The sequence below is a fragment of the Girardinichthys multiradiatus genome, chromosome 6 (genome assembly GCF_021462225.1).
Source record: "Girardinichthys multiradiatus isolate DD_20200921_A chromosome 6, DD_fGirMul_XY1, whole genome shotgun sequence".
Classification (NCBI taxonomy): Eukaryota; Metazoa; Chordata; class Actinopteri; order Cyprinodontiformes; family Goodeidae; genus Girardinichthys; species Girardinichthys multiradiatus.
Genome location: NC_061799.1, coordinates 30,369,597 through 30,441,685, shown reverse-complemented (window position 1 = coordinate 30,441,685; position 72,089 = coordinate 30,369,597). Strand labels below are relative to the sequence as shown.

Here is a 72,089-nt window from a genome sequence, read left to right as displayed (position 1 = left end):
CACAGGCTGATTGCCTCCATGCCACGCCGCATTGAAGCAGTCATTTCTGCAAAAGGATTCCCGACCAAGTATTGAGTGCATAACTGTACATGATTATTTGAAGGTTGACGTTTTTTGTATTAAAAACACTTTTCTTTTATTGGTCGGATGAAATATGCTAATTTTGTGAGATAGGAATTTTGGGTTTTCATGAGCTGTATGCCAAAATCATCCGTATTAAGACAATAAAAGACCTGAAATATTTCAGTTAGTGTGCAATGAATCTAAAATATATGAATGTTAAAGTTTCATCATTACATTATGGAAAATAATGAACTTTATCACAATATGCTAATATTTTGAGAAGGACCTGTACTGAACCAGAAAATCAGGTGCAATGTGTGACTGTGACACATCAACTTAATGTGGCAGCCTATTGTCACTGCATGCCTCCCATAAAACAGAAGATCAATGTCGAAGTTGTTTGTGTTCTAATAGCTGTAAAGAAATCTGGTGTCAAAATTGAGTTTTATTGGGTGACCATTATGATGGAAAACAGATATAAAGCCCAATCTCACAGCCACATCTCAGCCTTCGTCATTAGGCAGAGCATTTCTCGTGTACAGCGGGACCAGGACAATCTTGCAGCCATTTAGCAGCAATAATATAAAGGTAGGAATATAATTTAATTCAATATTGATCTGGCATTTTCTACTCTTTTGAATCACTGAATATTTATTGTGGGTTGAAACAACTTTCTGTTGGTTCAGGGATGGAATTACTGTTAACTATTAGCGATTATAAAAGGATTTGATTACAGAAGTTGAAATTTTTGAAACCCAAAATCATACCTGATCTCCTATTAGCAGTGCTGTTAATCCTTTACAAAAGCTAGTGTTTTTTTTTTTTTTTCATTGGGCCTGCCACAACATTCATCCAATTACCCAGCTATTCTTTTCTGCTTATCTGAAATTGGACTGTGGGGGCAACAGGTCCAGGAGAGAACCCCAGACATCTCTCTCACCACCGACATTCTCCCGCTCATTCTGGAGGATCCCAAGTTGTTCCCAGGCCAGGCGAGATATATAGTCCCTCTAGCGAGTCTGGGTCGTCCCTTGGGGTCTCCTCCCAGGGTGCATTCTGATCAGTTGCCCAAAGCACCTCAGCTGACTCCTATTGATGCGGAGAGCTCCTGCATGACAGAGCTCCTTACCTTACCTTGCCTTTAAGGCTGAGTCCAGCCACTTTCCTAGGTAGCAAAATTTGGTCATGGCTTGAAGAAGCCAACAGAACCACATCATCTGTGGAGTCACCCAGATACCCCATACTCCTGTGGCACCCCTCACAAAATACCCCGGGTTGTAGGCCTTCTCCAGATCCACAAAACACATGTAGACCAGAGAAGCATATTTCCGGTTAGCGAAGATCTGACTACAAGTCAACAATGTCTCCTCTCCAATATCCCAGAGTAAGCTTTCACAGCTAGGCTGAGAAGTGTAATCCCTTGATAATTGGAACATACTCCCCGGTCCCCTTTCTTAAAAACTGGGACCACCACCCCAATCTGAAGAGGCTTGTCAACTATGGCAACACCCCAGTGTCCAGAGCCTTCAGAGCCTTCAACTCAGCCTAAATCTCATCCATAACTGGCTCTGCCTCCTCTGCGGAGGACATAGTGACTGGATTGAGGAGATCCTCAAAGTGCTCTTTCCACCGTCTGAGGATGTCCTCAGTCTGGTCCTGCCGTTCCAATCCCAAAGCATACTCGTGGGTTGGTCCATGTTTCCCATTTCTGTGTCGCCAAAGGGTTCTCTAGAACTTTTAACCAAAAGTCTCTCTCTATAGCCTCTCCAAATTCCTCCCATGCCAATGTTTTTGCTTCCGAAACCACAGAAGCTGCAGTTCTCCTGGTTACTCGGTACCTGACAGCTGCTTCAGAAGTCCTCTAGGACAAGCCCTTATGACCTTCTTCTTCTTCAGCCTGACAACTTCCATCTGCCAGCGGGTCCTCTGGATGCCCCCACAATAGGCACCAATGACCTTAAGGCCACAGGTCCTGGAAACCACATCCGCAATGGAGGTCACAACGTAGGGTAAGAAATTTCCTGTGTGGGCTTTTTGTTGACAGAGCAAAAGGACCAGACATACAGGGTTGTTAATGGTCTACTACAGTTTAGATTTGTCTTTGTTTCTCATCTGTTGGCAGCTGTTTTTAACACACACCTTTTGAAGTTAAGCTTCCTCTGGTAATAGGTGCAGCTGAGAACAGCAAAACAAATTCTGGAGCTTTCCAGTGACAGGTCCATATGAATGGGATCATTGAAACAGCCAAAAAGACAGGCTAAACTGCAAACCAGTTACTCTGAAAATACTAATAAATGAAAACAATTAGCTAAAAAAAACAACCAACCCCCTTTACTGGAACTTGAGCTGTCTTACAATTGCAGACACAATCGATCATACCTCAACACCACCATGAACGAGGTCGGTAATGGGCAAAATTGGCTCATCACATATTCTACCTTAAAGATCCCTAATATTGACTGCCTTCTGCAATGGTGATTATTGACTACCAAGTAACATTTTTATACATCTAACAGAAAGGACCAAAAGACAAAGCAAACTTACTAAAAAGGAAGATACATGAGAGAAACATGTGTAACTTAAACCTGACAGCAATGACTTAGTTACAGCCATTTGTAATTATGCTGTATGTCTGATTAGCTATGGAGGCGAGAATAACAGATGAAGATTAAAAGACAAAGCAAAACTTGAAAAGGCAAATTAGTGTAAAAGTGGCTCATTTAGTGTTTTTACACAATGTGACCACAGGTAATCCTGCATATACATTCATACCCCACGTGCTTAAGAGAGTCTAATATAACACATTTTTATACTGTAGATAATTACAAAAAAATTATAATCACAACATTATTAATAATGTATCAGTAAAGTAATACACATACGACATGTATACAGATAATGTATCTGTACATTTTTCTACCTTTCGCTGAGTTAGTTTGGGTTTGACTATGCACTTGATCAACCAAATTAAAGAGCTGTGATTAAGGCAAGTTTTTAAAAGAAGTACATGATGGCCGCTTTAGGGGACACACCCAAAAGGTGATGTTTGAGCTGAGTGACTGAAAGACAATTGGCAAATTTGTACTGAAAATTTTATCAAATACAACTGTGTACTTTGGAGTGTTGACAACTAATTTTACAACCATTTAATAGTTAAGGAAGAACTTAGGGATTCTAAACCTTTAATCATCATTAATCACTAACCGGTACGCTATAGATAAATAATAAAAAAGTTACCTTATGACACACATAAAAAAATTATACAAACGGATCAAATGTTAACAGAAGAATGGAGACTTTCTTAACTGGTGTGGTGAAGACTAAAAATCATGTTGGAAGTAAAAACAGCTTTAAACACTTTCTGTGCAGGTCCCAAAGATCCAGCTGAATGTCACAAATAATTTTCCAAGCTATCATAATATGTTTGACCTGCCACCCATCTGATTACCTGCTAGAATTAATACCTTCTCAGCAGGGCTAGTTGTTAGCATGAGACAGATGCAGCTTCACAGCGGATAAGAATTGCAACTTTTCACTTGTTGGGCCATCATCCACTGGACAGGAAACAAATGAACCACTGCACCCCTAGAATACACTGCAGCTCTGACGTCACCAGAAGGGATAAATACCAACTGCAGCCATTGCTTGGCGGCACTTCCAGCCATAGTATCTTGCCAATACTGCGCTCGGAGGCGATCTCTGGAGAAATAGAAGCTTGCTAGCAGGTTTACTTGTCTCCCTACTGGCCATTCCCAGAAGAACTTGACAAAGCTAGAAATCTGTCTGAAATAAGAGGATCAGAAGATTTATGTCCCGATCAAAAACCGTCAGCCGCTATCGAGGCGCAGGTGAAACCCACAGAGGTTTTGTTTCCAAGGAGACGAGTTTTCTACTTTTTTGTTCCAGTTGACTGCCACGGTCCATACTATTTTTCCTATTTTTTGGACCACGGAGAAGAATTTGACCGTGTTGAGTTTCATGGACGCGTGAATGCATAAGTAGAGTGATCTAGGATTACCACATTTAATCTGTCTCATTGATGTGCATCCAATATCATTTGAAGTTTAAACTGAACTGTTTTGATTGTTGTTTGAATATTGTTTGAAGTCTGAATGTCATTGTGTTCACCGTGTTTTTGATCAACTGAGTGCCGACTCAGTTGGAGTTAAAGAGGACTTTAAAGTAGACTGAGGCTGTGAACTGAGCCTCGTGTTTATCTCTCACCATTTATGGCCTTTGTGTTCTTCCACTGGGTTTGCCCTTTGTTTAGAGATTAGCCGGCTATCAGCTGTTTGTGGTTAAGGGGTCGCCTGCTAGGTGCTTTACCACGTCTGAGCTGGCCTGCCTCTACAGTATAATAGCTGACAGCCGCTATCGAGACGCATCCACGGACCAAAAAGGAGGCTTCACTGTTATTAATTCTGCTCCATTTTTCCAAGTCAATTCAAATTGTTGTCTCATTCCCACTCAGTCCATCAACTGCTGGTTTAATCTTGATCTACACTCAGGACTCATCTTTATTTTTGTTGTTGTTTTACCACTTTTATAGAATAGTGTGTGCTTGATTAGGTGAAAGTTGTTAGACCATGATAGTGGATTGCAACAGTGGACTATCGGTTTAATAAATTTTCGCATAGATAAAGAGACAGTGTTTGTGTTCATTTTGTGTAAGAGTGTTTATCTGTCAAAATAAGGTTGGTATCCCCACCATTCGGTAAAATGGTTGATAACACAGTGACATTTAGTGTGGTTTTGGTTAATAATTATCAGTTATTAATGATAATTAACTAATTGTAATTATTAAGCGATGTGAGCCCACTTATTACACCACCAGAATGTATCTCTGATCTATTTTTGTAAGGAATATTTTTTGGTTAGAATGTATTACTTCTGATTTATGATTTGTAATTATAATTTTTATAAATATTTCTAATCAATAATGAGAAATCCCAACGTACTTAATCACTGCAACTATTCTGCTGTGTTGTAACTTTGTCTATTTTGCAATGTACTTCATGAAACTCCAGTACACCACACATTTCACTGTTCAGCAAAACAGCTTTGGGTGTGAAGAGATGTAAGAGCCTCCAATCTCATCATCATCAAGGCTGTAGGTTATTCATTGAAATTTGAACAGACACAACAGTTGTCTATAGGGAGAAGGTTAACGTATGGAAGCTGTATATAATGTCTGTTTCAGGACTGAAAATATACATTTCGGTAAGTAAAATAAAATGATGAAAAAGCTAGACTTACGTTTTTTTTTACAGTTTTAACTAATGAAGCTACAGTTTGTTGAAGCTTTAACTGCTCTCTCCCACATTGCACGTCCTCACATGTGGCCCACATTTACAATGTTTACTCCTAAAAATCAGAACATTTTATACAGTACAGACTAGAACAGTAAATATTTAAATATACCCTAAAGTTACAGAGAAACTGTAGAGGAATTTTAGACATTTTAGATCTTTATGCTATTATGTACTGCTGTGAAAAGCATAAATGTAATGTATGTGTAGCTCAAGTATCCACAGTGGAGGATATACCATCAATATCAACAAACGTACAAGAATAACTGCTTTTCAATTGATATCTGCTGTAGCAACCACTGTGAATGAAAGGGTTAAATAAAGAGAAAACCCGAGTTTTAATTTTGTTTATTTATAGCAGAGCAGTAAACTCATCTAGTTCAGTTTTAATCAACACGGATCAAGTAAATAATCCCACTTAAAGTATGACATTAAATGCCCAACATGGTGGGTGATAAAAACAAAATCCATATTTTAAGAACAAAAGACAATATCTGTTCATAAAAGTGTCAGTGAACTGTAAAAAGCTTTGTAATAATTAAATGATTGCAGGGGTGTAGAGTGATTACTGGATGTCTACCATGTTATACATTGCAGCAGTGATCTTAACACTAGCAGTTAGTTGTATTATATTTTATTTTGCATGTGAGTAAAACTTTGAATTTTCCTAAACAGGAACATTTTGTGGTATCTTCAGCTTGTGTTTTTCCCCCCATTTAAATCCCCAAGAAAAAGGCTAGCTTTTCAAAACAGCACACAACCAATGAATACTGTATAAATAAAGCACTTCAGACATTTTGTGTCCATGACAACAGAGACATTTTTGCTCCTTGATTTTTTTTGATGCCGCTGGAGCCGCTTTCTTTCAGCACACAATGAAACGGACAGAATTTTGCTCTGTTTGACTCCTGTTTCTGTTGGTTTGTTTTTTGTTTCTTCTACTTTCTTTGTATTTTGAAAGCATATTAATATCAATTTTCTATCATGATGTTTTACTCTTTTTTTATGTCTACCTACAGGCTTTTTATACAAATCTATAACTTAATATTTGTTGTTGAAATCAAAATTACAAGGTAATCCCTCATTGTTTTGCTATCAGAAAGAACATGTATTTATCACTAAATCTGAAGCAAAAGAGCTTTGAGTTTAAGCGCCTTTGCCAAATCACATCACTTTAAACACGTCACATGTAAGAGCATGGTTGAATCAATGCATACATAAATATAACAGTCACCCACGATACACTCATAAAAAATAAGGACATCCCATGAAATACTTATTTCTAATAAATGTTCAAATGATGCCCAGTTTTCCACCCATCCATTTTCTATACCCGCTGCATCCGTACAGAGTTGCGGGGGAGCTGGTGTTCATCTCCAGCGGTGTAAAGGCGAGAGGCGGTGTATAACCTGGACAGGTCGTCAGTCCATCACAGGGCAACACAGAAATACACAGGACAAACAACTATGCACACACTCATACCTAAGAGCAATTTAGACAGACCAATTAACCTAACAGTCATGTTTTTGGACTGTGGGAGGAAGCCAGAGTACCTGGGAGAGAACCCACACATTCACAGGAAGAGCATGCAAATTCGATGCAGAAAGACCCCCAGCCAGACCTTTTTGCTGCAAGGCAACAGTGTTACCAACTGTGCCACTGTGCAGCCTGATGCCCAGTCTAAAGTTGGAAAACACCAGGTAAACACCTAGTTTTACTCAATGAGCCAATGATAGTAACAAAAAATTGTTTTTTAGCCATGGAAAAAGCCCTATCCCCTAATTACTAGTGTTTCACCCCTTGGTTGAAGGAATTTCACTGAGATGCTCTGGATATCTACCAGTCTCTGATAGTTTTTTCTTTCTAGATGAAACGACTAAAGGAGCTACATCCATTAACATTTACTTTTCCTTCCCATAGAAAGGACTCCTGGATCAGTGCTTCTTTGTTCTTTTTGTGTCTCTGCTCTGTTCTCTCAAATCCCCAGTCGGTCGTGGCAGATGGCCGCTCACACTGAGCCTGGTTCTGCTGGAGGTTTCTTCCTGTGAAAAGGGAGTTTTTCCTCTCCACTGTCGCTACATGCATGCTCAGTATGAGGGATTGCTGCAAAGTCAACGCCAGTGACTGTCCACTGTCTCTACATGCTCATCCAGGAGGAGTGAATGCTGCAAGTCACTGACTGGATGCAATCTGCTGGGTTTCCTTAGATAGAAAAACTTTTTATCCAATTTGAATAAATAACTGAATCTGACTGCACTGTTCAATGATTAGTTATTAATTGGAATGTATGAACCTGACTGTTGTGAAGTGCCTTGAGACGACATGTGTTGTGAATTGGCGCTATATGAATAAAATTGAATTGAATTGAATTGAATTGAATTGAACTGAATTGAATTTAATTGAATTGATATCGATCTGAGGAAAGTTTGCCCCACTCCTCACCTTCAGCTTTGTAGTGTTTGAAGAGTTTCTTGTATGTACAGCCCATCCGATAGCACCTCAGTGAGATAAAGATCTGGGTTTTGACTAAGCCCAGGACTTTCCATTTCGTATTTCTCAGCCAGTCCTTCTTTACTGTTATGGTTTGTGTAACTGTAGGGTCCAGTTCTGCTTCTTTTCTGGTGTCCAAAAAATTCATTTTAAGACTTGTGTTCAAAGATCCTTAGTCCAGATGTCTTGATCTTGGTATATTTTTTGTGGCACACTTTATTCTGAACTTTATGTTTTTCCTAGACAATAACAATGGTTTCCTTCTTGCAAACCTCCTCGTACTCATGCTTGTCAGCTTCTGCTTCATCCGGGACCAGGTCGCGGGGGCAGCAGACTCAGTAGAGACACCCAGATGTCCCTCTCCCCAGACACCTCCTCCAGCTCCTCCGGGGGGGCCCAACGTGTTCCCAGGCCAGCTAAGAGACATAGTCCCTCCAGTACGTCCTGGGCCGTCCCCTGGGCCTCCTCCCGGTGGGACGTGCCTGGAACACCTCCCGAGGAAGGTGAGGGTAGGAACATAGACCGACCGGTAAATCGAGAGCTTCGTTTTCGGCTCAGCTCTCTTCACCACAACAGACCGGCACAGCGCCCCCATTACTGCGTCAGTCGCACTGATCCATCTGTTGATCTTCCGCTCCATTCTTCCCTCACTCGTGAACAAGAGCCCAAGATACTTGAACTCCTCCACTTGAGGCAGGAACTCCTCTCCAACCTGAAGAGGACAAGCTGCCCTTTTCCAGTTGAGAACCATGGCCTCGGACATGGAGGAGCTGATCTTCTTCCCAGATGCTTCACACTTGGCTGCGAAACGCCCCAGCGCATGCGGTAGATCTGGGCTAGAGGGGGCCAGCAGGACCACGTGATCTGCAAAAAGAAGAGACGAAATCCATTGGTCCTCAAACCAGACCCCCTTTGGGCCTTGTCTGCACCTAGAAATCCGGTGACAAAGGGCAGCCCTGCCGGAGTCCAACATGGACCGGGAACAGGTCCGACTTAGTGCCGGCAATGCGGACCAAACTCCTGCTCCGCTTTTACAGAAACCGGGTGGCCCCTAATAAAGGGCCCCCGACTCCGTACTCCTGGAGCATCCCCCACAGGGCACCATGAGGGGCACAGTCGAATGCCTTTTCCAGGGCCACAAAACACATGTGGACCGGTTGTGAAAACTCCCATGAACTCTCGAGTACCCTGCAGAGGGTGTAGAGCTGCTTCTCCTGAAGCCGAGGTTCGACTATCGGCCGGAATTTTCTCTCCAATACCCTGGCATATGCATTACCAGGGAGGCTGAGGAGTGTGATCCCTCTATAGTTGGAACACACCCTCCGGTCACCTTCATATAAAGGGGGACCACCACGCCAGTCTGCCAGTCCAGAGGCATTGTCCTTGACCGCCACGCAATGTTGAAGAAGCGTGTCAACCATGAAAGCCCTACAACATCCAGAGACTTGAGGTACTCAGGGCAGGTCTCATCCACCCCTGAAGCCATGCCACCGTGGAGCTTTTTAACCACCTCGGTGACTTCAGCCTGGGTGATGAAAGAGTCCAAACCTCCTATGAATGTAAAATTTGTTCAGTCTCTTTTTGATTGTAGAAGGATGCCCTTTCATATCAACATTAGCCAGATGACATTTTAGAGATTTTGGAGACGTCTTTTACCATATTGCTGTCTGCTCTCAGGGTGACCTTGGAATGTATCTTTGCAGGTGTTTTGATCTTCTTCCACTTATAGACTGTTGTCCGTACATTGAATGGATGATTTCAGATTCTTTTGAGGCTTTCTTAAATCCTAGGCCAGACTGCTGCAATCTTCTTTCTGAAGTCTACATCACTGTCAGCATGGTGTTTACTCTCACTTCAACACTCAGGAGCATACCAGAATTAATATCTGAGGTCTAAACAGCACACAGGTTGCGGTATGGTGGCCACATTTTTTATGACTGTTCATAGATTGTATACTGCAAACCGAAATGGACAAGACCTCAGACAGTGAATCATGGTGGTTAGAATGTCTGTAGCTGACACAAATGGGGAGAAATGAACAGTGATTACAGCATTTACTAACTCAAAAGACATTGATTAATAATGACCTCCTGCTTAGAACTTCAAGGAAGCTGGAAATGTAAGAAATCCACAGTGGTCCAAAGATTGACTTTGCTGGAGCCTTCATCTATGCTGCTAACTTTGGAAAACTGCACTCTTAAGCTCAGGCTTATTGTCATTCTCATTGTTGTTTTGCATTGTCAGTGACCTAGCACAGCATTTGTAGGTATTTTTTACTGTTCAGAGAGGCAACTGTGATGATTTTATTCACTATATTGTACAGCATTCATTTTTTTTTTTTTTTGAAAGAATGAAAAGAAACAGAATAGTGCTAAGAAAAGAAATTATCAAAGAAAACAATTTCAATCTAGAACTCCAATACTATTTTTTGGAATATTAAAATGTTATGACCTATAAAGCAAATGTGTTCATCTGCTCTAGTTAGGACATGGCTACAAGAAATAGCTACTATAACTATTACAGTAAAAAAAAAATTAAAAGGGAAAAAACAACTAAAAAATAGACAACCAAGGTCTGACTTGGACCCAGGTTTATCTTACTTCTCTAGAAGTCAGAAGGCTGGTAAGCAGGATAATCACAATCTCCAAAGCTTTTTCTTAGATTGACATCTTAGGATCACCAAGCCTCTATGTTATATATTTATTTTAAGACTTTTGTACACAAAGCTACTGAAGAGATGTCATTAAAAAACAAGTTGTAACGTAATGCATCAACCAGGACCTTTAAGAATTATTTCAGCTAGTCTATAAAGCAAACCACCAAATTACTCTATATGTAACTGAGTCTAAAAAACATTAAAGTAGTCAAAACATTGCACTACTGTTCATAAAGCACAGCAACACATTTGTTTATGCATGACACCAGTAAACCTCATACAAATAACACTTTTTAAAGTAATTATTCTGAGACTAAACGAGGCTCAAAAATCACCAGCTTTCAGCATCTGTAATGTTGCCGCAGGAGACACACTGGGTCCTACAGAATAGACCAAATGGTCAGTGCAGTGTAGTTATAACACCAGCTGTTTCCCCAAAGCTTGAGGGTCATGCAGCTGGTGGCCACATGCCATATAATTACTTATTGAATGCTTAATGACAGTAATCATAATGCCTAACCATTATTAACTGAGCAACTGTATGAGCTCAGTGATAAAGATCACTTTTATGCCTAAGATTGAAAGAGGTTAGGGTTGACCAGTTGTTAATAAATTGTAAAATCTCATTACAAGATCATAGAGTCCCTCATTGTGATCTGTTTTTTGCAGGATTTTTTACATACTCTCTTTGGAGATGCCCACTGATTTGTCAGACTGCTGCCATTTTCTGTGATAGTGATGCATTTCAACTTGATTTGATATCTTTAGTCAGAAACCACTATATACAAAGCAACATTTGAGTATATAAGATGTGCTTGTGTAATTCAGAAAAAAGTAGAATTTTGTGCACTTTGTAATAAAAACAATTTCTGTTTTAAAACACATCTAGCTTTAGTTTTTAAAACAGGCAGTGAGTAACAACAAAAACAGACCATTTTAAAAAGGAGTAACATAAGATAGGAGTCAGACTAAAATTAATTTTCTCCATACATGTTTGTAGCAGCTTTGGAAATCTAGAAGAAAATACATGTAGAAACTGACAACTTTATGCCAGAAAGCTGTTGGCTAAATATTGGCTGAATATTTGACCACTCATCTAGGCAAAATTGGTAGCATTTATTTTAGCTCATTGGTTGACAAGGACCCAACATTTAAGATAAGTACATACATTTTTAATAGAGTTAAGGTTGGGATCATTCTAGAGGTTTAATGTTAGCTTGCTTTTTTTATTTTATTTTATTACAAACCCCATTTTGATGTGTGTTTGGACCACTTGCCTATTGGAACATCCAACTATGTCAAGGTTTAAACCAAAAATTCCAAAATTAAGAGGTCATTCATGCCTGTGATGTTTGCTTGTAAGCCTCTGACTAGAACTGTATAAAAAATTTAATTTTTGGACATATTTGTGTCGTCTTTCATTTGTGTGTAGATATTTGATCCAACCGTTCACAGGGGGATTGTAGATGGAAAAGTCTGAACATGGTTGTAAACCCTAAAACAGAAGGCACATGCGATCCAAAAGTACAAACATAAGTGCACTGAAATCTCTCCTGCTGTGACCTCTGAAGTATGATGTGTCATTTTCTTTCCCCACACAAGTGAAAGGACTCACTGACGACATGTGTCATCTATTACAGAACATTTCACCGAGCTGCTTTTCTGCTTCTCTGACAACCTGCAATTACATCCCCCTGCTGAGAGAAGTTGCTCCACAATGCAACCCCAACGTTAAAAGTAATCAAAAGCTTGAACAGAAATAAAATGGAGATCCAGGCCTTTTACTGTAATACTGATAGTAGCAGATTCAGAGGTGGCTCTGGGTTTCTAATCCTGAGAGTTTTTGTGGCTTAAATATTTACCTCTATGTCACAATGAAACATAGAGGTAAATATTTTTCTCATTGCAATCTCTCACTTGGGTTAGTTTTCTGGGATAATTTATTCAGCAATTAAAGATGAGGTGGTTGAAAAGGCTGCCTTTCTTACTAATTGTTATTCAGGTGTTATGAAATGATGTACCATAAAATCACAGATACTTTTTATACATTGCAGTATATAATGGACTACTGTTGGTGTTTAATGGGATGATGCATAAAACTTTTTAAGGTAGTATACATTCTTATTGAAATAATGTGCTCCAAATATGAATAAAGTGCGATCGCTGTTAATCCTTTAATGCTACATAGACTATTTTTGCATAAATCTTGTCATTTAATGTGACTTCAGGCTTCTGACTAGGAATATTTTGATGATTTAGGATTTTTCATAAGGCGTGTTATCTCTTAGCATTATTTTGGAAGATTATTTTAACATTATTTTGGATGATATTTTTGTTTGATCAACATGTGTCTTTCAAAAACCAAAGTTGTATTTCTCTGATTGTGCTCACAACTTGTCAGTTGATTGATTAATCTGCTACAAGTGAGACGCTCAGCAGGAAACCGATGTGTGGGAGGAGATAGAAGATGGCCTGGGAGTTATGATGAGGTCTTAACTCCTGGTTTCCGACAGTGTCCTCTTTGGGATGAGGTGGGTAGGTGGGCTATTTGGCACTCAGACACTTAATGTTTCCTTCCTACACACTGTCAAAGATGAGTCTCCATGGTAATCCAACAGTCTAATCGGTGCGTGATGGCATACGGAGTGGGAGAGACATCCTGCGGAGAGATTCATTGAGTGGAGGCGCAACGGAGCATATACACTTCGAGGAGACAGCGTGTTATATCAATAAAGCAACTGTGGAGACAGACTGTTTGTGGGCACGCTCCTAAATGCCCAGAAGTCCTACTTGTAACTGTTAACAAATCAGTTTAGTTTGCTAAATGTATGTAAACTACAAATATGAATACAGTGGTTAGGAAAGTCTGTAGTGGGGATAATTAGTGAAGACGTTTCTAAATAATAATTCTGCAACTTGAGTGGCCTCCACATTTGCTGGTTGTTCGGGTAAAGATGTGTATGAACCCGTAAAGTAAAGTTGGATAATCTCACAATAAAGGAAAATTACAAATTTAACCTTGAATTTGATTATATTTATTGATTAGTGGAGAAAATCACTGGTTCCATAGGTTTTGGTACACTGAAAAGGCTGAGGGAAATAGCTTTTATATGTTATGTACATAAAATATAAGGAAATGATTAGTTTCTAGTGAGCAGTCATTTAGGACCCCATACAGGCAGTTATTCCCAAATTATCGCATCAGGAGCACATAATGAGAACATCATTACTGAGCATTTTGAAGGAAGCGCTTCTCTATTTAAACCTCCCAACATTAGTTTGGTGTGCTGCTGACTGTTGAAGTGAATATTCAAATCATCATTTCATTTATTAAGGGAACAAAAGTTATCCAACCCAACCTGGATCTGTGAAAAGTAATTGCCCCCTAAACCTAATAACTAGTTGTGTCACCCTTAGTGGCAACAACTACCATCAAGAAGGAGGTATTTCAAGTGTGCTTCAGATAATTACTATATTATAATATACAGCATATAATTACTATATGCTCTATGTTGTTTTGCTGCACACTTGAGTATAAGATCCCAAACTGGTCACAAACTGATTACCAGATATTTTTCTTTTCTGCTTAAGAGAAAAATGTATGCTCCTATCAGTCACAGCAGCTTGTCCAGGCACCAAGCATCCCCAGACCATAATACTAGCTCCACCATGTTCGTCTGGGAACAATAACTTTTTCACATAGGGCCAGGTGGGTTTGGATAGCTTTGTTCCCTTTATAAATTAAATAATCATTTGAAAACTGACTTTTTTGCATTTCCTCGGGTTATTTTAGTTCGATATTAAAATGTGTTTTATAATCTTAAATATTTGAGTGTGACAAAAATGACAAATACTTTTTTCTAGCACCATTTGTTCTTAAAAAGGCAACATAAAACATCCTCTCTCAAGGCCAATTTAAATCTTTATTTGTTTGATTTTATTGAACATGTAAAATATCCTTTGATGACCTTTGTCTTGGTCTTTACACTGAAGTGTGTATGAGTTTTTGCATCTTGAGATGGCCTAGAGATCTGTCCAAGGTGTACACAACCTTTTGTTTATAGACTCAAACACTTCAGCCCCAGCAACTATTCAAAGGAGTACGTGGGTCTGAAAATAAATGGATTAATTTGCAGAACTCTGAGATTATGACTTGGCATCTGAGTTGGAGGACATTTCTTAGCCCGTTCGGTTGCTGATTTGACATTTAACACATCCTAAGGTTTCCAGTGTGGTGAACACCAAGGTCACATCGTCCTTTGGCTAATGCTTGAAGCATTAAAATAATTATTTTATGTGCTAATCAATCTAACAACAGAGGCAGAGCATATGGTACGTCTTGAAAAAATCCAAATCAAATAATAATTCCTAAAATGTTTTCTGCCTTTTCTCTTTTTTGTTCTGCTAACATGGAGCTGAAATTATCATTCTGTCTTTTTGTTGCTGCTTGGTTTGACAATAATCAAGAATCTGAAAGCAAAAACACTGGAAGCCAGTGAAACACGCTGTCGGATCTGCCTTCCATGGAAACAAGCTCAGACCATTGTCCTACATACTGTTATGCTGCAGAAATAGTCTGACCATGGCTGACTCTACTCAGATTTTCTTGTTTTCAAGTTGTCAATGGGAACATTTCCTCTGATGTCCTTGAGGATGGTCTATTAACTGTGTTAATATTTCCCAGACCCAACAACAGCCATGCGTCACTGTAGCTCTAAACCCCACCTCCATTTCATACATTTTCACAGGGCTGGTGGCTTTTCCTATTTCCTGTTTAAATTTCTTGGTTTAATACTTTTTAAAACTTGTTGATTGATAACTGAGCCACCAAAAGCCCTCACCTGTGTTTTCAATCACATGTGTCATGCTGATCTTTGAACACCAGCTTGCATATTTAGTTGCTGCTTCTGGAAACTGATTAAAATCAGTTGGGGGCAGTTTTACAGCCTGAAGGCAGTTGAATTTATGGAAAATTTTCTATTTTTAATAAGTACCTCTGCTTGTTTTGTATTTCTTAATGGATTGAATTTCTGTTTTTTTAACATTAAACATGTTTAGTGATAAACATTTTGCATTTTGTTAAGAATGTAAACAGTCTTGACAATTGTTGCTGTAGTTTCTATTGTCTTTTGTGTCACTTTCTGTTAATTTCCTATTTCATTTCACCTTTCAGTGATCATTTAATGCTTATAGTACATTGCAAAAGTTTAATAGTATTCCTTGAACTTTTTTAAATGTTTTTTTATGTTATATCTTCAAATTTCAATGTATTTTATTGGGATTTGATGCAATATACACAAAACATAACACAAAGTAGCACCTAATCGTGAAGTGGAAGGGAAAGGAAACATGTTTTATTAATTTATTTTACACATGAAAAGCTGAAAGTGTGGAATTGATTTGTAATTAATACCTTAGTCAGTACTTTGTGGTACCACCATCATCTGCTGTTAGTACTTTATATCTCCATAAGTTTTGAACATATAGATACAGACATCTCTACCCCATACCTTGTTGTAAAACAACACAAGTTCAGTCTGGCTGATTAGATATAATCTGTGAACATTGGTACTTTAGGCCTGATCCAGATTCTGTATTGAATTTGGGTCTGGACTGGGCCATTCTAACACATGAATATGCTTTAATCTAAACCATTCAATGGAAGCTCTGCCTGTATGTTTAGTGTCTTTGGTCTGCTGGATGGAAAACTTCAACCCCAGTCTCACGTCTCTTACAACGATAAACTGATTTTTTTTTTTTTTTTTCCAGGGTTGCTAGGTATGTAGATACAAAACATAATGGATTGAGAAGTCGGCAAACTTGAGGTTAAGTGCCTTGTTTAGGGGCACATTAACATGTGGCAGGAGGAAGCTGGAATTGAACCCACAATTTTCAGACTGCAAGACTTCTACTCTTCCCACTGAGCCAAAGTAGCCTACTAAATGTACAAACTGTACTATATAGTTGTAAAAATAACAACACTATTAACATGATAATGTTGATAGTCTTGTTTCCCTGTATCTGAAAACAAAACATCCCACAGCATGATGCTGCCACCACCATGTTTTATGAACTGAATGATGTGTTCAGGGTGTTTCTTCTATACAGTTTGCATGTTGAAGAGACCAACGTTCATCTGACTGGAGCACTGTTTTCCATATATATGCTTCATTCCTCACATGAATAAAACGTTTCTTCAAGAAAGGTTTTTTTCTTGTCATTACAATAAAGATTACAGTAGATTTAAAGAGTGAATACCTCAGTTTTGAACACCTTTTAGTTTAGGCTGAAAGCCATGTCTTGTTAGGTTTATAGTTATGACATATTCTTACCATTTTTAGATGATAACTTAAACAGTGCCCCATGAGATGCTCAAAGCTCTGGATATTGTTTTATCTGCTTTCAGCATCTCCACAGCTACCTCCTTGAGCTATTAGTTCCTTGGTCTTCATGATGCTGTTTGTTTATGAAGCTTCTCTTTGTGGTTGTAATACAACTACAACATGAACGAGTTCATATTGCAAGTGCCTTTTTTCCTGTTGTCTTTGAAGCATCCCGGTCTTGTGTACCTTTCTTTTTGTTTTGCATATCCTTGAGGTTTGCATGCCTCTCTTGTTTCACGAAGCTGTGCCTGATTGTCAAGTAATCCATGCCATTAATACCCGTCCTGTTTGGATCAGAAAAAAGGCCAGTTGGGATTTGCATACAGCAAGCGCACAGTATTCAGACTGGACATGCAAGTAAATCGGGGCTGCCCTGAGGCCCTTTTTTTGTTTTGTCCGCTATCCGTGGTGCTGAAAGTTAAAAGGGCTGCCCGCGGCCATGGAGGACGCTGCAGATCACCCCTGTGAAAGCTCTGGAAGAACAGTTTAAAGTTCTGACCAACATGCAGATTAGAATCTGGCTTCTGACTCACAATAACTGTTGCTCACAGGGGGGAGCCTTCAGAAAGTGCAAGCGCAAATGTGAGAGTTTTATGAGCAGTTTCTGCTTTTAGAAATAAGTCCCACGCGTTAAACGTGAACGGGAAGACGCTGCTTTAGTTCTCCCGTGTCCTCCCCCCACTGGCTTCCTTCATTTGTAGACACAACAGTCTGAGTTTGTTACCTCCGTGTCTGACGAGGCGCGAACACCGAAGGAACGTTCACCCTCCTCCTTTCTCCTCTTCTTCCTCCTCCTCCTCCTCCTCTTCTTCCTCCTCGTCGTCGTGCTGCCGCAGCAGCAGCCAACGCGGTGAGTGCGTCCTGCAGCAGCAACAGCCGCAGTAGCAGCAGCAGGACGCGGTGATACCTGACTCCGGAGTATAAACCCGCATATACCGTTTACTTCATGTGTAGATATTTCGGCATGTGGCTCGGTAAGTTATTCTATCATCTTTGGCTCTTTTGCAGCAGCAACTGAACAAGTAAAGCCTTGAGATCCCACATGTTTCTTTTTGAAAATGTCAGAACACGCACGGAATTAATAAGAGTAAGAGTGCAGCAAATATACAGTGAGATGTTTACCAATAAAGGTTACGCACAGGTATTATGTATTTAACATTAACTGGAATATAAAAAATAAAAATAAAAAGGGGGCAGGGCGAAATTAGCCTATCCATTCTGCAGCACTGAGGGAAAAAAACATTTGGCTCATATTGATTATAATTAAGGGTGTTTTGTTCTGACACACATCACCTGACATTGTTAGCGCTGATTTACAGGGTGGTGTATTTGGAGATGCATGATCTCATTCATTCTCATAACTTCTGGAAAGAATAATAATAATAATAATCAAGAAATCAGATACAAAGGCTGCAGAATTTGTATTGATATACATGCAGTTCACGTTTACAGCATTGCATCTGGGTTGAGCTAAAAATGAAATGCTCATGCATTAAAGAGGAGGCTTAGGGTGAAATAGTTCTTTAAAATTGTATTTAAAATTAATACACAGACTGTGCACACACAGTTCTTCCTCTGCTCATCTGTATGAACTGAAGTATACAGACACACTAAGAGGGTCCTAGTTGTGTATCTTCTCATCTTAGCCTGGAAATGTTTTTGTTTTACTAGTCAGGTTTTGCCTAACAAATTCAAATTTCTGTCAAAATGTGTTTTAAGTTTCCTCTTCTTACTGGAATCAGGCTTTTTTTTTTTTTTTTTGCTATAAATCACACAGAGTGTTTAAAGTCTCACAGATTTCCATGTGACTCACACAAATCCAGCTCTGAGTAAAGCAGAGGCTTTTTTTTGCCCTCAGAATGATTTGATGTTCAGTCCAACAGATGTTTCCTGTTTCAGAGCTTTGTTAATCCCAAACACATATGATTTATTTTAACCTAAGCCAATTTTTATGTTGCGAGAGCCACAAGAAGGATAGTAAAACTTACTATTCACATTTCTGGTGCTGTGTTTGTCTTCTTTTTCACTGTTTGGTTCCACCCTCTAAATTTCTGGGTTTTACCCCCCGAGCGCTGTCTGTTCTATTACTTGATGAAGCATTCGAAAGATGCTTCAGAGCTAATTGGATTCAGTGGTAGAGGGAAAGGACACACAGTGAAACTCATCTGTGAGTATGGATGAATTGCCTCAAAGACAACATGTGTGCTCGCTGTGCTGTTTCACTGATTGCATGTGTTGTGGATGGTGCTGGTCAGAATGTGTTCTGTTTCTGTTAATTACAGTATTAGCAGGAAGCTGTTGTGTTGTGTAAGATGGTAAGACAAAGCAGGAGGGATGAACTAGTTTTAAAATCTAATTGTTTACACATATATATTTATTAGAAATTCATCAGCCAGTTTTCCTTAATTTTTTCTTAACATATGACAGCCAGGCTCCCAAAGATTTGTTTTCAAATGTTGAGCAATTCTTTAGCATGACTGAGGGCCCCACAGCTATGAAACATATGGAAATGGCACCCAAATGGCGTAGCAATTATCCAATAATAAAAATTATTATATTAATTAAAAAGATGCACAGAAAAATCAGCCAGATATCAGAATCGGCCAATTTGTTGTGTAATTAACATACAGTATTATTATATATTCATATATATCCTTATAACCTCATCACACTATTGTCAATCTCTAAACAAATACTCCAATACTACCTCATGCCTATTGATGCATGTACAATTTAATTTCTAGCTATGCCATGAGAGTCTCAACTTCAACACACCATATATGCCACACATACTCTGCTATGTAATTTATGCAAATATATATTCAGCTCACGATAAATAATAGAAATCCACCAATCATTCAGTCAGAGATCGGAGTCGGGTCTGGTGATTGGCAGGTCAATACTGAATTTTTTTTTCCCCCTCTTAATTAAATGCATCAAAACTAAAATGCCCACCAGGGTGTTCTCTAAACACATCAGCCATCAGCCTTCACTTTAAGGGTTTTTTCTTTTAATTTAACAAAAATCTGACACATTTTTGCAGCATATGCTTTGGTGCATAAATGGGGAAAAGCCTGTACTACCTCCAAAGAACTTGCAGCACAATATATCTCTTTGTATGTTTTAGTCATTAGAAAAAAACAACATGAATCTGTCTAAATCAGAATCTGCAGAAGAAAGTCAAAGAGACTTGTTGGCCAGGACAACCCTCATCGGTGCATCTTTAATTTTTAAAGTTTAGAAGGATATATACATGATACTTCCAAGGTTCTTTCCATTAGTAACCAGTATTCTTTCTTTTTGGACACATAATATATAAAAATAGAAACTGTAGCATCCTTTTTTGTATAAGAGCAAAATTCTGTGTAAAAATTAGCTAAAAATGAGAATTCACTAGAGGTGTGTGTGTTTTCATGTGTGGATTCCTGAGCATGATGAGATAGCTGTGACAGGGTCTGATGCAAGCTCAGTCATTGTTTTTGTCATGAAGAAAACAACATTTGGAGGAGAATACTTTGTACATGTGTTCTTAGAACAAGTTCATAATGAATTAAGCACCTCTTGATTAAACAGTCATTATTTCATCCATAAATTATCAGAAAGTAATGGAACAATTCTTCATGAGGACTCCAAGTCCAAGAGAAGATCATGGAATTTTATGCTTGCTCAGTCTGACAAATCCACCACAAACACAAAAAACAATAAATTAACTAAAACGCTGTTTCTGTTTCAATTTTAATTCCCCTGGTTTCTTTTCAATAACTCTGAATATTTGTGTGATTTAAAAAAAGTGTCTCCACTTCAGAAAAAATTGTCACAATAGATGTAATTCATTTGTGTCCTACCATGCGTGTGCATTATAAATGTTTAAGAGTAGCAATTATCTTTATACGTCAGAGAAGTTTCATTACTGTTTAAGGTAATCTGTATGAAACATTTAGGAAGAAATGATGATTAAATCTAATACAGCTGGAAAATGTTGTATAATCCAATGTAATACATGCCAAACGTTAGAGGGGGTTTAGGGTTATGTATAAATAAAGAAATCTTGATTTTAACTATTTAGCAACAAAATATAGTAAAAAGTTGTTTGTAAAGTGATGATACCATAGTTCACTGATATGAATAAATTATTCACTGAATAAAAACTATCGTGACATGTTTTCTGTTATGGATAGTATATATATATATATATATATATATATATATATATATATATATATATATATATATATATATATATATTAGCAGGTTAAGAGCACAGTTTTGCTCAAAATATTCAAATGCACACATTATGGGTGACATACCAGAGTTCAAAAGAGGACAAATTGTTGGTGCACGTCTTGCTGGCGCATCTGTGACCAAGACAGCAAGTCTTTGTGATGTATCAAGAGCCACGGTATCCAGGGTAACGTCAGCATACCACCAAGAAGGACGAACCACATCCAACAGGATTAACTGTGGAAGGAAGCTGTCTGAAAGGGATGTTCGGGTGCTAACCCGGATTGTCTCCAAAAAACATAAAACCACGGCTGCCCAAATCAGGGCAGAATTAAATGTGCACCTCAACTCTGCTGTTTCCACCAGAACTGTCCGTCTGGAGCTCCACAGGGTCAATATACACGGCAGGGCTGCTATAGCCAAACCTTTGGTCACTCATGCCAATGCCAAACGTCGGTTTCAATGGTGCAAGCAGTGCAAATCTTGGGCTGTGGACAATGTGAAACATGTATTGTTCTCTGATAAGTCCACCTTTACTGTTTTCCCCACATCCGAGAGAGTTACGGTGTGGAGAAGCCCCAAAGAAGCGTACCACCCAGACTATTGCATGCCCAGAGTGAAGCATGGGGGTGGATCAGTGATGGTTTGGGCTGCCATATTATGCCATTCCCTTGGCCCAATACTTGTGCTAGATGGGCGCGTCACTGCCAAGGACTACTGAACCATTCTTGAGAACCATGTGCATCCAATGGTTCAAACATTGTATCCTGAAGGCGGTGCCTTGTATCAAGATGACAATGCACCAATACACACAGCAAGACTGGTGAAAGATTGGTTTGATGAACATGAAAGTGAAGTTGAACAACTCCTATGGCCTGCACAGTCACCAGATCTAAATATTATTGAGCCACTTTGGGGTGTTTTGGAGGAGCGAGTCAGGAAACGTTTTCCTCCACCAGGATCACGTAGTGACCTGGCCACTATCCTGCAAGAAGAATGGCTTAAAATCCCTCTGACCACTGTGCAGGACTTGTATATGTCATTCCCAAGACGAATTGACGCTGTATTGGCCGCAAAAGGAGGTCCTACACCATACTAATAAATTATTGTGGTCTAAAACCAGGTGTTTCAGTTTCATTGTCCAACCCCTGTACATATACGTATTTACACGCATGCGCTTGTTACACAAGATACTGACTTATTATCTTATTCTCAACATCAGTTACAGTATATTTTACATTAAAAATAACCCGTTTCTATATTATAGTGTAAACATTTTATAATATACAGAAAAATCCAAAGGCTGCAAAAAATGTCAGCAAAACAAGTAAACCCAGAAAGATAAACACAGTTTCCTACAAAAGTGTTCCTGCCATTCCAACTGTTTTTGCATTTGTCACACTGCAAACTTCAATGTATATTTTAGATTTTTTTTGATAAACCAACACAAAGTAGCAAATAATTGTAAACCTTTAAAGGGAAAATCTGAAAACAGTGCCATTTATTTGAATCAAATCCTCTTTAATCTGATTTGCCTAAAATCAATTTCAACCAATGTCTTTAGAGGTTATCTAATTAGTAGATAGAGCCAGCCTGTGTGTATTTTAATCTCAGAGTAAGTTCAGCTTTGTTAGAAAATACTTGTGAGCAAACAACGTCATGAAGACCAAGAGCATTAATCAGAGAAACCGCTAAGAGCTGCAGAGATCTACAGCTCAGGTGGGAGAATCTGTTAACAAGACAACTGTTAACAAGGCAGGCACTTAATAAATATGGCCTTCATGAAACAGTGGCAAGATTGTTAAATTGTTGAAAGAAAGCTATAAGTATCCTCTGCAGTTTCCCACAAGCCATGTAGGGGCTGTGGTCAGATGGATGTAAAATGAAACTCTTTGGCCTACTTGCAAACTGCTATCTGTGGTGAAAAAGTAACATGGCGGTGGTAGCCTCAGATTGTGGTTATGCTTGACGGAGCTAAATGGCAGGGCAATTATAGAGGAAAAAGTTTGCCTTCCAGCAGGGGGCCATCCAAACGCACAGCCAGAACTACAATGGAAATGTTTAGATCAAACTACGTTCATCTGCTAGAATGGCTCAGTCAAAGTCCAGACCTAAATCAAATTAAGAAACTGTGGCAAGACGAAAGAAAGGGATATTCCCAAAGGTTCTCGTTCTAATCAAACTAAGCTTGAGCTATTGAGCAAAGAAGCTGTGAAAATGTTAGTTTCTGGACATATAAACCTGATAGAGACTTAATCTAAAATACTCAAAGCTGTACTCACAGTGAAAGGTGATTCGAGAAAATATTGACTTGAGGGGTGGGGTCATATTTTTCTTCCTTTTCTCAATTTTAGAAACATGCATAATTTTCCTTCCACTTAACAATTCTCCTCCTTAGGAAAAGCGTATGAAAAATTCCAACAAAGTAGCAAAATATGGAGAAGTTGTAGGGGTGCAAATACTTTTGCCAGACACAGTAATTTAATATTTTAGGTAGGACATTCCATCTAACAAAACGTCACTTCTGATTGACTTGCAATTAACATTTTAGCCTGTTTAATGTAAAGTGCCCCTCCTTCCTTTCAAATTAATATTTGTGTACACATATTGAAGGTGTGAAATGAATTCTTGAATTTAAAGAAGCAGCACTCACCCACTAATACTGTAGTTCACTTAAGTTTAGAAATCTGGACAATCAAAATGAGCTATTTTAACTCTTACATTTAGGAACAGATTTTTTTGTTTTGTTTTGGTTTTACTAGCGACACACTGAAACAGAGGATTTCATCCAGTGGGGCAAAAACATATTAATGCACGCATAGTTGTTTAATTTTTACCTTTAATGGGGGATGACAATTTCATTAACTAATGCTGTACATTATCGCTTATTCTTCCCTGTTGTGCATATTTCAGAGCCATTAATGCTGTTGTGACACCGAGGACCAGATTCCAGCGAATCCCTGTAAACACCAATTCACATTTATACAGATACCGTTGAGCCATTTGGACACAAGCTCTTCACCAAGCACAATGAAAGGCTACCTGCTCACTGCAATTTTATTCCTGCCCTTGGTAAGTCATTTGTTTGCATGTTCTTGATATGTGTGTAGGTTTGCAATCATAAAGGATGTAAGATGTAATGTTTGCATGTCTGCACCACCAGTCACCAGTGTCTCAGGTTTGGTTTGTTGCCAGAAGGTTGCCTGTGGACATGTATGTGCTATAACAATCCCCACCTACAGCATCGGTATACGTTACAGGTCCTGGATCAGCTTTGTGTTAAGCTATATGCCTCCTCTTAGAACAATAACAGATGGCTTGGCTGACCAGAGAGCTGTGAATCCAACTGCTGTGACTCACAGTCATTAACGCTTCCATTGCAATTAAAAAGGATGAAAGAGTTGTGCAAGATGTGTGGGAGGAATCATATTATGTGCCCTGATACAGCACAGCTGGACTTTAAAAGCCACATCAGTCAGATTTCTACTTATTTTACCTGATTTTTAAAAGATAACTAAAATGTAACACCTAATTAACAAAGCAGTTTGATCTTTTCTCAGCTAAGACTACATTTAATTAAATATGTAATCTTGCATTCAGAAACATTGTCCTTGCAACCGCCTCCCTTGCCCATATATAAGATGTGTATAAAAAATAAAATATATATATATATATATACAGTGTATCTTATGATGTGCTTGTTGTGTGTCTGGACTCGTCTTTACGGTGGATCCGGTGGTCTGCAATGTCAAATTGGAATTTTATTATCTGTTCTGCACACTGCTGTGGGAGTCACTGAGCTATCCGGTCCCAGAAAATAGCCTTGGGGAGGGAAACTGTGTTCTGCATCTGCAGAGTGGAGGGCTTATCTGGACAGACATCTGTTTCAGAGAGGAGAAATGATTGGAAGCAGAGAATAAGAAGCACACATAAAAAATGTATTTCATTGATCTCGTATCCCTGCAGTATTGCCATGGTGACTAGTTAAGGTGGAATTTCAGGAGAATTTGCATAATGTTCTTCAGCTACTCCATCTTTTTTCTGTCTTTTTATTTGTTTGATGCACCATCTAGTATTCTGTTTTTCTGTTTCTTTATTGTATAAGACGTAAGACAGAAATTTTGCAAATATACTCAACGTATTTTACCAATGAATTATACATTAAAACTGTATCTTAAATATTATCATTCTTTATGATGTTGCTTGAATTTCTGCAGTTTACTCCACAGTCGCTGCTGCAAGAAAGCCTTCAGAAGTTCCTTTCAAATTCAATTTTGTAATAAGTCATGTAGAGCACACAACAAAAAAGAGTGGATGAAATTTAAAATTTTAAGCTGGACACACCATCCCCACAGTGAAACAGTGATGGGAGCATAATGCTGTGGGGGTGTTTTTCTCTAGCAGGATCAAATTGAATAAAGAATTAAATAAAGGGCAATACTTAAAGGAGACTAGTTAAAGGATCCAGATTTAAGAAAGAGCCAGAGAATACAGCCAAGAAATGTAGCTCTAAATTTGGATGAAAGCCTATTCACGTATTAGAATAACCCAGTCAAAATCCAGACTTAAATCCAACCAAGAATCTGTGACAAGGCTTGAAACTTATTGTTCAGTCATTGTCCATCTAATCTAACTGGGCCTGAGCTGTTTTGCATAGAAGAACAAGTAAAAACCTCTTTCTCTGTGCAAGCTGGTAGAGACAAACGCCAAACGACTAGCAGCTGTAAGTGCAGGATAGCCTGGTTTTAGAAAGAATACAGGAGGACTGAATTAATGGCTGCACGGTGGTGCAGTTGGTAGCACTGTTGCCTTGCAGCAAGAAGGTCCTGGGTTCAATTCCCGGCCTGGGGTCTTTCTGCATGGAGTTTGCATGTTCTCCCCATGCATGTGTGGGTTCTCACCAGGTACTCTGGCTTCCTCCCACAGTCCAAAGACATGCCTGTTAGGTTAATTGGTCACTCTAAATTGACCTTAGGTGTATGAATGAGTGTGTGCTTGGTTGTTTGTGTGTTGCCCTGCGATGGACTGGCGACCTGTCCAGGGTGTACCCTGCCTCTTGCCCATAGACTGCTGGAGATAGGCACCAGCTCCCCCATGACCCACTATGGAATAAGCGGTAGAAAATGACTGACTGACTGACTGAATTAATGGCCAACACCTTTCCTTCCACTTCACTGATATGCTTTGCAGTATATTGGGCTATTAAATAAAATCCAAACAAACTATATCCAAGTTTGTTATTAACTGTAGTGTGTGCATGTAACTATATTATAATAAACTGAAAGGTTTTCTTTTTACTGTACTTTAATTTTTAAAGTACAGTAAAAAGTATTTACAGTAGTTTGTATGTACCTGACTTTTGTAGAGTGCCTTGAGATGACGTGTTGTGAATTGGCACTATATAAATAAACTGAATTGAAACTGAAATTAAGTTCATAACATGTGAATAAGCAATGCATAGTTTCCTGTTTCCCATAGGTATAAATTTAAGGTGACACAAAGGCCTTTTTTTTATTAACCACTCTTTAATATAGAAAAGACAAGAGAACATACTTGTTTAGAGCACATCCACAGTCAGAGCAATCAATAAAAGGTTTAAAACAGCTGGAGTTGTGACAAACTGAGGTGGATAAGAATTGAATACAGAATATCTCAAATTCACTGCAGCAAAGAGGGGCATCTTGGGGATCACAAAGTCTCTATAACAATAATTTCTTGAAATCTTCAATTTTCTTTACCAAGTGGGCCTATAATTGAAAAGGCTAATTTGTGTTTTAGAAATAAGGGTATTGGTCATGTTAGTTTTAGCAAATTGAGTCATTAATTGACATTAATTATTATTCAGGGGAGGATTTGAGGTCAGTGGGGTTTTGTGATATCTTTTTTCTTTATTCTGGTGTCCCTTTATGCAGGTGCACTCTAGGATGGCTGCTAAAATATTACCTTAGCTAACATCGGTTTTAAATGGAGAATCATCAGAATACTAGGTACAGGTTAGGAGACATGGGATTACTAAAGGTCACAAATGTTGACAATGCTTCATTTCATTTATTCTTAATGGTCTGATGTTAACATTGTAACTTCTATTGGCAAGAAATCTTTCCAACAACTGTTTTGTCTCATGTCTTTATTTAATGACATGAGATTTCTTAAAAAAAAGGATCTGAAACTAACATTAAAAATCTGTTTTCAACAAGCATAACCATATCTGCAACTCCGTTGTACAAATTTAGAATAACATATTGATGCTTTCATCTGACAGGTCTGTTTGAAATCATGCCAAACAAATCTTAGTCATCTGCATCCAATTATTCCTCATGTGGGAAGCTTTGCCTTCAGTATGCTGGTTACATGCTGCTTAGCAACATGGATGCTATGCGTGAGTATGAAAGTTGCTCTTTCTTGCAAAGGGTATGGGAGAAAATGTTTTATTGATCCACAAAATCCCCCACAATATGAAAAACAGGTGATGTTGGTCTTAAATGAGAAAAAAGAAGCAATTGCGTTCCTCCCTTCATTCGTTTCCTATTGGAAATGGTAATGTTATACACCACATATATGATGCTCATATAATTCATAAATCATTCAGCAGTTTCCACTTCCAGCCATGTCCAGCATGATGAAGAAGGAAGTGAATTCATGGACATTTTCAGGCACTCGACGTACCAATCTTAACAGGGCAGTAAGGCCTGAAGTGAATTGATATCAGAGGGCAGAGATAGAGTGATGAGTCAGCTATGGCTCAGAGGGTTGGGATATATTACACCTATCATTTCACCGTGAAAGGGAAGGAGGGGCTGCGAGTTTAAAACAGAGATTGGCCTCAAGAGAGTAAGAGGAAATGTTGAGTGAGAAGATGACAAACAGTGACTGCAATACCTCTGAGTTAATAGTTCCTGTATATTGTTTCACTTTGTTTGGCTTTCTTGAGTGCCATTTTTGCATTTTGCATGTCTGCACCAAACATTTCTTCAATAGGAACTTGAGAATTTCAGAACGTCCAGACTTTCACCTGAGCAAGAAATATTGTTTTTGAGGCCTAGCAACTGCAGGTTGTTTTTTATTATATTTACAAGAGCTTTAAAGGCCTTTGTTTGATTTTTAAGAATCAACATCATAATTAATTAGTAATATTCCCCAAAACTACAATGAGAAGCAAACAATTTCAGGCTCGATGAATATAACAGACACTGACAACAAGTGTCTCTGCTCACTAGATATCTATGTAAGATTTGCTGTAGATTTCCAACAATTGCCTATGTTCCCTCTGCCTAGTAAAAACAGTAAAACTAGGCTCTTAATAACATCCAAATGAGCATAGTCTTATTATTCAAAGGAAGAAACAATACTACATACTTTTTTACATCCAAATTGCCCTCTTTACTGACTCTAAATTAGCTTTTTCAATGTTTTTCAGATATATGCGTGATATTAGCTTTGTGTTGATTAATGATGGCTGCCTGATGTCTCCAAGATCCTACCGAAGCATCAACTATGCATTTAAGTTTAGTTTGCTTTATAAAGGCGTAGCTGCACCCATGGTTTACTCGCAAGTATTTCTCAACAATCAACAAATCATGTTTCATTGCTGCTATTCATGGAGTTCTACAAGGTTGTTTCCTTAGTCCTATTGTATTTGTGCTTTATTTCAAGTATCGTTTTGTTGGATTGTCCGGTGATGTATCCTATCACTGCTACGCACATGCTTTTCAGCTTTTTATCAGATTTAAACCCCAGTGGATCTAAAATAGTTTGAAACATAAAATCCTGTTTGTGGGATGATTTTTTCAAAGGAAAGAAAACTTGTGATCTGGATAACCTCATCTCCAAGACTGCTGGAAATACTGGTTTGCTTTCTGTGTGCATTAAATCCGACTTTAAACATTTGTTGTAGAGCTTTTGTGGTCATTTATTGTTTCAAATATAAGTCAAAGGTGTTTTGCTTTGTTGTTTTTCTCAGTTAAAAAAATATTGATTCACTGAGTGTCATTACATAACCTGTAAGGAGCTCCTCTAACCTTTCAGACTTTGTAAATTGCTGATTAAAATTTTTCCAACATAATTTTTCAAGTTTGAAATTTGTGTTATTAAGTGAAGCGTGTTAGGAAAATATGATTTAACAGTTTTTAAAACCTGTGTTTGACGTGACACCAGTTTAATTGTTTGCTTTCTCCAGGTGGCCTCAGAGTCCGAGCACTGTCTAGTAAAGCGTGAACATGAGAAATGCATGGACATGATGGCAATGCACAACCCAGATGGCATTGAATTCGGTAAGGGAGGATGTGGATATGCCTGTGTATGTTTCTCCATGCTCCTGTGTGCATAATTCAGCATTAAGCTGTTGCTTTTCATGGTTTACACTGCTGTGATTAAATTCTGTGTATATTGGGAAACTCAGTGGATACTCAGAAGATCCGCTGATGAAAGTCATCCATCAGCCTCTGAGAATTAGTGGAAAAAGCTGTGCTTTTTTCCTCTTAATGATTTGGCATATTTTAGGTTTTAAAAGATCAGAAAGGAACAGGTAAGGATAAAAGATCAAGCTTTATGTCCACACTCCAAACGTCCTCTCCCAGAAAGGCTGCTAAACAGCATGTGCTGCTCTCTGTTATTCTACCAAAGAAAATGTTTGTCCGTAATGTCACGCTGAGCTGCTTCCAGATTTTTTTCCAATGTCACCTTTTCGAGAAAACGCAGCAATCTTGTTATGTGGTTCCTGGAAGCAATTATTTTCTTGGCTATAGATTGTGGTTTTCATTAGCGTCTGCTGCAGGTCTCCTGCAGCTCGAAATTTGTCCAGCAGATTGCAACTTCCTAACTGCACTGTGACTCACCTCTTTGCTGACAGGCACCAAACCTCTCCACAAACCCTTCACCCTGCATTCCCCCCATAAAAAGAGAAGAATTTAGAGTGTGAGAAAACAAGTTTAAACTGCAAAGGACGTCTAGCGTCTGGTAAAAATCAAACATCTAGTTGTTTTTTCCTCTGTAATAGATATAGTTTGTGGGTTTTTTTTATGTACGGCTTTCCACTGTCACTATAAACAGTCGTGTTGAACCTCTTTGACCCTTTAACTGATCCCTGTCTCCTCCTGTCCTTTTAAAGATGCCATTCTGCTCTTTCTGCTGACAGCAAATCATTGGTGGGGAAAAAAAGGTGCCTGCTTTGCAGAAATTGGGTTTGCAGGCTTGAAAAAAAAAAAAAGAAACAACAACGAAAAGAGAACAGAGAATAATGAAGGATGAAAATACAGAATCTATGGAGGTATTTTGTGAGTCACACATCAAAAACTTCTTATATCCAAGGTTTTACTCCAATTGATCTAAGAACATGGTGCAAAAATATTTGTGCATTGTAACTGTGGAGTTTTGTAAGTGTAGATTTTTTTTCTGTCTTTCACAAATACAAAACAACAGTTACATTTCTTCAGTTTCTTAAGTACAAGTGCCCAAATTGTATTCTTTGTGTCACACATCAAAAACCTCTTACATTCACAGTTCTCCAATTGATCCAAAAACCATTTCATACACCTGTAACAGCATCTTCCCATAAACAATTTTGTTATTATATTTATTTCCTTAACACAAACACAAATCAGTGAATAAAGCTGCGTGAATCTGCTGTTGTGAGGCACAAATCTTATTTGCAGCGCGCTTTTCCTTTTGCCCCAAATGTACTGCTTATACTGGAGCATAACAATTCATATGGCAATACACCAGAGGGCACTGCCTGCTCCAGACTCAGTAAATATGGACCAACCGGAAATACAAATACCGCCATGTTGAGGACTATTTGGACCCAAGAGTTGTGTCTGCAGCTTGACGTCAGTCATTCAGCACCTAGAAGAAGCACTGTTTCTCCTAACCAGTTTCTCAAAATGACTTGAACTTACACAGAGATGGGTTTTGGGTTTGTGGAGAGGTGAGGCTGATGTTGTTTTAACAGCAAACTGCTTCTGCTTCTGACGTTTTCGATGCTACCACGCTAGTGTTTAGAGGATGACAGCCGCTATCCCCCTGGTGAATATGTATGGCATTTTTAAGATGAATACATATGAGTAACGCATATACTGGAAGTGGTGATTAAAATAATACTACCCACACGTAAAACAATGTTTATTGGGCTGAAGTAAACGGTATTGTATAATAAACATGGGCTATCACCAGTTGGACTGACTGGTGCTGTGCTTCGCATTGTTATGGTGCATTGCTCTGCTTCCACTGAAATAAAATGCCCAGTGATATCTTGGTTTTTTTAGTCAAAATAAATTGTATTGATCTTTACTCAGGCTTGTGATGGGTGACAGCTTTATTGTTGTTTTTTATGCACAGGTGGTCATAGGAACCGTCTGAACTGGCTATTTTTCTGTCAGGGTGCTGCACTTTTAGAGCACCTGGAATGATGTTTTTTCTGCCCCAAAAAACATTAGACATGTGGAAATTCTCACTGAAAAGTGTAAAAGTGTCATTATAACAGCACACATAGGACTTTTGTTCTTTTAAAATGAACATAAAATTATTTGCTTATTTCTTGTGTTGCTCTGTATGCTGACTACCATTGCAGGCACTAGTAATGAACCCACTGAAATAAAGATATTATGTAAAATTAAAAGTCATTATTAAGCACAGCCAGGAACATATAGTTACATCTCTCACACTGTATATGACAGAAACAAATTGACGACCTTTTGACTGGCCCTATTACGTTTTCTCATTATCCAAGGTTAAAGATCTATTACCAAAATAATTTACTGGTAAGTGCGTAAAGTTACATAATCACTGAAGTAAACCAGTTGACAAATCACTCGTTCGATGACCAGCCTGTTTTTTTTTTCTAATCAAAAACAAAAGCACTTATCTTTTATATTTTCACAATTGCGTCCTTGCATGTAGTAAATTCTAAACATTTGCTTTCAACATTTTGGGCTGTATAATTGTTTTAAATGACTCTGCAGTGAGTTTATCTTTGATTCCAGGTGGTACTATGCAGATGAGTGGTTTGTGGGCAGAAACAATAATTGTTTTTCCTTGTATTTGGGTAACCTGGCTGAGGGAAAACACAAAATACAGTAGGTACAGGAAATGGTGGGAATTTTTTAATTACTTCTGTTTCAGTTTCACATTGCTTCCTATTCACTGCATCGTTGGATTTTTAGAGGCTAGTATGTTGACCAATTGCATTTCAGGGAAATCAAGAACATGTAGTCATGAATAACTGTCCACCTGTTATGTAATGGTCACATGATTTGCTATAGATCTAAACCCTTATCCTAAGTTTTTTTCAAAAGTCTGTTTCAGAATCAGTTTAACAACGCAACTCCTGACAGTTTTGTTGTGAGCTAGGCTTAATACTAGGGATGTCCTGATCTGATATTGATTTTGAAATCGGTCTGATATCAGCCAAAAAAATGAGTATTGTATTGTATTGGTCTGCATCTAAAATCTCCGATAGAAGCATATTAATAGAAGCACTCTGCTCCACTACTCCATTCAGTCATTTAGTTCGCTCCGGCATTTCTATCCTGCATACAGAGTCCACGTGATCACAACAACAGCTAACAGAGTAGCAGTTCTAGGCACAGTCAGTGAAATTGGAACTGTGGACTCTTACCTTTGCACAGTTGGACAATGTTGAGGTTTTTTTTTCCCCACCCTCAGTTATTCCCACCATATAGCAGCCCCAGGCTGGCACTGAATTAAAAATAAATACTGAAGTGACCATAAAATGTTATTTTGAACGTTTTACTCAATTGTTGAATATTCTTTTGTTTAAAGTTTATAAACACATTGGTTAATAATAAATGGGTCAGTTGTTCTCATACCTATCGTTGTTGACTATTGTTCTCTGTTTGTGTAATATCACTTGATCAAGCCTTTTCTAACATTCCACTCTACAAAATAAGTAATAATAGTATGTATGATTCGTGCTAATATCATATCGGGTCAATATTGGTATCAGTCAATTCCCAAAGCTACAATATTGATAATTGACAAAGTTGTATTGGTACACCCTTAGTTACTGACTACTGTCTAATGAAAACAAGAGTTTGTGCTGCTGCTCTCATTCCTCCACCAAACATCTTCCAGTATGTGAGATTTTCTTCATTTGCTTTCTTTTTCTAGAATAATGTATCATCCTTGTGATCTTTTCCAACATAAAGAAATATAAAGTATTTTAGTTATGGTCAATTCTTCTCAAATTGGTGAAAGAGATGTCCAGAGGTCAACAACCCACTGTATACTGGTGGCTTTCAGATTTGAAATATGGCCTGTCATACTCATTGTGCCTCTGCCCATCCTTCTAGTTTTTTTTATACATGTTTAACAACAAATACAACAATAAAAATTTCGGTGATGTATTATATTTCTCAACAGCAGAAGCCCCTTCATCAGTGTGCTGTGAGATGTTGGGAGTCAGTGAGGGATTCTGTCCAGCAGTTACACTATTGTCATCTCTGATGTAAATAATGTGATTGCAAGACCTTATTAAAAGTGTTAAGGTGTTCTTGTTACAATACTTTGTCAGCTGATTTAAGAGTGCTGAAAATACTTCATGAAAATTTTAACAAAATATTTAAACACTAGATTAAAATAACTGAATTTTGAGATGGTCATAGTCTATCCAGTAAATGCCTTTATCACATAGCTTCTGATAAAAAGAATATCCTTTCAACCAACAATATTTGAGATATAAAATCTAAACAGCAGTAGTAATTTGCATTTATTGTAAGGTGATCGTCAACAGGTAAGTGGGGGGACAGAAGTTGCAGAACATGTTATCTCACATCTTACCTCGATAAACATAAATTAACTCATATTTTAAACTTTTGCAGCATTTAGATCGTTTCACACTCTGATAGAACCAACAAAATGACGGTTTGTCCAACAAGTTTCTGGCAAGTGTATTGATCACCGGGAGAAAATAAGATTTAAACTTCTGCTCAGATTTTGCTGGAATGTTTTGGCGCCTTAATAAGCACTGAATAGCTGACGTTCAGCTGCAGACTCCAGAACGGTCCAGACACCCCACTGAGGCGGTACATTTAGGGCAAAAGGGAAACCACAAAGAACGTGTGACTCAAATAATACAACTTGTGTTATTGTACTTAAGAAACTGAAGAGGTATAACTGTTGTTTTTGTTGTTTTGTATTTATGAAAGACAGAAAACATTATACAATTACAAAACTCCACAATTACAATGGACAAATAGTTTTGCACCGTTTGTTGTGTATCAATTGAAGCAAAACTGAATGTAAGAGGTTTTTGTTGTGTAACTCACAATATAATTTGTGTACTTGTACTTTACAATCTGAAGACGTGTAACTGCTATGTTATTGTGAAAAAATTCTACAATTACAAAACTCCCGTAGCATTTCTCTCTGTGACTTCAAATTCACTTACAATGCACAAATCGTTTTGCCACTGATGTACCTCCGTATTTTCTGTATTTTCATCCTTTATTTTTCTCTGTTCTCTTTTTGTTGGTTTTTTTTCAAGCCTGCAAACCCAATTTCTGCAAAGCAGGCACCTTTATTTCCCCACCAACGATTTGCTGTCAGCAGAAAGAGCAGAATGGCGTCTATAAAAGGACAGGAGGAGACAGGGATCAGTTAAAGGGTCAAAGGGGGCCAACATGAGTCTTTGCACTGACAGTGGAAAGCTGTACATAAAAAAGCCCACCAACTATTTCTATTACAGAGGAAATAACAACTAGATGTTTGATTTTTACCAGACGTTGGTGTGAACTGAACAGGAAAGCACAACAGTCCATAACAGCATCAAATAAGCTCAGAGTAAGAATAGAAAAAGAAAAAGTTCTGTTGTTTTTTAACTACATGCTTTCTGTGTGCAACACTTCATAGGGTAACCTTTTATATCACCATAAATGAGCTGAATACATGAGCTTTTTGATAAATGAGCTGATCTTCCAACTTCTTTGCTGACAGTGGAAAGCTGTACATAAAAACCCCCCACAAACTATTTCTATTGCAAAATGTTTTATTTTTACCAGACATTAGACGTCCTTTGCAGTTTAAACTTGTTTTCTCACACTCTAAATCCTTCTCTTTTTATGGGGGGATGCGGGGGAAAGGGTGGGTGTAGAGGTTTTGGTGGTTGTCAGCAAAGAGGTGAGTCACAGTGCAGTTGGGAAGTGCGCCACATAGAAGGAATGACTTGTAAATCAGCATTTGTGACTCACAGCAATAGATGTGTACAGCTGAATTCATTGGTTTGTGTTAGGAAAAAAAAAATAATAAAACTTTTGTAAGAAGAATACAGGTGTGTGAATTCATTTTGCACTATTTGTTTTGGATTTTTTGCAGCAGAAATGTGATTGTAAGAGGTTTTTGACTCACAGAATACAATTTTTGTACGTGTACTTAACAATCTGAAGAGGTGTAACTGTTGTTTTGTAATTGTGAAAGACAGACTAACATTAAGCATTAGGATAAACCCTCACCTCAACCTTTTTTAAATATTGGATTTTGTTTAAAAGTTGAGACAAGTGTGTTTAAATGAAATCTAGTAGTTCTTTCAAGACCAGAGATCATGTATGCAGCCAGATTTGTGCCAGAACTGTGTCAATGACCTGTGATCAAGGTGAAACTAGTTAATGGCACCTAATCAAGTAGGGTTGGTTTATATTTTAGCCTGTATGGGAAATCCTGGCCCTGTTGGATCTATAAAACTACAACAAATTCAATTTTTGCCTCCAGTTTATGTTTGGAAATTTTTAGCTGTTTGTATGATCATTTCACCCTGAATGAAAAAGGTTTCAGATAAACTGAAATGCTTTTTAGAGATTTCCACATAAATACTGACTGAACTTTTGTCCATTACAAAACACATCCTTTTTTAAACTGGTACAAAATACTGTGTGTCTGTTTAATTGTTCTTTTTTGACTCCTGTTTATGATCACATTTCAGCACAATTTCATTGTTAGAACATTAGATTAATTAATTAATCCTAAGAGTAGCTATAAAACAGTTTTCTTTTCAAACTTGGACATAATTAATTGATAATAACAATATGAAATCAGCGTAAATCTTACCAGCTGTCCAATTACTTCTTTTTTTTTTTTCCAACTGTCTTATCATCATCAGAAGATCATAAATAAATTCTCATCTAATCAAAAGGCACCCCTGTTCTGCTTTGGTTGAACCCAAGAAGAATAAAAATAAATAATGCACTTATGGGATTAAAGAAGGATATTACTTCTGTCTTGTAGATCCATCTGTGTGCTCTCCACACACCTTCATGTGCAGAAAGCGTGTTATGTGCATGCTGAATGTTTGCTGCCCAGTGAAGATTCAGCATGCTGTAGGATCTTGTGTAATGGCCAGCGATGCAGACAGAGTGTTTTATTAAGCCTTACCTGTATGGCTCAGTGCGGCTCATTTGGCTCTGATTTGCCCTTTAAAAAGTAATTGGCTTCGTGTCCGGCTCAGCAGACAGAACCAAAACAGATTAGAGAGGCAAGCAGAGAGGCAAAAGATCTGCAAACATATATACACACACACACACACGTAAAGAGACACATGCACACATAGATGCATCCACACTGCAGAATGTATTCAAAACACAAACAGCACAGACTTGGGTCTGTCTCTGCAGCTCCCTAATAACTGCTGCAGTAAAAACGATGGCAAAATAGGGTAGGTGGAGGGTAAAGACAGAGAAAATGGAGAGATACAAAAATAGATTGTACCAGGAGAGGGATAATCAGCATGAGAAATATAAAGGATGGAATATTAGGTTAAAGTTGCAATAAAATAGCTTTAAATATGAGAACCTTTACAAACATTTAGTTTATGTTTCCAAGATATTAATTTCCCCAACTGGAATGATCTGAAATGAGTGCGATTGTCAAAGTTCCTTTTCTGAGCAGTTGTCAGTATATGTAGCAAAATGTATCTCTTTAAAAATAGAGACAAATATTTCTTCTTCACGTTTGCAGCTCACAATAAAAGCAGAAAAAAAATTTTGTAAAGATAAACGATAAAAAATATCAACTACAATTAATCTTTTGGTAAGTGTTGTTCAGTAAAATATATTGAAATACATGGAAATGATTTCCATGAGAGTCATTTATCATGCAGAAGCAATGTGAACAGTGAAAGGGTTGCTTTCAGTCATGCAAAGTTGTTTGTACATTTTCTTCCGGAAGTAAGGACAGAGTACTGCCATGTGAAGGTTTTTCAATCCAATTACGCTGACATTTAATTTCTAATGAGTGAAGGTCTTCTTCGTCAGTTTGGAAATGTTTAAATGTGAAAAAACATGTAAAATATTTCTTAAAATCCTACAAAATGTTCTGAACTAAAATGACTTTTTCTTCTTGAAACTGATAAATCACAAATTCAGTTCGTGCAAAATCTAATTTGCTGATCTGCATCTTCTTTTTCGCTTTCAAATGTAATAAAAATAACAGCAATAAAACTCCTAATTCATGACTAAGAACCAAACAAGTTCTCTAATTGTGCCCTATACCGTTTATTTCTTTGGATGTTGCTTTCAGCAGGAAAAGTAATATGCAAACAAAGGTGTGTAGAAAGAAGAAATTGAGGTGTAAATAAATGATTAGTGAACTTGTGTGTGTATGAACAACTGTTTGGCTAAAAATATGACATTGCCACCTTAAATGAAGTTACGTGTATGTTTTCGCTGCTTTGTTGTTGCAACTTATCTGGTGATAAAAACTCATCACTTGCAACATGCAGTGTCAAAGCAACACTTGATGGTTTTTCTTTGTCTGTTGTGATCATTTCTGTCTGACAGATCATACAAGTTCAGCCTCAGATAGACAGCCACAACCACTTTTCTGCCGTTTACCTTGTCGCAGAGGTGACAGTTTCTTCCTATTATGGATAGCTTCTGTGAAGAACAGTGACAGTGATGACAGCTGCAGCTTTTGGAAAAATTGAGGGATTTTTAACTTAAAAGCACTGAGAGTACCAACACTTAAAAAAATGTGGTATTGTGGTTCCCTCTGAAAAAAAAAAAAAAAAAAGACAAAAGATACTGACTGCCTTTGATTTTCTGCACAGCCACCTACCCCCTCAACAATTTCTGGGACCAAAGTGTCTTGCTTCTTGTCTTGTCTTTTCTTATATGTTTTGTTTTAAGCTTCGGTGAATTACCTTTTCATTAATTTACATACATACATACAACAGTCACAAATCTAACTTGTCTTTTCTTTCACTAATTCTCTAGCAAATCAAGAACGTTCACTGGTGTTGGTGCATGTCTTTCATAGCTCACTGTTAGACCCCCCTCACACTGGATTAAAACTGTCCTTTGGTCTCCTGGATTTCCAAGAACATTGAAATGTCACTTGATTGGATTAAATTTGGAAAACCATGATGCTGCCGCGCTCTTAGCTCTGTGCGCATAGGTTTTTCCCTGCATCTTTATTGGCCATCCTCCATGCTACCGGCACAGTTATTACATCTGCATCAGGGTGTTTTCTCATTTGAGAATGTATTTTCCCTATAAGTATGGGGGGTGTCTGCACCACCGGCATCAGTTTCTGCATCTCTAGGGTGTAGGAAACACCGCCAATATTTTTATCAGCTTATAAGAAGCATGAGAAAAGGTTTTTTTGCAAAGCAAGGCAGCGGCAATTGTTCCATCCTGTTCAATCATTTTAACCTGTAATAAGAACTAAATTGTTGGAAAATATTCATGCTATGCTTATAGAATTGGTATAGCTATGCTTAAGTATGTTTCATAATGTGTGAAATAAAATGTTGGAGTTATCCCTAAACTCCTGCATGCTCGTTTGTTTGGTAAAGCTAGACCTCCTATACTGTTAAAAACAAAGTAATAAAAGAAACACGGAGACTGCAGTCTTTAGATGCCAGTACAGGGAGAAGATCGTCCGAATCCTTCTGAAACTTCCGAAACTTCTGATTACTTCCCCAAGAACAGCAGTCTTTATTCAAAAGCCAGGCGTATACTTGTACATGAAAAAACATACATTTTAATCGACTGTCTGATTTCATATCTGGAGCTGTCTGACACCCATTCAGCTGACTTTTCGACACTTCCTGTTTTTCTACTTTTGACCTTTATTTACATATGTAGAAATATAAAAATATCTGTGGTCACTGGGCAGAAGTCTTGCATATAAAAATATCTTGTTGTCACTGGGCAAAAGTAAGTCTTACATACTGAAATATCTTATCACTGGGTAGAATAATCTAAGTCAAACACACACAGGAGCCTGTTAGCAGACCTCCTCTAAATTACACAATACATTTTATTTCACACATTATTAAACATACTTAAGCATAGCCATACCAATCCTATAAGCATAGCATGAATATTTTCCAACACCTAGTGCGGTGCTCTATGTGCATTTCACAGCGGATGAGCTCAGGAGGAATTATGCACATAAATCCAAAGTCTGTATATTTTTAACTAATCAGTCTGAGCTGATCACACTGAGTTTTTGAAGCGTGAACCTTTTTATATGTTACGCTGTGACTATTGTCATCAACCCAGTGAGACTCCTCCTCCTCGACCACCAAATATCTTCTTCTCATCGCTAAATGCAATGTCAGGGCTACTCTTTAGACAGTATCAAAGATGCATTTCATATTTAAACTGCAGACTGGAGAACTTGGAGCAGCCCTTGTATCACGTTCTTGGTTTGGATCGGACCAAAGTGCAGATAAGAGCATGGCAGCCGCATGATGAGAGGAAGACTTTTCTTTAATTAAAGGTCTCCAAAACGTAACATAATCCAACAAGTACAAACATGAGTCGAGCCAAAAACGTACATGTGTACATAGTTCTGGTAGCAAAACTGAACATAAACAGGGGAAGTGAACGAGGAATAGTGACGGAGGAACCAGCGGGGAACAAATAACACAGACCAACTAATATACAGGGAGAAAACAAAGGCAGGTAATCACAGGAACTAAGAACAGGTGTGGCAAGGAGACATGGAGGCATAAGGGACAGGTGGAACTAATTAACAATAAAGGAAACCATAGACCTAAGAACAGTTAATACAAAAACACAAACCAAGTCCAAGGATGTCATACCATGACACCTTGGTCTCCAAGCAGCTGAATGCACAATTGGGAGGTTTGCGCTTCTCCCCAGCTAAGAGCCTGATCTTCAGAGGAGACTCATACTAACATCTTTGAGCAAGGGGCATGAACATTTTACTTTTTGAGAGCAATAAATTGTGCATTTAAACTGCTTTATGTAAGTATCTTTGTTGTGGACAGAAATCGAGAAAATCATGAAAAATCTGGGGTTGTTAGCCCTGTCATGAGGCCCACGTTGATGTACCTTTGGCAGATTGTCTGATGTCCAAGCCACAAACAGGCTGCACACACATCATTAATAAGTTACCACTGCTGCTAATAGGTTCTGCCACAAAGCGCCCAGGGCCCAGATATTCTGCTACCATGAATATGAACCTTTACAAAGAGAAAAGAAGTTTTGTGCATGCTGAAAAACAGTCAGTAAACTTTGACATTTTGTCACTTGAAATGATAGTTCATTGTTCTTTTGATAAACCACAGGGGACCTCTCCAACTCCCAGGAGAAACCATGAACATTCTGGCTGACTTTTAATAGTCGTACTCATTAAGATTCATTGTTTCTTTCAAAATACCGTCTGGTCAAGAAAACATTTCATTGAATTTACTGTCAGCAGGAGACAGTGTATTGGTAGTCTTAACAATTGTACCAAATTACTCTATAGGAATTAATTATGTTTACCCAGAAACTATGAGATATTCATGAGTGAATTATTATTTATCTTTATCATTTTATTTAAATTTGAAATAAAACATTAAGAATTGTGTAAAAGAGCATCCCACTGACTTCCATGTGACCATGTGTTTCAGTGTGTCCGTGGATGTGGGACAACTTTACCTGCTGGCAGGCTGCCGACGTTGGCGATGTTGTGACGGTCAACTGTCCAGAGCTCTTTCATGATATCATGAGCCCTGAAGATGGTGAGTAGCCTGGTCTACCTGAACATCTTATGTAATGTTTTTTGAATGTCGAAATAGGGGCTTCTCCTCAGTTTTCTTAAGGCATAAAAATATATTTTTTTAATTTTCAGAAATTGGGAAGGTCAATCGCAACTGTACAGAGTATGGCTGGTCTGAGCCTTATCCTCACTATGTGGACATCTGCTTTCTTTATGACAACACCACCAACCCTGTATGACCCTTTTTCTCTCATGTACAAAAAGTAAAACATTGTTGTTGTTTTTTTCTCCCTTTATAGAGACTAATTGTTGTTCTCAATAATCAGGGCATGTATTATGCATCAGTCAAAGCCCTGTATACAGTCGGGTACAGCACATCGCTGGTCTCTCTAACCACCGCCATGGTCATTCTCTGCAGATTCAGGTGGGTTTCAAACTGAAATAGAAACATAAAGTCTGTGTTCTTGGCTCCTACTATAGTGAGTTGCTACTGTTACTACAATAAACAGAATATCAACCGCTGCAGGATATCTGTTCCAAAAGAAATGTCTGATCGCAGTGGGACTCCCTAAATAAACTAATTAAAAGGCTTCAACTAAGTGATTTCAATTAGTGGTGTGTGTTTTGTTTTGTCTATTGCAAAGAGCACAAGAGCAGCAATATGTTTTAATTGTGTCAGACAGAGAAGTCACTGAGGAGTCAAATACTGCTTATCAATTATATTAAGCTATAGGCCATATACAGCCCTTATAATCTGTAGCAAATATTTATATGCATAACTCAAGCTGAGTGGGTGGTCAATAGCACTAATTTGTTGCTACAGCAGCATTTTAGCCTCTGATTACACGTGTACTGCGGTTTCTACTGCTAACAAGTGTGAACTTTTACATTTATAATTAAAAAGTAACTATCTCCCTCATAAGGGTAGAAAAGATGGGATTTTTACCAACAATTATTATTCCTTCACTACTACAACTAGCCCTAAATTATTTTACCCCTTGCAGTCCTATGTTTAAAGTAATCTTTTAATTTTACCAGAGTATTTTGTTCTGAATATGAGAAATTTTGGAATGGTCCAGCCGAAGCCCTGACTTGAATTTGATCCTCTGTTGTGGGTGTTAAAGATTAGGGTGATGGCAGCTGGCTTTCCAAACTCAAATACATGGAGCTCATTGTCAAAGATAAATCTTCAGAATACCAGTGGAAACTTGTAAAAAGCTAGGTAGCAATTTCAAGACGGGTTAGATTCCTGCAATGCAAAGATTTTTCTGTTGATGTTTGAGATTAGGATTGCTAGTTTTCAATGCTCTAATTTTAAAACCAGATTTCTTTTTCAAAATGTATACTCCTTTTACATAGTTATTTTGAAAAATATATACTTTTGGAAACAAGCTTCTTGATTGAATGAAAATAATTTTAAATCAAATTCTGCCAGGGCTATGGATCATTTTAGTGTGCTCTACAGAATTTTGATCTGCGCTGCATGAAGCAGCTGTGTCTGTTAGGAAACTGGCTTTTGGGGCTTTCACATTTGTCAAATCTTAAGTCACAGGTGGTGGATTTACGGAGTGTGAGCCTTACTGCGAGGTATAAAGATCTGCGTACACTCTTAAATCTATACAGAGGAATGTGAAAACAGAAGGAAAGGTTCTACTATACCCATACATTCTTGTTATCTTTATCTCTATTAATGCAACAGAGATCATATGCGCTGCTTGATGAACTTTGAATATATTTCTTCAGATCATGAGTTGGTTATCTGGTTTGTTTGAGAAAATAAAAACTGACATCATGATGAAAAAGTGTTGTTTCAGTTTTATAGATTGTAACTGCAGTTTTCTATTGTTAGGTTCTTCTTCCAGAGTTTTTATCCCCCTCAGATTTCGAATTTCAGAATAGCTGATGCTTTACTGATCATAGAGATATTACTACTAATTGTAAAAATAAATCAAGATCACGAGACGAGATTGTACATGATATTGGACTCATGAGAAGAATATGTGACTTGGGGAAAACTAACAATACGCATTTGATTATTTCATAAATTGAATAAAGGTTTCACAAACTACGAACTCTGCTTTCGATCTCTAATGAGTGTGAAATATTCTAATTCAGGTTTGGCATGTCCAAATATGATCTTTATGCATAGAGGCCAAAAAGGACAAAAAGCCATGAAAATGCTCCTTCATTGTGTTTTACAAATAATTAAAAAAGCTTTAATTAAACTTAAACTGTGTTTTTAAAGGACCTCTTTGATTTTGAACTAGAACTGATCAAATCAGTGCAGCCTTCAGTTTAGTTTTAGAGGGAGTTCCAGAGCAGCTAACTGTTTGCTAGTCGCAGTATTTACACAGGCTCAGTGCTTACAAATCATTCATATTCGGTCTGTCAGTTTGTCACCTTTCTTTGTAGGAATACCCAAATGTCATGAAAGATATAACTTCTCATACACTCCAGGAGTCTTAAAAGAATTGACATCTTGCTCCTGCTGACTTTGTTTGTTTGCAGATCAGTTTTCTGGAGATCTAGTCTACCCTTTCATTTTTACCCTCTATGACTCTTAGATCATTTTGTTGTAACATTTTTCAGTGATGCTCTATTTAACCTTGTGTGCACAAAACCTATAAAAACGTTCTTCTGCTTCGTAGGCTTAGCTCTTTGCTTTTAACACAGAAAATTATTATTATTACCCTTATTAGTGTTTCAATTGCACATTACACAGCTCTCCGAGCACAGCTGGGGGTGTATGATGACACACACATAGAAAGGAAGCAGCTAATACAGTCTCTATTTCACTATGAATGTGGTAAGGGTGAAAAACTTTTGGATTGTTATGAAAAACCCAGATTCGCTAAACTGACAGCAATGTCTCCCTATAGTACAGTTCTGCAAGTCTTCAACACAAATTTGGTTTTTTAAAATGTGCTTGGGGCTTTCTTAATTTTTACCTTGCTCACCCCTCTAACAGGCTTTATTATTTATAAAGATATTACTTGTCACTATTTCTTTTGCTTGCAATAGCATACTCTAATACAAAATGTTTAATCAAACCTGTTAGAAGGCCGTTGCAAACTAGCATTTTACCGCTCACCAAGGACAGATAATAAGCATTAGGAATGCAACACAACTCACTTCATTTCAAACTGACATTTAATTGGAAAGTTGTAGCTCAGGGTTTTAAACATTGCCCTAATTCTTTGAGCCCAAGATGTGATAAAATATGAATTGTTTGTGCTCTCCCTCTCCCATTTCTGCAGGAAGCTGCACTGCACCAGAAACTTCATTCACATGAACCTGTTTGTGTCCTTCATTCTGAGAGCCATCTCCGTCTTCATCAAGGACGGTGTGCTGTATGCTCAAGAAGACAGCGACCACTGCTTTGTGCATATAGTCAGTTACCTCTTCTGGTTATCATATATCCTGTGTGGGATTTTAGAGACAAGAATAGGGTGTGTGTTTCACCGTAGGAAAGGAAAACAATTTTGCTTGTTTAGCTATTAATGAATGTTTCATAATAAATTGCAAAGTTGATTGCTACATTTATATCAATCTGAAGCGGGAAATTGCACAATTGGGTTTTTATTGTTCTAAGGAGTCCCCGCTCAGACAGTACATTTGCTCTCAGGAATGACAGAATGTCATTTACGTCCTTTCCATAGAGTCGTATTAAATAGTTAGACTAAAGGGAAGTTGTAAAGGATGACATGCCTTTACTGTAAATATGAGCAAGCATTTAGCATTGCTTATATGTGAACGATCAGAACTGCTGCAAACACTTATCCTTCAGTTTTTCTGGCTGTGTTTTTTCATTTGGAAGAACTTCAACCAGATTTCAAATTTGACTAAAAACAAACACACTACCAAAGAATTAAAACTCCTTGATTAGAATTGCAGAACAAGCTCTGAGCCTTCCCATAGAAACAACTCACTGCTCACTTTGGTAAGCAGGCATGAGAAATAACCCTAATTATAAAAGCTAATAGCTTTGGAAAGGCCAGCTGAAATATTTTACTGCTGACCATTACCATCTCAATGGCTACTGTAGTCTTGTTTTTAAATCTACTCCTTTACCTTTGTTGCCATAGTGATTGCAAGGTCATCATCATGGAGGGACTCTGAATTAGATCAGTGCTGTAATTGTGTGACCCCACTCTAAACATGGAGACCATTCATTAACATGGTGTCACTAGATTACACTTCACCTGACATTCAGGTGACTCATTTCTGTGGGTCGTTTGAATGTTCCCCTTAGACAGTTCATGCAGCATTTTGAGAGGAATTAGAGATAATTACTGACCACTACTAACGGCACCGACCACATCTGTTTATACAGTAATTAATAAGAATCCTGACTCTTATTTTAGCATTTGGAGTCATCAGACTGAAAAAAGATAATTAAAAGCCAAATAAAGCCCAAAATATCCAAAATAACAGTATTTACACAGTCCACTGCTCTACTTACCCTTCACCTCCTCTTCCTGGGGGCATTGGAGAAAGTTTGCTGCAAATGACCAACTACTGAATGTAAAGTTGAACGAGATTTAAACACTAAACAAGATGTTTATGAAGAAATTGATCAGAATTTCAGCAGGATGTTTAATGCAAAAGTAATCATTCTCCGTGAACCTTTAAGCATTTTGCCACTTTACAAACACCACCTTCAATGTATTTTACTGGGATTGCATTTGATAGACAAGCATGAAATAGCACATAATTGTGAAGTAGAAGGAGAACAATTCAAGCTTTTCAAATGTTTTTACAAAATAACAATCGAAAATGTCTGGATGCATCTGTATTCAGCCTCATTTAACAATACATATCTCTAATTAAAATCCAATGCAACCAGATGCCCTCAGAAGAGACTTTATTATTACATTGAGTTCACATGTGCATAGGTTAATTTCAGTACAATGTTCTGTTTGTAGCCACAGAGGTTTTTTAGAGAACGTTATTAAACAATCATGAAAACCAAAGAACATAGCAGACTGGTAACAGCTAAAGTTGTGGAGAACTTTAAAGCAGGGTTAGGTTATAAAACAAAATCAACAGGCAGAAAACATGTGAAGGAAGATTCTCTTGTCAGATGAGACCTAAACTGAACGTTTGCATGCAAAATGCATAACAAACATGGGTCATTAAACCACCACTGCGCATGACCCTGAACACACCATCCCTACCATGAAACATGGTGGAGGCAGCATTATGCTGTAGGTATGCTTTTCTTCAGCAGGAACAATGAAACCTATCAAACATGATGGGAAAATAGATAGATGGTAGATAGATGGTGTTAAATACAGAGAAATCCTGGTATGAAAACCTGTTACAGACTGCAAAAGACATTAGCCGTCAGGATGTTTAACGCCAACAGGACAATGACCCTGATCGCAGCTAAACTAGATGGGTTAAAAAAGCACATTTATATTTTTGCAATAGCCATACTTAAATTCAACTGAGGATCTGTAGCAAGACTTTAAAATAATTTCTTCACAGAGCTACCTTTCCAATCAAGACAAATGGGAAAAATGTTAGGCTGGGCTACTGGCAGTAATGACAGAGAAGAAAGGTGTTTCTATTAAGTATTGACTGAATGGGGTTGAATACAAATGCATGCTACACTCTTCATTCATATTTATACCTTTTATTAAAATAAACATTTAAAACTCTTTCCTTTTCCACTTCGTAGTTATTCTCTACAATTAAAACAGTGAAGTTTGTGGTTGTAACCTGGGAAAATGTTTCAGGGGTGCAAGGAACCGTACATTGTAGCATCTTGTTTCGCAGGCCTGGTCTCAGGGCCCACAGCTCTGGATGTAGCGTAATACAGACTGTTCCTGAAGATGTTTCCTGCCCACAGCCATCACCAGTTTCAATGACTCTTTAAAGACACTTAGATAGTTTGAGTTATAATATAATTGAATTTAATTTCTGGATTGGTAAAACATTTTTGAATTGAAAGTTTGAAATGTGTCCCTGCTTCAACACACCTGATATAAACTGATGATGGAAAATCTTCTGTAGTAATTCAAAAGTAGTTGTAGTAATTTCTGCAGACCGTGTTCTATATTTCTCAGAGACAAGGGATTTGTTTAGATCATCAGACCCCACTGGGAGCAGTACATTTAAATTGGCAAAGGAGAGCAATGAGCGGTATCATATATGCTGCGCCATATGCCTTATTCACATAGTTCTACTTTGCAGTTTTGTAAACACTCCTTTGAATAAAACTATGATTATGTGCTGATAATCTATTGGGAGTCCATACACATCAACTAAATTATGTCACTAATATCATGCTCTAAACATCAAGCAGAGAAAATATAAAAGTTACTTTTAAAAGGAAATGTTTGGAGAGTAGAAAACAGCAATTAAAGCAGCAGGTTTGAACACCAGCAAAGAGCCTTAGATAAACTGATAAGACACACCTTCCTCTTGGCCTGAGTCTTATTGTCACCTCTGAGATCAATAAACATTTTCTCTGTTGTGGTGAAGCATTGATCTGAAACATTTGACATTTCTGGGTTATCATGTTATCCATGGTGGAGAGTTAATGTAAACATGTGAGCTGGTCAGTTCAGCCAACTACTAAACATTTTTTCCTTGCAAATTTATTTATTATTACATTTGATACACAACAATAATCAGGGCAGGAACTCAGGGCGCTCAAGCAGCGAGTCCAGATAAAGATGAGATTTCTTTTTGCAAAACATCTACAGTCATATTCAATAAATTAGAATATGTGTTCCAATGAGGATTGTTTGTCACACTAAGAGTATTTTTTGAAAATAACTACCTTTAACCATTTATAAAACATATCTTTCAAAAAGCCCACATTTCTGTATTAAAAACGTTTTTTTTTTATTGGTATATTTTGACTTTAATTTCGTATTCATTAGCTGTAAGCAGAAAATCCAGAAATAAAGACTTGAAAACATCAGCTTGTGTGCGATTAATCTAAATAATGTGTTTCACTTTGTGAGCCAAGTTACTTAAATAAATGAACTTTTCAACAATATTCTAACTTATTGAATGGATCTGTAAATACGTGTATACGATCACAACTTAGGCGTCTCTTTGCATCCTGCTACTCTAACAGGTCTGTCCCTGTGTTTCCTCATTCAGGTGGCATGTAAAGCAGTGATGATTTTCTTCCATTACTGTGTCATGTCCAACTATTTCTGGCTGTTCATCGAGGGCCTGTATCTCTTTACTCTGTTGGTTGAGACCTTCTTCCCTGAGAGACGCTATTTCTACTGGTACACCATTGTGGGGTGGGGTACGTAGCACTTTTTGATTGATTAACCTCAGTTTTTTTTAACTGCCTAACACATCTGCACCTCAAATATTTTCCAGTGGTGTGTTCTTTATGCTTTATCTTATCATAATTATTGATAACAGGAACTCCCACTATTTGTGTGACTGTCTGGGCTGTTCTGAGGCTCCATTTCAACGACACAGGGTATGTAACAACTTTTTATCCCAATCTTTCAAATATGGCGTAGCTATAATAATGACAAGACGGCACCATTGTGTGCGGCTTACCGTCTGTCTGGCCTGCTTTCCATTTTGTTTGCCATTTTACCACATTTAAATTAGTGGCAAGATGTTTCTGCTGCTCTGGTATACGATCACCAAGTTCTCATGGACGTTGGACACTATCATGAGTTAATTTTGAAGTGGAAATTGTGAGATAAAGCATCAAACATGACAACATTTCTGCTGGAAATCCCACCTTACCTGCATCGCACTTTTAGTCCCTCAGCACAGGAGGCGTCCTGGGAAACAGGGAAAGTGAGGTGGTGTTCTGCTGTGGATTAAATCTTTCCTGTGGTCTTCTGTGGGAAATACCTGTTCCAGTAGGAGTCCTGGATCCTTCCTGTTGTTACTAGTGAGCCGACGGACCAGTCTCACCAGTTGGTAGCAGCACCTCCTCTTCACCGGGCCCCGCTGCTCAGACATGGCATTGAGCTCTGCAACCTTCAACCGCTGAGTCGGGCCCTGTCACTGGCTAAAAAGGAGGAATTGATCATCCGCTCAGCCCTCATTAACACTAGATCTGTAGCAAACATAACTATTACACTAAATGATCTCTTCTCTTTGTGGAACCTGGACTAGTGGCTTCGGGTTGGAGACCTCATCCCATTCTCCAAACTTCTTCTTCCAGACGGCAGGTAAACTGACAGTTTCTCCAGCTCTGAGGTCCAATTTTTGGAGGATAAATGTGAATCTCCGAAGGTGTGTGTGCTGATTTACCGGGAGCCAGTTTTAGTTATACCTTTCTTCAAGACTTTGCTGACTTTTGGTCTCGGATTATTTTATATTATGAACGGTCGTGATGGTGGTGTTTTAAATATCCACGTATGCTGTGAAACCAAGCCGTTCACTAGAGACGTTGTAAACCTGATTGCTCCTTTTAACCTGACCCAGCTTGTGAGCAGTCCTACACATAAGGGACATACCTTGGACTTGTTTTAACTTTTGGTTTTAATGGCCATGTATCTGAGATATGGGACTCTGTTTTTCTTCGATCATTTGCCAGTTTTATTTGATTTTTGCCTTTTATCTGCTGCACTTGGTCCCCACGCCTCCGTGCACTCCAGTCGACTGATCAACACACTGAGTGCCTCATAGTTTACTACTGCTTTCTCAAACTTTGCTCGTTCTCCTTGGAGAATTGCCAGGATAGAAATGTTGATCATGTTGCTCGTTGATGATTTTAACACGCTCAGACTCTCATGTCATTAAGAACAGAGCTTCTTAGAGTTCTTAAGTTCTAAGTTGCCAATCTTGCTAAGATTGGCAACTGATTTTTAGCTTGAAGGACTAATTTACTGTTTGTTTGTTTTTAAGGAATCCAGTATTTTTTTTTTTTTTTTTTTTTTGTCATTGCTAGTTTGAAACCTACATAGACTGGTCAAACCTAAACTGCATTCTTCCATACTAAACAGAAAATTCTTTGTAAAACAGGCAAAGATCAAATAAACATTTTCTCATGACAATTTGCATTTTCAATGCTTTATTTGGCATCAGATCACCATTGAATGAGAGAAGCATGAAAACTACAATAGTTACACCTGGACTGAAATATGCTACAGACTCTTTAAAGGTTCAGGGTCAGTTACACTGGTAAATGTAGGCACATAAACCGAAATGGTGCGAGAGAGTTTCATTGGCCGTATTGAAAGATTTCTAAAAACATGCTGGTCATCGTCCACAGATGCTGGGATACAAATGAGCACACTGCCCTCTGGTGGGTAATTAAAGGACCCGTTGTGGCTTCAATAATGGTAGGTTCATTGCATATTTTCTTCTTTTACTATGATAAGGAAACAATTTCTATTTTCACAATTTGGCTTACATCTCCATTAATAAATCAAGATAATGTAATAAACAACATTTTACCAGCAGTTCAAAGCTTGACTCAGTAAAAGCTTGTTGAAAATGAGCAAAGAATGGCAATTTACTAAAAATGACCGTTTGTTGTGCTTCCTGCAAAATTCTTTCCTAAAAAAGACATAAGCAATCACACCAGACCAAACAGCTAGAAATGTAAATTAATATGTTTTGTAGAAATGAATCACATATTATACACATGTGTGTTTTTTGGCAGATAAATTTTGTCCTCTTCATTGGAATCATCATCATCTTGGTGCAAAAGCTGCAGTCCCCTGATATCGGAGGAAATGAGTCCAGCATTTATCTGTAAGTTGCATTAAAGAAATCAGACACTGAAACATATGCTTGGAGAGGTCAAATCTTTTTTAAAACTGTTTTAAAATTTGATTACCTTACACCCGTGTAGTTTAATGAAAAGTGAAATACGTTAGATTTTTTTAAATGAAAATGTTTCGTCTCTGGTCTTGCACAAAACTGATGATTAGTTCCGGCAAACAAGTATTAATTGATAATTTATTATATTGTATATCTTATCAAAAAAAAAAAAACATGAGTGAGTCATATTGTTGCTCTGAGTAGCACATATTTTGCACTGGATAATGTTTTTAAATTGTTGTTAAAAATGTTATTGCGCCAAATTTAAAGTATGTTATTTATGATGTTGGTGGACAGTCTTACTTGAAATGCAAATTTTAAGTAGCGCTAAAATAAAAATACAATATAAACCGATTTTTGCAAAGAAGCCAAGTACTTAAAGTATCTTATAACCTGTTGTGTCCACCTTTCTTTTACACTCACATGTACTACCTGTTGCCAGGAAGCCTGAGCCTCTTTATGGAGTTGTAGTTTAGTCAGACATCACTCCCGGTCAGCTCCCACTGGACTGTGTCTTTTAAAGCCCTGCAGATACCGCCATTCTCATCGGCTGTTTGGGTCCAGGCGTGCGTGACAGACTGTGAAGATGTGCGAGTGTGCGAGACTGTGTCCCTAAAGACATTGTCTTTGTTGTATTGTGTGTTGTCTTTGTGCTGTATAGCAGCTGTGCTCAGAAATGCTTCAGTGAGCCCACACAGGCTGTTCAGCATTCGTGCAGGATGTCAGAGTTATCCACCATCACACTGTAAGTGTGTGTGTGTGTGTGTGTGTGTGTGTGTGTGTGTGTGTGTGTGCGTGCGCGTGTGTGTGTGTGTGTGTGGCTGCTTTATGTGGACTGCATGTATGTATTTGGGTTTTACCCCAGGGGTTCCAAATATTTTAATTTCAAAAGCTTGAATAAAAAACACCAAAATGGAAATAAGATGCAAAGATTATGAATTCCATGTGAAAATGAATGTACAGTGGGGAGAACAAGTATTTGATACATTGCCAATTTTGCAGGTTTGCCCACTTGCAAAGCACGTAGAAGTCTTTCATTTTTATCATAGATACTCTTCAACTGTGAGTGACGGAATCTAAAACAAAAATCCAGAAAATCACGTTGTGTGACTTTTTTTTAAGTAAATAATTTGCATTTTATTGCATGATGTAAGTATTTGATACATCAGAAAAACAAAACTATATTTCATATATTTATAATATTTGGTACAGAAACATTTGTTTTCAATTACAGATGCTTTCTGTAGTTCTTGACGTGGTTTGTGTCAGAATCTGCCATTGTGGGCTTTGTTTTGGTTTTGTGTTTATTTACTCTACAGTTACGTGTTTTTATTTCTTTGGTTTAGTAGTCATGTTTGTTTATTCCCTCTGTTTCCTGATAGTTTTGTTCTCTCTCCTGTCTCCTAGTTTTAGTAGTTCTTTCTCCCGTCACCCATAGTTCCCTTGTTGGTTGCTTTCTCATTTATTTATTACTTAGAATGGTTTTCTTCTTCCTATTATAATTATTATTACAGTTCTCTTGCTTCCTTGGGATCTCTAGTTTAGTTTCCCACCTAGTGTCTCTGTGTTTGTTTATGGTTAGGTTATTTGTTTCTTGCTGCATTCTTCTACTTTATTAGTTTCTTTTCCCTATTCCTCATCTTGTCCTCTTGTCATTAGTTCCCCTTCAGTTGTTATTTCCTCAGTGTTCATTTCCCTTTATATTTGTAGTTCTTTCCTAGTTTAGTTCCTCTTGTTAGTCTCTATTGTTTCAGTCCCTTCTGATAGGTTAACTTTCTGTTATTGTTTGCCAATATACTTAGATCCACTTATTGTTTACATTTTGGTTTGTATATATTCTAGTCTTCACTTTCTCTGCTTCCCTCTCAGGTAGTTTAGTGTTTGTTTACTTTTTATCAGTCAAGTGTTTCTTCTGTTCCCTCCAGTTTCTCAGTTTACTTTAGTTAATGGTTATTCTAGATTCTTCTGCTTCATTTGGTTATTTACCTTTGCCTATAGTTTTGCTAAGATCCGTTTCCCTGAGTTTGTTATTTAGTCCCTTTCCCAAAGTTTAGTTTTGTAGTCAGTGCTCCTTTTCCTCTGCCTCCTTGATCCTCTTTGTGAGTTAGTATTGTTTATCTTTTGATCCAGTTTTCACTTTGGTTAGTTCATAGTCTAGTTTCTCCCGTGTCCCTTTGTCTTCCAGTCCGGTCACCATAGCAACCATTCATATTCCCTCAGTTCCCTGCAGCCTGGTCCACACCTGATTCATGTTTCCTCTGATTACCTGCCTCCCTGTCCATTGGTCCATACTCCACCTCCCACAGCTTTTAAGCTTTCTAGTTTTCTTTTTTTTTTTTTTTTACCGTGTCCTGTCTGGCAGAATAGCACTCAGAATTGTTGTCTGAGTGCCAAGAAATTGCCCAACAGATTTACTTTCACAAGCACAGCATCACAACTAATGCTTTAAAGCTCTGCTTGATATTTATAAAAGAATCTTTATTATAAAGGGCTGCACAGTGGTGCAGTTGGTTGTTGGTTGTTGCCTTGCAGCAAGAAGGTCCTGGGTTCAATTCCTGGCCGGGGGTCTTTCTGCATGGAGTTTGCATGTTCTCCCCGTGCATGCATGGGTTTTCACTGGGTACTCCAGCTTCCTCCCACAGTCCAAAGACATGCCTGTTAGGTTAATTGATCACTCTAAATTGCCCTTAGGTGTATGAATGAGTGTGTGTGTATGGTTGTTTGTGTGTTGCCCTGTTATGGACTGGCGACCTGTCCAGGGTGTACCCTGCCTCTCGCCCATAGACTGCTGGAGATAGGCACCAGCTTCCCCGCGACCCACTATGGAATAAGCGGTAGAAAATGACTGACTGACTTTATTATAAACTTATTTGGGAATATTTCAATTGTTACGGACACGGAGACTGAAATAAAAAGGAAAAAAGAAGCTCAAAAAAGATAGAGATGTGGAGAAAAGGAGGAAAGAGTGGAGGAGAGAAAGAAGGATGAAGAGAATACAAGATTACACCCTGCTTGCTTATACACCTGCAGCTGTTTTTTTTTTTTTTTTTTTAACAAAATAGTACACGGTAATTCTGAATGTAGAATGTACTTAGTGAGAGGTGCAGCCCAATATATAACATCTGTGTATCTGTCAACACCTGAAGCTTAACACCTGTGAGTATGGGTGTGGACGCGCTTTTTTATACAAGGTTTCTCCACAAAAATATGCAATAGCGAGTGTGAGGACCCACAGGCCTGCCCCATTGTCCCTGGATGGACACTGAGGAGATCCGAGCCACAGACATCTAAAGGCTCCCCAAAGCACAGGAACCCCAGGAGAACCATCGCCGGGACTACCGCAACCCCCCAAGAGAAGAGCAGTGTCCCAGGGGAACCACCCAGCAGCGACAGTGCAGAAGCCCCAGGGAGCCGCAGCGACGAGCCCACAGGCCCCGCCGGCAGCTGTCCACGCCCGAGCAGATCCAGCCATGGACCCAGAGGCCCAAGACCCCGGGACACACCACCCCCCAAGCAGAGGCCCGACAGAGCCCAGGGGGCCAGGCCCCGGCAAGCAGCCACCGGGAGTGAGCCAGCACACACCAAAGCACCCGGCCCCCGGACACCGAGAACCACAAGTACACCAGCGGGCAGAGACTCCAACCACCGGCAGGTGGTGTGGTGGGGAGGAAGCTGATCCAGGAGAGGGAGCAGTCCAAGACCCAACCTGTCGCAAAAAAAAAAACAGGCACACAGTCACAATCACCCACTCCCACCCTCATGCATACACATAAAATCACTCACACCCAACGTAAGGATAAACAACAATGGACGTCATACACTCACTCACACTCCCCATGCATACTCTATACTCCCAGGTCCAGGCGCCGGTACCCCCTAGGGGCAACCGGCCCACGGACCCAGGAGGTGGTCCCCTTCCCTCCTGGGGCAGAGGCAGGCAGACAGCGCCGGTACTGCCCGGACCCGGGCGACCCCGGCCCGGCTCCCGCCCCCCCCGCCCCGAACCAGTCCCCAACAACCCCCATCCACCTCCGGAGAGGGGGCTATGTACAAAAGAGGGTTCCCCGGCCAGCGGCAGGCACCTAGGGCCAGTGACCCCACCACGCCCCCCTCAGCAACAAAAAAACACTACATCACTGCCACTGCAACGACCGCCCAGGGAGAAACACTATCCAGCTCAGCTCCACCATCGCCGCCCAGCCGATCCAAACGCCAGTGACCCCACGCCCTAGAAGTGAACACAACCCCTCCACCCCACAGGCCGCAGCCCCTCCACGCCACTCCCCAGCCCACCGCCCCGATCCCCACTCGGACAAGATAGCCAGCAGAGCAGCACACCTCCAAGCCCGCCCAACCCCCCCAGACAGCACCAGCAGCCCCAGCCCACCAATCCACGAGAGGGATACATGCACCGGCCGGGGACCTGGGCCATGCAGGCCAACCGCTCCAGGCCAAGCACAACCTGCCAGCCGCCCCAGTGAAGTCACAAGACATGCTCTGTCGCCCCACCCACCCGACCGCCAACCGCAGCCCAGCAGCCGACCCCAGGCCAGGACCACAAAAGGAAGCAATGGAAAAAAGGCCATGGTGGCCCCTCCCCCAAACCCCGGGGGCGCCCCGGCCCGCCGCCCACCCGCACCCCGCATGGCGTACCAAGCAGTCCAGCCGGCCAGCCCCTCCATCAAAGCGGGGCCACATCCCAATCAACGGATGAGACCCCCCTGCCGGAGCCCGGCAACCCCCAGCTGGCAGACCAGGGCCCAAAGCCAGGGACCGAGATCCAAGGGAACCCAAGCGATCCCGAGAGAGCCAAAACGCCAGCCCAGCACCAGACAATCCCCAAGACCCGACCCCCTGCCCAGACCAGACTACAGGGCCCACTCCCTCTCCCGGCCTCCGACCACAGATGGGAAATAGCGAACAGGGGTGTGAAAAGACCCCAAGCCTGCCTCCGCCAGCTTAAATGTGGTGTTGATGCGTGTTGTTGTAGTGTGCAAGCTTTCTAGTTTTCATTGTTCCTCGCTAGTTCCTCACGTTATCATCCCATGTTATCTTCCTCATCTACTACCCTGTTATCTACCCAAGTTCTTCCTATAATGGTTTGTTTTGTGTTTTGCCTCCTGAACCTGTTCTCTGTGGTTTACCTGCCTGTACTCAGTACTCTGCCTGCCTGCCTGCAAGTCTGTATACTTCATCATTAAATACTTCATCAACTCACCATGCTGGCTTCTCGGTGTGTTCTGCATTCTGGTCCTGCCTCCAAACCCACAACCGTGACAGTTTGGATACACTGCAGCAGGGATTTTAGACCACTGCTCTATACAGATCTTCCCCAGATCCTTCAAGTTTCAGGGCTGTCGCTGGGAAATACAGACTTCCAGCTCCGTCCAAACATTTTTGATTTTGTTTAGGTCTGGAGGCTGGCTAGGCCACTCCAGGACCTTCAGATGCCTCTTACGGTGCCACTCCTTAGTTGCCCAGGCTGTGCTTTGGGTCCCTGCCATGCTGGAAGACCCAGCCACGACCCATTGTCAATGCCCTTACTTTGGTTGATTGAGTGTGTGGACGGGTGTCTTTTATACAGATAAAGAGTTCAATCAGCTGCAGTTAATACAGGTAATGAGTGAAGAACAGGAAGGCTTCTTAAAGAAGAACCAACAGGTTGTTACTGGTTGTTACTAAATAAATACTTATGAAAATTAGTTACTGAAAAATCACACAGTGTCTTTTTCTGGATTTTTGTTTGAGATTCCATCGCTCACAGTTGAAGAGTACCTATGATAAAAATTAAAGACTTCTACATGCTTTGCAAGTGGGAAAACCTGCAAAATCGGCAATGTATCAAATACTTGTGGTCCCCATTGTATTTTTGTTTTCTTAAATTTTTGGTTTTGGATTTAGTTTTCATTTGTATCTTAAGTGCTCCTGGTACATGTTGATTGCAGGAGAAATACCTCGTACTAGCTTTCTTGCTTAGATTTGGATTTAATTGGGTTGCAGCATAGGGTTTGCAGTATAACCGCAACTCTTTGAAACTGGAAAATATTTTAGACAAAGTATTGTTTAAAAACAGACCTCCATTGTATCTTCCTAAAGCAAAGAAAAATTGTCCTATTGAGATCGTTTGTTCTAGAGCATAATACCGACCCAGGGTGATTAGATGGAGAGTATGGGATTTGTTTGTAAAGTCAATAGCCTGTCGTAAGAAAATAAAATTGAGGTTTTTTCTTCAGTCATATTTTCACCATCTTATTCATACATTTATAAATGTCACAGTTCCAAACTAAATATTTAGCTCAAAACCAAATATTTAGTTGGCAAGCTAAATGTTTTGTTTACATACTGAATATTCAGCTCCAACTTAATTATTTAGTTTGGAGCTAAACATTTAGCTTGCTAGCTAAATATTTCATTTGGAGCTAAATATTTAGCTTGTTAATTAAACATTTAAGTTAGAGCTAAATATTTAGTCTGTAAACTAAATATTAAGTTTGGAACTAAATATTTAGCTTACAAACTAAATATTTAATTTGGAGCAAAATATTTCGTTTGTAAACTAAATATGTACTTTGGAACTGTGACATTTATACATTTCTGAATGACATTGTGAAAATCTGACTTGGAAAAATTAAACTCTAAGTTTTTTTCCCTCATGATTGGCTAAATTACTGAAAATATTGCTGTCAGTTTTTGACTGCAATTTTACAAACAGCACCCCTTAGGAGAGCATCCATGAACATCAATTTTAAATTCTTGCCACACATTCTTAATTTAATTTAGGTCCGGACTTTGACTGGGCCATTCTAACACATGAATATGCTTCAATGTAAAGCATTCCATTTTAGCTCTGACTGTAGGTTTATGTTCTCAGCTGTCAATCCTCAGCAAACCTTCACTTAAGTCCCTAGTCTTTTGCAGCCTCTAGGAGGTTTTCTTCCAGACTGCCCTGTATGAGCTCTATCCATCTTTCCAACCACCCTGCTTCCCTGTCCATGCTGAAGAAAAGCAAACTCACAGCATGATACTGCCACCACCACGTTTCATGGTGGGAATGGTGTATTGAGGGCTATGTGCGGCGCCACCAGTGGCAGTTTTTCGTAGGGCTACTTGGCCGTTTGCCCAGGCCTGCAATAGAAAAGGGACCCCATAAAAAAAACAACACTATAAAAATGTAACATACTGAATTATATCATAAGGCTTGAATATTATATAAATAATATTTTTAGAGTTAACATTAGAATATAAAATTCTCTTTATCCTCCAAACCAGACTAGATTAGTTTTTCTTTTTTTTCTTTTGGAGCTATGTGCCTGTAGGCTGTATTGCTAAATTCTGGCATCCTGTAAATTAGCTTTCAGCTTTAAAAGGTGTTTTGGCAAAGGGTGCCATTAACGCAAGAGTAGGCACTGTCTGCAACACAGAGAATTTTACATGTTGGACAGAATGTTCAGTTTAGGTAGATCACTGTGATGTAAAAAAATGTGTAAAAGGGCTAAAACGGCATTTAATTCGAAACATCACATTTGTTGATTTTAAGTGGATGCTTATTTTGTGTATTTTGGTTCAATTAAAACATTATCTAGTGACACTGAAACTGAATTACAACCTAATTTTAACTAAGATCCCCTTTTTTATAAGGTGTTATTTGAACAAATTCATATTAGTCTTTGTTTTACACTCCTTGTTTGCTCCAAAAATGGTAGGAATCTAATTAAGACATGTACCAATTTAGGTTTTCATATCTCTTCTAAATCTCAGCAAGAAAATGTATCCAAGTAACATTTTTATTTATTTATTCATTTGGCATAAGACCCCCAGTGAAATGCACTGTAAAAACTTAATTTTGCGTGCTTGTTGTCTCTGTGTTTGTGTTTGTGCTTTTTTTGTCTTTTGTATTTTCATCAGTCATAGTGTGTGTTGCTGGGTTTCTGATGCATGCCACAGAAATAAAGACCCGAAAATCTATTTAACCAAAGTTCTTCACAATAAAATAACCCTGTTTTGTTATTGTCAACAAATGTGGCATCTTGTCTGGTACTCATTTAAATTGTTTTCAGGTAGATGATTCAAATAATGATTATTTTAGGTAATTTAACTGTATTCAAGTTATAGTAAATTGCTTTACCTTATAAATAAAAACAAAGGTTTTACATGTGTACCTTATGGGATTTGTTGACAATAATAAAAAAATAAATCTGGATAATCTAAAATTGAAAAACCAAATCATAATTTTGAAAGTAATTTTAGAAGGATAAGATTTTATCTTCAATTTGAATTCATGGCTTTAATTTGTGGCATGTCACAGTGCATCACTGCATCAGCAGTGTAACTTGCATTTCACTTGAGTCTGAGCAACAGCAGTAAATTCACACAGAAATTGTTTTTGTGTTCTGCATGTCTACAAGATCAAACAAATATATTTGCTTTATGTGTGCGTTTAGGCGTCTGGCACGCTCCACTCTCCTTCTCATCCCCCTGTTTGGTATTCACTACACTGTATTCGCCTTCTCGCCTGAGGATGTCAGCAAGAGGGAGAGGTTGGTCTTTGAGCTGGGCCTTGGATCTTTCCAGGTTCGTTCACGCTCCTCCCCCAAACATCCGGTTCCAGTGATAGCAGACCAACAGTAAATCCCATAAATAATCTGAGTGTATACTGCTGAACAGTTGTTGACCATAGTTTGCCCCTTATATATACAGAAATCATGTTTTTCACAGCATGCAAACAACCCACAACATTTTTTCATTGGTTTTCCTTTTAATACTTTAATAAAACATATTTGCAGAAGACAAATAAATCCCTTCTTTTTCCTAGAAAACAAAATGATCCGCTGGCTCTAACAGTTCTGTCTCATACGATAACTGTAGGCCAGCTAGAATACCTTAGATGGGGAAGAATACGCCTAATGGCTCCAAATAAAAATATTATTGGCTTATCAAAATGCCACCGCTATTCAGTTCAAGTTTGAAGATATGCAGAACAGGAAGCAGAACCCCGTAGACAAACTCTACCTAGTGACCACAGACAATAATTTCTGATTGACTTATTTTTTCCCTAAAACAATGCATGGTGTACAACAAAAACCTAATTTTACATCTTTATATTACCGAGAACCTTTGCGCTTATGATTTTACTTTATTTTAAACAAAATTATTGTTTTCTTTATTGATATTCATTTATTTATTATTATTAATATTATTATTATTGTTGTTGTTGTTTCTGTTGCCGCTTAGGGCATCTGAATACCCTGAAGGCCCTGACAGCTCACCAATGGGGAATCGCCTTGAAAATGACATTTTCTGATACTTAATTGTTGAATCTTCCCTAAAAATATCTGACAAACTACTTATTCAAATGTAGGATATGATATATTAAACAAGTGTACACAATTAAATTAGGTAATTTGGTGCACATCAAGAAAAAAAAAACTCGGAAGAAAATTTTAAAAAGCAAATGAAATAACATAAAAATAGCAAAATGTGACAAAATATATGGGCTATACAAAACTTTTTTTTGCACCAAATTATTCTCAGATAGTGAGATTTCCCTTCTCAGTTTCCCCTTTTTTATGCTCCTTCCAGAAAGAGCTGTTTTAGGGCTCTTTCACTCTAATGCAAATTAGCTGTATCTGGCAGTACCCCGAACCAGCACTTTGTACACATGAAAACCAAACCAAAACTTATAAGACACAACAATAAGTTAATACACTTCTGCCATTTGCAGATTTGCCATGAACAGTAGGGACTGTGTTCCAGTGTTTCTCTGTTTTACACAAACTTGGCTTTTATTGTTCTTTCTTGTCAACATTTAACACTTGTACGTATATCACTGTGCTATTGTGATTTGTTATTTACATGTTTCTCCACAGGGGTTTGTGGTAGCTGTTCTCTACTGTTTCCTCAATGGAGAGGTAAGCTATTATCCCTTCTTTCTTCTTTTTTGTCATTTTCTTCATTTATTTTTGACATATAAACCTCCGTGCTGGTAACACCTTTCATGGTGGATATCTTTAGACCTAAATGCAAATACTTTTTAATAAACAACTTCAAATAAAAAAATCGAAATTTTTTCAAGTGGTTTTATGTTTATTAATAGTGTAACTGAGACAAAACATATTTTTTTCCTTTTATGATATTGTGTTTTGATCATATTGCATTATATACCAAATAGGTGTGTGCATGTGTGTCTATAAATTGTGATCTAAAGGCAAACAAGGTAATAGGTCTGTCTGTTGCTCCCTTAGTAAACTTTAGTAAGATTTAAACCTTTTTGACAACTATTCGTACTAATTGCATAAGTGCTACAGCATCTCTACATACAAACCACTGGTATGTACATGTACATGTGTAGTTTTGTCAAAACAGGTTGACCAAGGCAGTTGCTTCTAATTTTCTTTTAAAAGTTATCACTATATGTATGAAAAAGTTTCAAACCACCCAGTCAGACATCCATGTAATCCTGGAAAGTGACTTTGATCAATAGCTATTCAAGCTCTTTGAAGGTCTGTCAAATGTGAAAATCATCTCTTTGAAAAGACAGGGGAAAATATCTGACAGAGATCAAGGTTTTATATACTAGCTTCTTGGTAGTTGTAGCTTTTATGTCTTCACATCTGTCTTCCATCTCTGCTCAGTAATCCTCCCCTCTGTTACAAATCATGTGTTCAGTTTTCTCACTGTGGTTTTTTTCCTCAGTTCTTTGTCAGATCCTCTTGCCTTTTGGTTTCTGGAGGTCCTGACTTTGAGATGAATCACTAAAGGTTCATCTGCAACCTCTTCCCATGTCTGCCTGTGTTTGGGTCCCTCCTCTAAAAACCTGATATCTACTTTGCTAAATTGTCTGATATCTGTAGACACAACATTGGTCCATCCATTGATTTTAAGAGCTTTTCTGGGCCTGAACAATAATATATAAACAGCTTAATGCCCCCTCCAAACTGAAGTAAGATTGTGCCATGACATGAACATTTGTTTTCAGTATGCTTATCTGTGAGGTGTGGTGGATGTCTTAAACATATGAAATTCTGACGAAAGAGTGGCCACACTGGCCTCATTCTAAGACTGCAACATAATCACAGCCACACTGGACTTGGAGTGGTCCAAGAACCTACATTTTTTGTAAGTTTTTTGTGCACCTGGGCTGAAACAATATGCATCCTGAAAACAACACACATACAAATGAATACCATGCTATAGTCAGGTCCTCTGCATAAAGAGATCGGTATCTCGGTACCTCCCAGCTCTGGAGAGGCGCACACACACCTCCAGAACGCACATATAGGCTAGCCATTGGAAGACCTATGGAAGTTGTGAGTTTTTCAGGCTTTAGGTCAAATGGAAGATATCTTTGTGATGCTGTCAAAGAGAAGCCCCCAGATTGTATGAAGTGATGAGTAGGGAGAGGGATAAAGATGGGGAGAAGGTGGGAAAAAAACATGAGTGGTGACCAATTTACTAATGTAATTTAAGAGAATATCAGGATTATGTGAACCAGTAGCATTTAAACATTCTTGGAGATTTTGGAGCAGTTTTAATTTGGAATGAATTGGGCCTGAAAAGCAAAAAAAAAACAATCATATTAAAAATGGCAGATACTGGACTTATCATAAGGTAATAAACAGCAAGAGTCTAAAGAGAAATAAAGAAATATATTCAGAAGGAAATATATAGCTTTTTCATAGATAAGCAAAGAAGGATTTTAATGCATCACTTAGATACATCACTTGGGCATCACTTAGGTACTCACACTATATCTTACTTTTTTATGAAACAACAAAATCTTATTCAATGGAAAACTCAGTTTACCACATAGTAATCTACTGGATGTATTATAATGTCCTTGCTGCAAAGGTGGCAACTTCCTGCAAGTAAATGAAATAAATAAGTTTAAGCCATATTGTATGCGATATATATTTACATTAAACCCTAAATGCTGACCTTTGATATAGATTTTGAGGTCTTGTTTTACCATCAGCACTTTCCCACAAACAGTAAGTGTAGTATACCTTTGGTGGAACTGGTACAGCTTAAAGTACATTAAAAAATGACCTTGTGAAGTTTCTCCCTGAAGGTGCAGTCAGAGATCAAGAGGAAATGGCGCAGCTGGACGGTGAATCGGTACTTTGCTGTGGACCTGAAGCAGCAGAGGCACCCTTCGTTAGCCAGCAGTGGGGTGAACGGTGGGACTCAGCTGTCGATCCTCAGCAAGAGCAGCTCGCAGATACGCATGTCCAGCCCGCTGGCGGAGAACGCCAACATCAGCCTGCCGACCTGAGTGTCTGATTGTCCAGAGTCGACTTCAAGGTGCCGTTCCACTTACATTAGACCAATCAGAGCAGACCAAAGTGACCCCTTGCAACTCTTATATTTTCTACTTTATAAAAAGGAAAAGCATTTTACTAGAGATGTACAGTTTTATTTGGGTATACAATAAAATTGAAATATTTATTTAGCAGGGACTGGAGGTGGTAATGTTTTATAATTATCGGAGTACCTTATCATTTTAGGTAAATCAAATTCGATTTAAATTCTCAATAAGCAAAAGATTCTAAGAATTGTAAACAAATGAAGACTGTGCCATAAGAAAGACAAAAATGTTATGAAATGTATTGGAAAGGTGATACTTTTAATGTTAAATGTTTGGGGGTCATGTTTGATCTGTTTGTGTAAACTAAATGTGCTTCAAAGTGCCATACAGTTCACCTGACTGGATATCACTACAGTCCAAAGTAAAAAAAAAAATAAAAAAAAAGCTCGCCTTGCTTGTACAAAACGCTCAACATTTATATTTAAATGTTTCATCTTGAATTTAAACAAGTTTCTACAATCAGCCGTAAGTACAGAGTATGTCAAAATACAGACACACTCACATATATAAATATGTATATGTGAGTGTGTATTTAAAAAACACTCATGAGTTGTGTAAATAGTTACTTTTACTGTCTAGATTAGATCTCTTTAGCATAACAGTGAATTGTATAGACCTTTTCAAACAAAAGGAACTGGAGCCCAAATCTGTAGACTCTATCATGTAAGCAGTGGACCCAGTGGATCATGGTCTCTCTAGTCTGGTGTTTTCCTGCATAAGAAATAAGAAAGGTAAACATGTAATTTAAAAGCTAGGTAAATAACTGTAGAGCAGTAATTGCCAACTTTTTTTCCTATAAAATGCAGCATCATGTTCAGGCTTAAAACCTTACAGTACCTAAAGTTAAACGATAAAACTTGTTGCTTTGTTTTGCCCCCCTGGGGGTGTGGTCAGTTTGGACACTTTATACTTTTGCAGTTTTGGTCGTTTCTTACCCGACTTTTTAAGGTACAAAATGGTGCCGTCAGGACATTGTGTACTGGACATGCGACAGAGGAATGTTTTCTGCTTTCACTAAGGAAATGTGGATATATGACTCAATAACTAATATGTACCAACATGATGTCGATTAGAGTTATTTTGGTTTGATCAGTGTCCACTGATGCACAATTGTTAAAATACATGGGTATGACATTTGAAATGGTACTGCATAGGCATAAATAAGCAAAGGGGGCGAAGTGGGCTGCTCAACAGTAGCTGGTTTTCATCATCACAAATTTAAACATGTGAACATGAACAGTCTGTGCCAGTGTTTCCCTAAAGTTCTTTATCTTGCCATAATTTCATGCGAGCTGTATTTTATCATAGTCACTCTGTGCACATCTATTGAGCTTAAGCCGCCTGATGTGCCATCTTTAGACAGCTCATTTTGCAATTTGATTAGACACCTCGTATTCCAAAGTGCCTACTCATACAAATAGCTATCACTTTAAATATCAATAAACACATGATTTATTGGAGTCACTTTCTGCAAAGAATACATAGAGCGGTCTGTTTTATTATGGGTAGCACGCTTTTTGACAATGTGTCTCTTTTGTAATTAAATAATTTGCAATTTATTGTAAGAGTTTAGCCTTTTTTCTTATCAAATGTGATGAAATGACCTTTAATGAGCTTAAGTGATGTGTTTTATTGCACCTACTGTAAACTCTAAATTGGCACTTCATTACTGAACACATGGCTTTAAAGTAGAACCGTTAATGTTGTCAGTGATCAAAAAAGGCTTTAATTTATCCGCTACTGACAATCTCATTTGAGTGTTGCTCTGTCATTTTTTTGTGATCAAACCAGCTATAAAATTATTAATGTACACATGTTCAATTAAAATGTGAAAGGATGTACATAGAAGGAGTTTTCCATATTTTTTTTTTCTTCTACAAGTGGATTTTAAGATTGTTTCTTTCAATAATTTATGCTACTGTGGAACAGATATGGATGTATATTTATTTTTCAATTATCACGTGCAATGTAACATATCGACTTGTATAGTATACAAAGCTTTTTTGTCTGTAATGTAGATATCTGATTTTATTACACTAACTGATGAGGACTTGGTCAAAGTGCCATAAAGATAGTGATCGTGAGATTTGTGGCACAACATTTTATTCCTTCTGACTACATCGAGAAAAACACTTTTCATCTAAAGTATAAAAAAGATGAAGGTAGAATTGCATCTGCTTTTGAATGATGGTATTAAGTTTCTGTATGGAAATCTAAATATGTATATAAACAGGAAAGGTTTGACCACTGCAACAGTTTGTATGATGGTGTTTAAAAACCACTCTGCTGCTTATGTGTTTCTGTCACCAGCATTCTGAGTCTGAACTTCAGAAAGAAACGACCATGTTTTAATGCTGTTACTGTCTGTGAAAAAAAAGAAGAGCTGAAAACTCCTCACGACCATATTTGTGCTGTGTATTTGTCTAACACTAGATGGAAGCAAAACTTTGTGATAGAAGAGAGAACAGAAGAGGACGCCTTTTATTGATTTATATAGTAGGCTTTTTATTTTCAATTTGAAGGACAAATGTGAGAAGAAAGAAAGAGGAAATAATATTTGTATCATTAAAAGAATTCCTTATTTTAAATTTTACATGAATTACCAGACAAGCCATGTGAACTGTATCTGAGCTTAAACATCAACGTTGATTGTACTCTTTAGAACTACATTAAGAATTAGCACTGCAAAGGCTAATCCTTACTTTGACTAAAATCATCCATATTCATTTCAATTGCCTCAAAATATGATCAACTTAAGCCACAGGTACAGGACATCTCTGTCTCTAAATCAGGACTTGCAGTTAAGATTAAGAATTATTTTGTGTTCTTTATGGGCTGCTTTTCCGTCTTAGTTTGAGACTTGTTTTGTTATAACAAAAATATATATATTTTAATGTTGCTGATTTTTTAAAATGTGGGTAATTTGACAAAAAGCAGGAATGAAATCTGACAAGTTTATATCATGATTATACTAAATTGTGCATGATATCGCACAACATTTAGGGGACATTTTGCCTTTGACATACTTTAATGACATTCCATTAGAAGTAGTTGGCAATTACTTCAAAAGGTTTTACCAATGTATTAATTATCTGCACTGAGTTAAATGAGCTTACTAATTCCTTTTTAGTTTCAGATGTAAAATATGTAGACATCAATAGGTTAACTCAGTGTTGATTTGTCCAAAAAGAAACACATACATTTATTTCCACATTAAACTTTAAAAGCCTCTAGAAAGGCACCTTTTTCCATCTCCATGTGTTTTGTGAAAGAGCCGATACAATGAGGGGAGTTGAGGTCAGCCCGACTGCGTTACACCCCTGACTAACAAAGTGAGTGAGTCCAACATCAGCTGACCTGTGTAAAGGCAAGGGGGTCAAGGAAGTAAGATTTAAAAATATAAAGAAGACTCAGAAATCTGTACTCTGTTATAACTAGTAAAACTGGTATGGCTAAAGACTTTAGCTACACACTAGCTAGTAAGGCTATACTAGCTAGAATAGTAAGTAGCATAGCAATTGCTACACTAAGCTAGAATAGAAATGCTAGTATATCTATAGCTAGTACTGTAGCTATACTGATAGTATAGCCATACTTGCTGGAGTATAGGTGCAGCTTTTAGCTATACTGGCTATACAAACCTAGTCTAGCATACTATAACTATAGCTATACTAAAATATAATTAGCATAGCTATATTAGTCGTTAGGTTGTGGATATGTGATTAAATTTAAAGCAACTTGGGTACACCTTACAGCTTTTGCAAAATTTCCACTTATGATGTCATTAATGTTATAATTCAGAGTGGATCATACTCACAGTGTTTAGATGATTTAACACAAATGCTACCCATCCTGATTCAAACAAAACTCGAGTCTTGTGTGCCATAAACATCTAATTCAGCATTATTCAGAGGCATGAGTGTTAAAGCTGAAATCAACATATCAGCCAATTATCTTCTTTAAAAAGCTAATCAGTTTTGTTTTTTTTATGTGGCTGGTAGCTTAAAAACACTGATTTCACATTTCTGCCATTGCAATTTTAGCAACAGAACACAATCTGATTCTCACAAAATATTGATGAATGACTGTAATTGCAAAGATTTCAAAACTCTTGTTTGAACTGTATTCTGTGATGCATCTCTGTGTTAACATGCAGTTTATTCAACTGTTGTGGCTTGCTGAGCAAGTTTGGTCAAGTCAAGTGTGTGTGTGTGTGAATTTTATTGATTGTCAATGAATTTTTGAATTATTGCTTCTCAGCTGCTCTTAGATGTTCTCTGCTATCAATTTGCTCTGGTGTACAAATGATGTCTTTTCTCTATCATAAATAGTGTATATTTTTGCCATACAGGTGGATTTCTTGACTAAAATCTACAATGTTTGTGGCAGTGTTTTTGTAAAGTTGTTTATGGTCCAGTTTTAAGAGTGTATGTGAATGATTGAAAATTGGCGAGAATGCACTCTGTATGCATGTATATGTTCTGACAAGCATTCAAAAGAATATAAACACAGATGTTAAATAACAATGTATAAATTTTCATCTAACTTGTGTTCAACTTGTAATATTGAGTCATGTATAAGTGTTCTGATGTCAAACATCCACGTCTACTCGTGTTAACTAACTGCAAAATAAATCTATGGTATGTTGTACTTTCCAAAGACTGACATTTTTTCAGACTCATACGAAAGGATATTTGTCCACATGTATAGTTATTTCAGAAACCCTTTTATAAATAAATCCTTAAATACATAATCTAATGCACAATAATAAACCTAAAATTCCATCCTTTAAGCTTTCAGTATAGTGACAAAATACTGCACTGAGATTGCAGTCAGATAAGTGGCAACTAAGGGTATAGCAGTACATGCAGGTTATGATACATGGTGTGGGGTTTACAAGACTGATATGAGAAAAGATTTGTCATAATATTTTTGACAAACCTACGAATACATTTTTTTTGTTTTGATTTACAAATCAACAACTTTTTTAATAGATTCTGTAAGATGTGTAGAAGTCCAATTGCTATGCTTTTAAACAGGACCCCATCTAAGCTGTTATTGTTGGTACAATAAGAATTAAAATAGTAATTTCTTGTTTTTCACAATTAAGGTAAAACAAAAGATTCTGACTTTTTCCCGATCAAAACATACAAGATACATAAATGTTTCCGTGTTGAACTAACCTCCAGTCTCTTGAGGGTGTAACTTAAAGAAGCCTTAATTTTGGTCATTTTCCTCTATAAGTGATGGGTTTACAAGTGACATCAAAGAAAGAACAAAAGCTGTAAGAAGCCATTTAAAATAAAAGGAAGTTTTATTTTCTACAGAGACATGTCAGTTGCTTTTTTTGGTCTGCAGACAGCTGCACTTTAGAGGGTGCAGTTCATTGTGTCCCTTCATAATTTTTTTATGTCACAGGGAATAAGCCTATGTAGAGACAACTGCTTTCTCACACACACTGCATTATGTCAGCAGCATTGGGTTAAAATTAAAAATAATCTTAACTCTGTTAATTATAATGGTTAAAGAGAAACTGAAATTGCCTAAAATTGATATTGACAGATCAAAGCTTTATAAAAATTTGAAATTGGCCAAAAATCTCTAATTTGTGCATCTCTAAGAAAAAGATTTATTTATCACAGACCTTGGTTTAATCTGTTAAATATAAAACTTTCCAGTCTATGTTTGACCATTCAAAGTATGTTGCAATTTTAACTAGAAACACTCAAATGCAGTCTAAATTCCCTAAAAAAAAAAACAATAAAATAGCCCCTTAGCTACAAATGAAACATGTCAATCTGTCAACCTTTATTTGTTTCTACTGTGTACTCAAAATACTGTCCCACAGCCAAGTCAGAATCTTCAATGCTAATTTAATAAGAGGATGTCCTGCTGACGGTGAGTGAATTTAAATTACTTAATGGGAAAAATGCTCAAGGTAAAAAAGCCTTTTGGTGCCTAATAATCAAAACATTGAAATCTTTCTGCCAAAGTTTTCATGGATTTATCTTCTCAAGAACAGTGGATTGGTGGATTACACTGATATCCATTTATTGTGGATATTCTCTCACATTAAGCATTTTGTTCTTCATGATCACAATTTGGTAGAAAAATGTTGATGTCACGTAAAAAACAATCTGCAATTAATACATTTCTACCAGGTATCAGTTTTCTTAAACACAAATTTTATCCAAAACCTAGTGATTATCAATAGTAAGAGCCTGTTTACACGACATTACCTGGTGAAAAGCTTGTTTACACGTTTTCTCTGAAAATTGTCGTGTACACGGGAAAAATTGAATCTTTCTTTTAGGGAAGTCCTGGCTCATGCACAGTATGAATGAAATCAGTAGAAATTAATACAAATGCACACTAAATGGCTGCTGACCAGTGTAAAACCCACAGAAGATAATATCAACAATAACAATGGCAGATTGCAGAGAGCTTACTTGTACTGCTTACACTTTTGAATCTAACGTCAGTTCTCCAACAATGTGCGGATTTTCTGCCTGTATTGTAAGCAGTATGGGTTTGCTCATGTGGTTGAGTTTTAAAGAACATAACACCAACAGTGGCATGGCCGGGAATTACTCGATTTTCACGTCACCACTGTTGCCATGTAAATGCCGATTGTAATTAAACATTGTCATGTAGACATGTCAACAAAACTGGAAAAAAATTATCAATGATCAGTAATCACTAACTTCAGTGAAAGCATTACACCTCATTAACAGAAATATATGCTGACATTCTGATCAACCATCAATGTTTGTGATGTAAGGCAACATTAAAGTTACCAGACTGGGGTGTAGTTCCTTTGATATCTAATGATACAAACATTTTGAATTTCCAATGCTGGATTTCAACCAAAATACGAAGTTTGTAAAAGGTGTGCAAAAGAAAAAATGTTTCTGCATAGTGAACATCACCTGTTGTCATAAGGAGTCGTAAGGTCTGGCAGTGGATGGCCAGAAACATTGTAAGCCTATGTTTCAAAGTAACTTGTTGGGATTACTAAACACAATGCTGGACAAATGACTTTCAACATTTTCATCCAGACAGATGTACTTTTACCCTGACAATTACAGCTTCAACAGAGGAAGCATTTCTGCTCTGAGGGCTTCAGCCTTAGATCACTCATTTTTACCTGTTAACAAATTCATTCTGGGCTGCACTGTTGCCTTGCAGCAAGAAGATCCTGGGAAAGACCCCCTGGCCGGGAGTCTTTCTGCATGGAGTTTGCATGTTCTCCCTGTGCATGTGTGTGTTCCCTCCGGGTACTCCGGCTTCCTCCCACAGTCCAAAGACATGCCTGTTAGGTTAACTGGTCACTCTAAATTGCCCTTAGGTGTGTGCATGGTTGTGTGTTGCCCTGCGATGGACTGGCGACCTGTCTAGGTTGTACCCTGCCTCTCGCCCATAGACTGCTGGAAATAGGCACCTGCTCCCCTGCGACCCACTATGGAATAAGCGGTAGAAAATGACTGACTGGGTATTATATCATCCCTCAAGTTCCTTCATCTTTCAAGGATGAAATGAAGAAATTGACTCTGATTACACATACCACTGTATTTATCTGTCATGTCTGCACTGCTATAGATAAAGAACAGGGGTAAAAAAATCATTCAATTCATTACTGGGCTTTTTCTGTACTTCTAAATCACTGAAAGCAGAGGGGTGAGGATGTTCAACCTTTGTGGGCTTTAGTGTAAAAGTAAAAAGAACACACTGGGACTTTAAATTTAGATTATTTAGCCAAATTCATCTTGATTCATCCTTCTTTGATGACAACCGATGAAAAATTATCCAATGCTTGCAGGAATAATTTGGAGCTAAATTGGGTCCATAAAGGTTGTTCAAACGAAAAAAATTTGAACCTGAAAGATAAAAGTTTGTTCAAAAGAAGAAAATTCGAACCTGAAAAATTATTTTGAACCTCCCCCCAAAAAAATGTGAAAACTGAAAAAAAAAGTTTCGCAACTGACAAAAAACCAGATGTGAAACTGGAAAATAACAAGTTCAAAACTACTTTTCAGATTCAAGTTTTTTTTTTCAAACTTGCAGATTTGTTTTTCGGCTTCAAACTTTTGGCCCTGTTTTGGCGTGGGGGGCGGGGCCTCAGATCACGGGGGTGCGGAATCATGACTGACAGCTCAACACAGCAGCTGAACAACATATTCCCAGCTGTTGCATTCAGGGACCGTGAGAACTGGAAATATCTAATACATCATCGACATTCTATATATATATATATATGTGATTGGTTTTGAAAGATAACAGGCTTCACCGATAGAAGCAGCTTACGTGAATACACGACGCACATCTCAGAGGAGAAAATATGATCTTAACAGATTTGCACAGCATTTTAAGTCCGTGTTGGAGATTTCCCATGATCTTAACATGAAGCAAAAGAACCGCCAGACTAAGAGGCGGTAATAAACCAGATGCAAAACGAGCCGGTATTTTCCGAATATCCTTGCATAATTAATCCTGCACTTGTTTTCACATGGACTGGACTCGGGTTTTGGTTTCTGGTGCATTTTTGATTAAAACGTGTTTGGTCTTCATTTAGTGAAGTGACTCACAGCCAGGGGCAAACTGGCATATGAGGCAACCGAGGAAAGACACTAGGTAGCTCTGCAAAATGTGGACACCTCCACACATATCTTTATTCAAGGATAAAGAACTAAAGTGGCATGATATGGGAAGAATAGTGCAGAGGGGAAAAGATGCCACAGACTGGTTTGCAACAACAATGAATACAGAAACTAGTGCATCCACAGGATTAACTAGAAAACCATTATTTTGGACGGTGACAGTACAAGAGGGGATACATTTGCATACAAAGCAACAATGAGAAATATTTCTTACTGAAC

At 38.1% G+C, this 72,089-nt stretch overlaps 1 protein-coding gene across 8 annotated transcripts; it reads left to right on the top strand.

Moving 5' to 3' along the window:
* Positions 1 to 17,169: 17,169 nt before the first annotated feature.
* On the top strand, positions 17,170 to 67,863 carry LOC124870024 (pituitary adenylate cyclase-activating polypeptide type I receptor-like). Of its 8 annotated transcripts, none has more exons than XM_047368395.1 (16): positions 17,738 to 17,875; positions 24,036 to 24,194; positions 29,299 to 29,392; positions 40,993 to 41,103; positions 41,214 to 41,314; positions 41,408 to 41,505; positions 44,339 to 44,471; positions 48,201 to 48,354; positions 48,477 to 48,537; positions 50,296 to 50,365; positions 50,689 to 50,780; positions 51,511 to 51,594; positions 59,291 to 59,420; positions 60,716 to 60,757; positions 62,917 to 63,149; positions 65,647 to 67,863. In XM_047368395.1, exons 2-15 carry the CDS (start codon positions 24,153 to 24,155, stop codon positions 63,118 to 63,120), a joined length of 1,416 nt encoding a protein of 471 aa, XP_047224351.1. In that variant the 5' UTR covers positions 17,738 to 17,875; positions 24,036 to 24,152; the 3' UTR covers positions 63,121 to 63,149; positions 65,647 to 67,863. The 8 variants fall into 8 exon arrangements, with proteins under 8 accessions (XP_047224347.1, XP_047224351.1, XP_047224349.1 ...); XM_047368393.1 differs by having other exon boundaries at positions 62,904 to 63,149; XM_047368391.1 differs by having other exon boundaries at positions 17,170 to 17,751; positions 62,904 to 67,863.
* The last annotated feature ends 4,226 nt before the right edge of the window (positions 67,864 to 72,089 follow it).

What these genes read in the sequence shown, in the direction of transcription:
- LOC124870024 (XM_047368391.1), top strand. Translation starts at nt 24,153, where the DNA reads ATGAAAGGCTACCTGCTCACTGCAATTTTATTCCTGCCCTTG. An exon ending in CAATTTTATTCCTGCCCTTG is followed by an intron (nt 24,195 to 29,298) that starts GTAAGTCATTTG and finishes TGCTTTCTCCAG; the next exon opens with GTGGCCTCAGAGTCCGAGCA. An exon ending in GTCATTCTCTGCAGATTCAG is followed by an intron (nt 41,506 to 44,338) that starts GTGGGTTTCAAA and finishes CCATTTCTGCAG; the next exon opens with GAAGCTGCACTGCACCAGAA.